At 33.9% G+C, this 72,089-nt stretch overlaps 2 protein-coding genes and 2 long non-coding RNA genes across 7 annotated transcripts; 1 reads left to right on the forward strand and 3 right to left on the reverse strand.

Annotated features, from left to right (window-relative positions):
- Window positions 1-15,857: 15,857 nt before the first annotated feature.
- LOC145100561 (uncharacterized) lies at window positions 15,858-22,805 on the reverse strand. 2 transcript variants are annotated; one of them, XR_013705129.1, is made up of 6 exons: window positions 22,257-22,805; window positions 22,019-22,177; window positions 18,150-18,207; window positions 17,951-18,072; window positions 17,532-17,616; window positions 15,858-16,027 (listed from the first exon to the last, which is right to left on the reverse strand). It is a non-coding gene; the product is annotated as an uncharacterized LOC145100561 (long non-coding RNA). The 2 variants fall into 2 exon arrangements; XR_013705132.1 differs by lacking the exons at window positions 15,858-16,027; window positions 17,532-17,616; window positions 17,951-18,072; window positions 18,150-18,207 and adding an exon at window positions 18,837-20,104 and having other exon boundaries at window positions 22,257-22,797.
- A 219-nt stretch (window positions 22,806-23,024) lies between these two features.
- Window positions 23,025-44,532, forward strand: LOC145100622 (disease resistance protein Roq1-like). Of its 3 annotated transcripts, none has more exons than XR_013705170.1 (9): window positions 23,025-23,188; window positions 24,199-24,923; window positions 25,709-26,834; window positions 26,926-27,249; window positions 27,327-28,247; window positions 28,331-28,931; window positions 29,067-29,132; window positions 29,220-29,322; window positions 44,012-44,532. XR_013705170.1 is itself a non-coding variant. In XM_079037827.1 (8 exons), the coding sequence occupies exons 2-7, from the start codon at window positions 24,391-24,393 to the stop codon at window positions 29,129-29,131; spliced, it is 3,570 nt and encodes a 1,189-aa protein (XP_078893953.1). In that variant the 5' UTR covers window positions 23,025-23,188; window positions 24,199-24,390; the 3' UTR covers window position 29,132; window positions 29,220-29,466. The 3 variants fall into 3 exon arrangements, 1 of the variants encoding a protein (XP_078893953.1); XR_013705173.1 differs by lacking the exon at window positions 44,012-44,532 and adding an exon at window positions 32,389-33,014; XM_079037827.1 differs by lacking the exon at window positions 44,012-44,532 and having other exon boundaries at window positions 29,220-29,466.
- Window positions 37,244-44,155, reverse strand: LOC145100641 (uncharacterized). Its single transcript, XR_013705178.1, has 3 exons — window positions 44,016-44,155; window positions 38,894-39,617; window positions 37,244-38,051 (listed from the first exon to the last, which is right to left on the reverse strand). It is a non-coding gene; the product is annotated as an uncharacterized LOC145100641 (long non-coding RNA).
- Window positions 44,533-48,141: 3,609 nt separating the features above from the next.
- Window positions 48,142-49,433, reverse strand: LOC145063307 (uncharacterized). Its single transcript, XM_079010899.1, has 4 exons — window positions 49,323-49,433; window positions 48,793-48,831; window positions 48,595-48,700; window positions 48,142-48,536 (listed from the first exon to the last, which is right to left on the reverse strand). The coding sequence occupies exons 1-4, from the start codon at window positions 49,431-49,433 to the stop codon at window positions 48,142-48,144; spliced, it is 651 nt and encodes a 216-aa protein (XP_078867025.1).
- Between the last annotated feature and the right edge of the window lie 22,656 nt (window positions 49,434-72,089).

Below are 72,089 nucleotides of genomic sequence, written 5' to 3' on the forward strand. Positions count from 1 at the left end.
TCCAGTCATCTAGCGGAGTATAGATGACGACCACGGACTATTCTAGACAGTCCAGTGGAACACTAGCAGGCTCGCAACCTGTAGGTGTTTATTTGAACTGTATGCTCACCAGATGTACTCCATCCCCCACATGGTTGCCTTAAGGACATTTATTGCTGAGGAATCCCCTTAGTAGTAGTGTCCATCCCGATCATAGTCCTTAGACTAGGTCCCTTGTGTTAGATGTTTTAGGGACGTAAAGTGAGGATAACGGGAACGGGTAATCGGGTTTGTTTGGTTTGATAAAGCTAATAACTTATTTATTGTGGGTTGAAAACCCTATGTGCTCATCAGGCTCCCAAGCCTGACCCACTCAGTTTCTTGTAGTACAGGTAGTGGCGCATGAGCATAGATGTGATGTCTTGGGATAAGAGATTAATGGATTCAGGCCTGTAAATACGGAATAATGTAGTAAGGCCTATGCTGTATTGTTTATGCTTATGATCTATATCGAACATGAAATCCCGAGTCTTTTTAATGAAATACATTTCTACGGAAATGCTTTTGATAAATCTTTATTATATTTTGTTTTGGGACAAATTGTGCAACACTTTTATTTAAAATATTACTCTGATTTTTAAACAAAGCATAAACAAAAATCGGTTTTTTTCTGGCTGTGAAAATGAGGATGTCATAGTAAAAAGCTTGGTTGTAGTAAGACTAGGAGTAGTGGTAGGTGGTACCGGAAGGCCACTAACAAGATCTGCAATTAGATCACTTTGCCTTGGATCCCTTCTTCTTTTCTTCAATGGGGGTTGACCAGTCTGTGTTGATGTAAGATCACTCATGAATGGCTCTATAGTAGGAGGAACAGAAATAGGAGGAGGAAATCCCATAACCGTCTCCATAGGAGTGGAAGCATTTGCCATTTGGTTTGTGTTAGGAGGTGCAGTTTCAAGAACTTCATCAGGCTCCCTTATCTCTGTCGTTGGATGAACGACTTCATCGACATTGCTGAAGATCGTGTCAAGTTTCTCATTCGTTACAAAATTAGGACTACTTGCAAGAGATGCAACAATATCATCATGGTCAAATCTGGTAAGATCAAGATCATCAAAAGAACATGTTTGTCTCCCTCAACCTCCATCTCAGTTGCTACAGTCCTTTCAACATAGTCACTTTGAACATTAGCAGGGATCAAATCATGTTCTTCCGCCATATTAGCTTCAGGAGTCGGAGTCTCTTCTTCTTCTCTATTCTCATCATCAGATACGGTAATAACATTGTCATTTGGAGATGATTTCTCTGAAGATGCAGGCTCAGAAGATGCCTTGTTAGAGGATCCATAAGATTCTGATGACTCATTCAGTTCGGCGAACTTTCCAAACTTCTCTAGAGGATACTTTCCTTGAAAAATAACTTTTCCTCTCCGGTTTTGCTTGATGAGGCCTACGGTGTGAGAACCCAGAGATTTCATATCAAGAGTACCGCCTTCCTTCACCATATCTAGAAACTGAGTATTGATAAACAATTGAACGAACCTAGGATACAATAAGAAAGTATCCCGTGTTGAGGCCCTGATGTTTACCGTAAACTCATCCAAGATAAATCTAGAAAAGTTGAAATTTACTCCGGCAACAAGAGAAAAGATCGCTCCAGTATTCCCCATTGAAATTTCATCAGCTCCTGATCTTCTTCCTGAAATGCAACTAACGAACACATGCACCAAAAATCTCCAATACGGAGGTAAGAGCTTCTTTAAAGTTGGAGGTGAAGTGCCTTCATATCCCATCCTCCTTAGAATTCTCTGAGCATCCTCAATCCCAATCTCCATGGGAAAATAAGGTTGATCGTCAATCAGCAACGTATCTATGATAAACCCCTCAGTGATCACTATCTCGCGTCCTTTTACTGTAGCTTTAATAACAACAACTCCAGCATCATCCATTTACATTTTAGCAGTCGCCCAGAACTCTCTGATCAAATTCTGGTAAACAACTGGATTCACAGTGATAGCTGATGACAGACAGCATTCCCTGAGTCTGTGGATCATCGACTTCAGGTCCGAGTGAACAGCTGCAGGATCCGCCAAAACAATAGCCAGATTATGCATGTCCGCAAATTTGAGATTCGCCATTGACCTACACTAACCATACCAAGTAAGACAAGAGAAACCAAACAAACAACAAAAATTTTTAGACAATTTAATTTTGATCCAAATAATAAAATAATAATCTTAAAATTAGGTTAAAATCAATTACTTTTAGTCAACATTGGTGTTTGCGGTCAACACTGGAGTTTGCGGTCAACAGGGGTTTACAGCCGCAAACCCCTTGCCAGTACTTTATCGACCATCTGCGGAGTTTACGGTCGCAAGCAGTTTACGGTCGTAAGCTTGGGCCGCAAACACCGACGACTCTTCTTTCTCGATTTCTGCCTCAAAAACGCGGTGAATCATGCAATAAGATACATATTCCTGGTCTAAAACTCATTACTTTCGAGACTATCGGATTAGATTTGCAAGATTTGACAAAAAAAATTTCGAAGAGAGAGAGAGTGGAGAGGGGTTTGCGGCCGGAATCAGAAAATTGATGGAGATTCCGGCGGTAAAATAAAATAAAATAAAATAAAATTAACTTTGCAAAAATTAAAAATTAAAAACAATTTTTATTTTAGCAGTTAACAAAATAAAAATTAAAATTAATACTAAAAATAAAATTAAAATTAAATTGACTCCAATTAAAATATACAGCTTAAAAATTTAATTATTGAGAAAGAATTTGGGACGCTTGGATCAAAGTTGTTGGACAGCCTTATTCCACTTGTCGGTACCCTTATTTTCACGTCTTCGTCTGATTGATCTCCAGTATTGTGGTCCACTTAAACACGAAAAATTTGTGACAATTTTAGGACAATTTACCAATGACATGACACATACATATAGATGATTATAATTTTATTATCATGATTGGCCCTAATTCTTAAATACAATTTTCTTATGACCATTTAACTGACTATGACCAGGGATATTGTTGTCCACCTAAATAGAGCAGCGAGATCTACAGACAACCTGTATGTGTTCAATTTTAATTGTACTTGAACGTGTTTCCCGATTCCTGGCATGCCCCAGCCATTAAGGACTTCCAAAATACTCCTTACACCGGGTGAGCAGACAATTATTAAGAGAGAAGATAGATTTAGAATGCATATGTTGTACATCCAAGTCGGATCTCTTCTAATCACGCAAAGGATGAAACATATGACTAACTGAAGTTTCATAGGGATTGAGAAGAGAATGGTGCATATACTGTGTACCAGGTCGGATTTTGAGTCATGCAGAGGAGACATATGACTAACAGACAGAAAGAAAGAAAATATCCTTCTACAGGCCTAGTTTATCGGAATTCCCCAGTCACCCCATCCAACCAGAATTAAGGACAGAATCCGCACATAGAGGAAAAGTGAATCCACAGTTCTAGATACGGGTTATTTAATGTGACCGATAGATTACCATGTATATCTCCCTGCTCAACCTATTCGAGCGTCGTGATGTCATGCTAAACGGATCTAATTAGGTCAAAGTTTGCCAAGTCCTTAAATTCCTTACATTCAACTTTCCCTAGTCAAGTCCATTTAAAAATTTCCGTGCCTACCAGCACATCGAGCACAGAGCGTAGACGATTCAATTTAGCTACGTTACGCAGATTCAGATTGCCCTTTATCACTTGCTAATTTCATTTCCCTTCACAACACCTGCAAACAAAACTAAAAGCAACATTTTTAATTTTCCAGATTTTTTTTACAATTTTTTGGATTTTTATAATTTTTTATTGTTTTAGGATTTTTGATTTTATTTCTCCCACTAAATTTGTGCATGGGTGAGAATTAAATAAAATAAAAATGAAAAATAACATGCACAAATTTAATCTATCCTAAAAAATAAAAAATAAAAAAATGAAGAATTAAGAAAAAGAAAAAGTAAAAAACTTAATCCTCAAAACGAATCATTTTCAGAAAAACCACAAGCACATCGAAACGAGCCTTATTAAATGGCTTTGTGAACAAATCTACAACGTTATTAGCAGTAGGGACCTGTTCCAGTCGGATTACTGAACGCTCGTAACAGTCTCTGATAAAGTGAATTTTAACGTCGATGTGCTTGGTTTTAAAGTGTTGGACTGGATTTTTGGCAATTTGAATAGTGGCCTCATTATCACAGTAAATAGGGGTTTCTAAATAATTCAAACCGTAATCCAACAGCTGATGTTGGATCCAGATGACTTGAGAACAGCAGGCCGATGCAGCAACATATTCCACTTCCGCTGTGGAAGTTGAGACAATGTGTTGTTTCTTGCATTGCCACGAATCTAATCTGTCACCTAGGTATTGACATCCTCCTGAGGTTGATTTCCTGTCAAGCTCACAGCCTCCATAATTACTATCAGCAAAAGCATAAAGATCAAATTCAGAATTCTTCGGTTACCAAAGACCCAATTTTGAGCTCCCTTTGATATACCGAAAAATTTCTTTTTACAGCAATAAGATGTGAAAGTTTAGGATTAGCCTGATAACGTGCGCATTGACAAACTGCTAACATGATGTCAGGTCGGCTTGCAGTAAGATACATCAGCGATCCGATCATCAATCGATAGTGGGTCTGATCTACAGATTCGCCGTCAGGATCTGGAGTCAGAAGAGGTCGTTCAGCCATTGGTGTTGAAGCAGATTTAGCATAGTCAAAACCCGAACTTCTCAAGAATATCCTCCACATACTTGGCTTGATGTAGTAGGATTCCGATTGAATTTTGTTTAACCTGAAGCCCCAAAAACATGGTCATTTCTCCCAACGAACTCATTTCGAACCGCTTCTTCATTACACCTTCGAATTCTTTGCAGAGCTGCGGACTGGTCGACCCAAAGATAATGTCGTCAACATAGATTTGCACAAGAATTTGATCATTGCTGACATGCTTGATAAACAAAGTCCAATCAATAGTGCCACAAGAGTAGCCATACTCAAGCAAATGCTTTGTTAGAGTTGCATACCACGCTCGAGGAGCTTGATGTAACCCATACAATGCCTTGTCCAACTTGCAGACATGATTAGGAAATTTTGAGTCAACGAACCCAGGAGGTTGATCAACGTAGATTTCTTTCTTCACCTTGCCATACAAGAAGGCAGTCTTGACGTCCATTTGATACACAGTAAAGTTCATGGAAGAAGCATATGCTAGGAAGAGACGAATAGCCTCCAGGCGAGCTACTGGAGCATAAACTTCAGTGTAATCAAGACCCTCGAATTGTCGAAACCCGCAAACCACCAATCGAGCTTTATTTCGCACAATAACCCTTGAATCGTCCTGCTTATTGCGATAAACCCATCTTGTGTCAAGAGACTTCTTTCCCTTTGGTAACTCAACTAACTTCCAAACACCGAGTTTTTCAAATTGATGCAGTTCCTCATGCATTACATCTACCCAGCTGGGCTCATTCAGAGCCATTTCAACATTCTTAGGCTCTATTTGAGAGATAAAGCAAGAGTAGAGACAAGTATTAACATCTCCACTATGACTTCTTGTTTTAACACCGTCGTCCAAGTGACCAATGATGTTATCGATCGGATGATCGCGTTGAATTCTTGAAGGTATCTCTTGGCTGATATCATTGAGAGAGACAGGAAGAGTGTGAATGTTGATACCTCCTTCATTTGCTGATTGAGCCGCTCCAGAAGGCTCTGCTACAAACTCATTTGAGATAAGTTCAGGAAAGAGTATTTACATAAAGGTTGAAGAGGCTGCAGAAGCGTCATTAAATATGAACTCTCTTTCCATAGGAGCAGATGGCGTAGCTTCAGCATTAGAAGTATCATTTTGGGATGGAGATTTAGGACTATCATGTTGTACAGATGACTCCCCCCTAGTATAGCAGAGGATTCCCCCTCAGACGAAACTGGGGACTACACCTTGGATGAAGAAGAGGATGCAGATGGAGGTCTGTAGACAACTTCTTCGTCTTCATCTTCAGAAATCTTCTTCGAACCAGAAACAGATCCAGACGAGCCACTCGATGACACATTTATTGATTTGAACAACGATGTGTAATCAAACAGCCAATCGGACCCACTCTAGCGTCCGTCTCATTTTCTTCCAACCAACACACGTCATAAGATTCCACAATCTGTTTTGTCTTCTTATTGTAGAATCTATAAGCAGTGCAAGTAGCATACCCTACGAAGTAACAGTCATTGGCCTTGGCATAAAACTTCGGGTTGGTATCTAAGTGAAGAAGGGTGCAAGGACAGCCAAATACACGGAAATGACTGACTGATGGCTTGTGATTATATAAAATTCCATACGGGGTCATCATCTGAGCTTTGTTGATCAATACGCAATTCTGAACATAGCAGGCAGTGTTTATCGCCTTGGCCCAAAAGAAGACTGGTAGCTTTGAATCACACAGCATCGTCCTTGCAGCATTTTTTAACGTTCTGTTTCTCCTTTCAGCAACACCATTTTGTTGGGGTGTGTGAGCAGAGCTGTATTGACGCATGATACCCTTTTCTGCGCAAAAGTGATCAAGTACAGAATTCTTGAACTCTGTTCCGTTGTCGGTACGAAGCGCCTTCACCCGATTGTTAGTCTGGCTCTCAACTAATACTATGAATTTCTTAATCAAATCAGCAACTCCAGCTTTGTTGGATAGAAAGAAAACCCACGTAAATTGAGAGAAATCATCAATCACAACCAGGAAATAAGAATTTATGTTGATGATGAGAACATTTATTGGTCCAAACAAATCCATATGTAGCAATTGAAGCACCTACCTAATTGAGTTGACCTGTTTCGGCAGGTGTGGTTTTCTATGATGCTTACCTTGGGCACATGACACACACTTTTCGAACGTGATGAAGTCTTTGACAGGCAATTCACAGACCATCTCATTTTTCGCAAGACGATTCAAGTTCTTGGCATTCGCATGACCTAGTCTTCTGTACCACAGCATTGCAGTTTGTTTGGAGATCTTTGAGAAAAGGCACGTAACTTGTTCTGGAAGATTGCTATTCATATCAATGATATAGGCATTCCCATCCCTTTTAGATTTTACAAGAATCCACTCTTCTGGGATGACAAAGCCTAGCTTGAGAATCATGCATTCCTTATCAGTGAAATGCGTAGAATAGCCCTTGTCACAGATCTAAGATATACTTAACAGACTATAATTCAGTACAGGAGCAAAATTAACATTCTCGAAACTTAAAACCCCATTTGTGACAATTCCTCTTTAGGTGATCTTGCCACCTTCTCCACCCGAAAAGGAGATGTATCCCCCATTAAATGATTGAATGTTGTGCAGTTGGGCGATATCTCCTATCATATGCTGGGAATAGCCGCTGTTGACAAACCAGGGCCTGACGACATTCCCCCGCAAATGTCCCTGCAAAATGTGTGGGTTTAATTAGATTTGGGAACCCATGTCATTATTTTCCTAGGTGGTCCCGATGCCTTTTCAGATTGATAATTTTTGGATTTTTCAGAGGATACGAAAGATGAATTGGAAGCCAGTTTGGTCAGCCATTGATAATTGGGTTTTCTAATAGTCCCGGGTGATTTTGAGATTGAATGTTTATCAGTTTGCTTGAAGCATGTGGGTTTTCTACCAGAGTTGGTTGAAGACTTACTGCTACTTGTTGACGAAACCGACCTTGGCTTAACCATTCTTGGTTTTGGCAAACAGCCTGGGACTTTGTAATGAAAAACCTTTTTATGTTTTTGAAAAACAGCCCTTTTCTACTCCGATCATCATTTCGGGAACGATTTCTAGAGGACTTTCTAGTTAAAGACCTTCCTCTGAATTCGTTTTCTCCTCTTGGAAATTCGAAATGTACAAACATACGATTTTGACAGTTTCTAGCTATATGGCGACCCACTCCACAATTGAAACAAATCTGTTTGTTATTGTTATAACTTGTACTACATTGATCAGATTTGTTTTCCATCTCAACACCCTTGCTTCTCTCACAAGAACTCTCACATGAATGAGAATTAGGATGTGAGGCAAGTGAGGGTGCATCATATGGGGAAAATCATGAAACTGGTGGTTCTTCAAACTTATTATCACACACATCAGAATTGTCAACTAAATTGTTCAAAGTAGACACTTTCAAACCATTCAAAACGGTATCATAAAATATAGAAACACCACCACAAAAAACATTGTCATTAGAAACATCAGAAAAAATATTGTCTTTATTCAAAACTAAAACTTCAGGTTTAGACTCGGTTTTATTTTTAGAAACGGATCCTTCAACTTCGTGCTTTGAGTGATTCAAGGATTGATCTGCAGGAGAAGTAGAAATGTTAGTACTTTCAACATTAATAAATCCTCCCGAAACAAAACCAGATGGCTTGCCATAAACCATGAATGGTTCATTGGCAATCTCTTCTTTGGACAAGGGCTTGTGCTGATATGAATGATTGAAGGGAGGAGGCACTTGATTATAACCTAGACCCTTTGATTGATTTCTCTTAAATTGCATGCAGTGGTCTATCATATTTGCAACTACCTCACTCGAGAATCATATTTTCTAAAATCAAAATCAGCGGTTTCAAATTTTCCCTTTAAAGATTCAATTTCAGCCACTAGTTCAACGTTCTCTTTCACTACATAATCATAATTTTTGCATTTATTACTGTAGTCTTCCTGAAGTCTCCTAAAGTCCTTTATTTTGGATTCCAATTGGGCTTTAAGTGGTTTTTGACCTTTTCTGAGTTGGTAACCTTCATATCTAAGGTCTTCAACTTCCCTTTTTAGTGAGTCATTAAGTTCATGGAGAATGTTAAGGCTTTCTACTTCACTACCTAATGTCTCAATTTTCTCATGCATAATTTTAACATAATCAATACAGGCTTGAGAGCATGATGGTAGACTTACCTCAGTTGAATTAGGTTCATGAGAAGAAGATACCATCAACGCAAACTGCATCTCCATCATTTTGTCTTCAGCTGCCACAATCTCTGCCGGAGCATTATCATAGACCTGCGCCAGGTGGGCATTTTCAGGTCCAAACAAGTTTAGGACCTGCATCTGATCCTCCCAATCGAATGACTGTGCAACCATAGCCTTCTCGTTGTTTATATGAGCACCACTTCGATTGTTTCCAACTGCAACTATTGTCTTATCATTATTTAATTTTTTGTCTAGCTGTGGACAATCACGAGCAAAATGCCCTGGCTCGTGGCAGTTGAAACATCGTAGCTTTCCCTTGCTGAACCCAAATTTCTTGTTAGCACTCATCCCCCAATTCTTCTTTCCAATCTTTTTGGCAAACTGTTTCGCCCTAAAGACTGTCATGGCAATTTGCCATGTAATATCCATCTCCTCAACGTCTTCAGAGTGAATCTGATCAAGATCGGCAAATAATAATTGGGGTGGAAGATCCCCGGCTACGAGTGCATTGTAGCAATTGACAAGCCCTGAAGCAAGTGCAAGATTTTCATCACCCTCCTTTCCCCTTGAAGAAGGAGCCCCAGTTGAGGATGAAGCAGCTTGACAAGCCACGAACGATTGATTTTGTGAGAAAGGCATGGTTGATGCAGAGGAAGCTAATGGAGTGGGAAAAGTCTGAATCTGAGCTTGCGGAGTAGTAAGTGATTGACCTGCATAAGGAAGAGAAAAAAGAAAAGGATGAAAGAGAATTGTTAGTATAGATGCCAAGGTTCGCAGCTGAGTATGAGTTCACATGGTTGATCTCTCGCTGTTTGTCATCAATATCACAAGCCTTGATGACAGCCATCACTTTCAGCAAGAGTGAGATGGCTAAGATCCTTAGTCTTCTTGATGACAGCTACATTCATGTCCCATGATTGTGGGAGAGCATTCAGTAGCTTCTTGTTTATCTCTCACTTTGTATAGAAAATCCCAGCTACAGTCATTTCAGTATTGAGAGATGTGAACGGCTGTAGCTGTGTTTCAAGAGTCTCTCCAGGAACATATTGAATCGTTGTCGCAGTAGATCTTGGCGACTCTCTCGCATGTCTTCGTTCCCCTCATAGACCTCAATTAGGGCTTTCCACAAAGCCTTAGCAGAGGTATACTCCCTGAAACCTTGAGCAATATCTGGAGACAGGACCATGGTCAAAGTGGCGAAAGCCTTCTCCTGCTCTTCAACTTTCTCGAAGTCTTCATCAGTGTAGTTTTCTATCTTCTCGTCAACCACTTTCCCTGCAATTGTTGTGGTTATTCTGACTGGATCCTTGATTATGCATTTCCAGATTTTGAAGTCTTTTATTTTTATGTATTTCTCAATTCTGTACTTCCATTCTGGGAAGCCTTCAGCGGATAACAGTCTAGGAATCCGGGTGGTCGTGCCCATTACTGAATCCAGCTCGTGATGATTTGTTTGACTTTGAAATCCATTATAATTTTTATTTAATTAATATGAAACAGAAATTTAAATTATTTATGATTAATTAAGCTTCTGGTCAAGGACAATTTACTGCCGTAAACAATGTTTACGGTCAAGCTGTAGATTACGGCCGTAAACTCCGAGTTTACAGTCGAAAGAGGTTCACGGTCTGAGGCTTATGGTCCAAGAGTAAACAGTTTTCAGTTGATCAATATTCCTTATTCACGGCTCAAGAATTCGATTTTACGGTTCAAGAATTTTCAAGTGTTTGCGGCCGTAAACAGTGATTACGGCCATAAGCTCAGGCCGAAAACTTGAATATTGCAGCTTTTCGACTAGACTAAAAACCCTTTTTACAGCAATTACGAACTTTAGTCTCAAATCAATGAAAACTCGCTCTAAGATCGATTTTAGAGCGCCTTTGACGCTGGTCTTACTCTGATACCAATTGTAAGGTCCTGAGAATGGATCATAGAAACGAGAATAATAGTAGAAAAGAAAAGAGATCAAGCTTACACACGTTTTATTGCTGAAAACGTCTGGTATAACTCGATATACGACCGTGAACAATTAGGCATCAACAACAAAATACTACTGGCTAACCCTCTATATATAGGGAACTACGACCGAAAAGAGTTTACGGTCGTAAGGTGTTTACGGCCGTAAACTCATTAAAGACTCGTAAACAAACACTAAGCCCACCAAAATACTCTATCTATACAAAACCACTATTACAATGCAAAGCCTAGACCAAACCACTAATTAGGCCTTTCAAGAGTTTGCGGCAGTAAACTATGTTCACGGTCAAAAGAGAGTTTGCGGTTGTAAACTCTGTTCACGGTCCGGAGTTTACGGTCGTAAGGTGTTTGCGGTCTAAGAATCCAAGTTTCCGGTTGTTGAAGAATCCTTATTCACGGCCTAAGAACCAAGTTTACGGTTCAAGAACTGAATTGAGATTGCGGTCATAATCTCTGTTTACGGTCGTAAGCTATGGCTGTAATCTCCCAGAAATTCGAGAAAAACACAGTTTTTGAATTAGGCTTGAAATCCCTTTGCAGCAAACACCAACTTCAGTCGTAAACAATGAGGAATATAGTAAAAAATTCGATTGTAGGATGCTTTGACACTGGTTTCGCTCTGATACCAATTATAAGGTCCTGAAACGGATATTACCAGTGATCAGACAACAAACACAATCAAAGATAATAGAGAGCAAGAAGAAATAAGAATGATAGCAAGCTTGCACACACTTTTTATTAGGAATAACGTCTTGTACAACTTGTGGAATGGCAGCCGTGAACTTTGTGGCATCAACAACTAACAAAAGACCTAACACACCTCTATATATACTGGACCTGGGCCGACCTTGGGTTTACGGCCGTAAACTCATAGTTGGGCCGTAAACTACCAAAAACTACCAAAACATGCATATTGACTCAAAAGAACCTATTACAATGAAAGCCTAGACCAAACCATTAATTAGACCCTTCACGGCAGTATAGCAGCGCATCACACATACATATGGTTTCCGCATTGGGTTTCTGGGATTGAACTCTGATTTTCATTACTTTTGATGTCATGGGTTGGGGCACAACAGTATGATTTTGTAATGTGTTGTTTTATTGACAATGTTTCAGTAAGATGTTTTATATAATATTAATTTGAAAATGAAATTCTTGGTCTCGAAATTTGGGATGTTACACTTAATCCATTAAGACCTACTAAATGATGCATTGAGCAAAACCAACCATTTGAAACCCATTTTTATGACTCAAAATCCTTCCAAGGGTGTGAATGGACAACTTAATGGGTAGATAAATGATGATATAGATGATAACAGATGAAAGATGAACTAAAAGATGGGAGGCCTTGAGTTAAAGATGATATAGTCGTCTAGTGGAATATAGATGACGACCACAGACTACTATAGACAATCATGTGGAATGCTAGTAGGCTCGTAACATGTAGGTGTTTTTGAACTAAGTGTTCACAATGTGTACTCCATCGCCTAATGGTTGCCTTATTGACAAATACTGCTAAGGAATCCCCTAAGCATTGTCGTCTAATTAGAAGATAATCCTTAGGATGGGGCCCTTGAATTAGATGATTTAGGGATAGAAAGTGAGGAACCAGGTTGAATTATTTGATGAAGATATATATAATTAAAAGAATTTAATTATTTTGGGTTGAAATCTCGATGCGCTCACCAGGCTCCCAAACCTGACCCACTTAGTTTCTTTTATTACGTGTAGTGGTACAAGAGGATGATTGTAATGATCAGATGAGGGATTTATGGATTATAGGCCAATATAACAATAAATGTTTGTATGTCCTTTATTATTTCCATTTGTTCTTATGAACTGTATTGACGATGACATCTGAACATTTTTAAAACAATTAAAATACATTTCTTCATAAATACTTTCATAATAGCTTTAGCATATTTTTTGGAACAAACCGCAATATCATTCTTGAAAAAGGATATTATGGTTCTAAATAAGCATAAATAAATCATTCTTTTCTGACTGTGAAATTAGGGATGTCACAAAAAAAAAAGGAAGTTGGGAACAATACCAAAATGGGGGAATAAAAAGATACTGGAAATAACAATAATAGAGAAAAACAATTAGACACAAGAATGTACATGAAAAACTCTAAATCTAGAGAAAAAATGGGTGTGTCCAATAAGAATGATCAAATAATTATTGCAAATAACATAAAATAATGTCTCAAACTCCACTCAAATTACAATCACACTCTTGAAAGTATTGACAAACACTTTTCTACACATGAAGTGTATTGATTTAGATGCTTTTAAACCAAAGCTTAGGATTATATATATATATATATATATATATATATATATATATATATATATATATATATATATATACTTGGAGTCTCCCAAACTTTTATCATTTTACTAATATTGGATGGGAGCAACTAGTCATTTAGATAAATAAATTAAAAAAAAAAAAAAAAAAAAAAAAAAAAAAAAAAAAACTCAACACATGACTCTATAGAAGCAAGAAATGGTGTAACATGGTCCGATACTATGTTCTAATAAATATAAATAAAAAATTTTCATTCTAAAAGGCTTCACTTCAAATTCTATTAGATTTTTGTACATCTCCATTTTTAATTAATGGATTATATAGGCTTCACTTTTTGGATAAGGTTTAATCATTTTGATTTGAAAATTTTTATTGGCATTTAATTTTACTTATTTCGTCCATATATATTCATATATGTCATTCTTATTACAATATGCAATTATTAAGGTAGTTGTTTCAGATCTTACCACTTTTTATAGTCACCATTTAAGCATATAGGAAGATGGCTTTGAACCATGTAAGAATTTGTGTATTAAGGTGCATACTTTTTTGTATTCTTGTATGTCATTATTATCAAAAAATACCATGAGTTGGAAATGATAATATTTTTTTATTATGGTGCATACTTTTGTTTATGGTACCCAATATGATTAGTATTTTTGTTGTACATATTGAAAAGAAGCAAGTAAATGCATTCTTTGTAACACTTGTGATTATGATAGAGAAACATCTAAGATGATGTAGAAATAATTCATTGTTTGGAACGGTGAACCTACACTAAAATCGATATTTAGTACAAAATTTAATTAATTTCATTGATGGTTTGGCTCATTTGTTTTTCAATGTTGATCATGATATATTATTTATAGTTTTTTTTATCTAAAAACAGAGAAAAAGTATATATATATATATATATATATATATATATATATATATATATATATATATTACATATTAATGAATTTTATTAACTTTTATCTTCGAATGACATTTTTATTCTCCTACCCTAGGCCTAAAATATGCATGTAAACAATATTCATTTTCATGGTGGAAACTCGGCTGTTCTGAACTGCTAACACCACTCCCGACTTGGAGGAGCAAATGGTAGAAACCGATACACAGAAGACCAAAAATTCTACTTGGGTCTTCATGTGGATGACGAGTGGCTCCATTATGCCCCAAAATTTGAGGTGGATGGCCCAAATGACACATATGGTCTAAATTTTAGAGGTAGGAGGCCCAAGTGGAACAAATGATGACCCAAATAATGATGTTAAGGGAGCAAATGGTGCACAAGGTGAACTGAATAATGGATAAAATAGAGGCCCAAATGTCCCAAATGATGTCCAAATGTTTGGGGACCAACTTTATTTGTATAAAGGTAGAATTCATTTTGATTCGTTTGTGAAATTAGGACTATTGTTGCAAGCATATGGTCTTGTAATTAACATTCTGGAAATTGAAAGTGTTATGCATGTGGCTCGGTTAGGAAGGGATTACTTTCTAACAAGGATATTGGTTGCACAGAAGGTACCATCTGAAACAACGGTTGAATCAGGAAGGATTACTTGACGGTGAATGGTTATGTGTTAAAAAGAATTATTCTGGCGTTATATTTCTCTATGACATAGAATCCACGTGTATGTAATTTATCTACATATCATATATTTTGAGGAACAAATTCCATGTGTTTTGTCATTTATGACTTGTTGAGTTTGTAAAGATTGAAAGGGTTTTCATGATAATGAAATCTTAAAAGTTGAAAAGAGCATAAATGGTTTATGGAAGACTTAGGAGGGTCTTCAGATTATATTGTTGTTACACCAAAATAGTCTGTGACTAATAAATTTATAAATGTTTTAGTAAAACTCTATTTGATCATGAGTGCATGTCATGATATTAATACAACTATTGTGATTTTTTGCTTTTTAAAAAGTAAGGGTGTAACAGAAACCAATTCCTCCAAAGCACCATCAACATTTCGGTATTATGTAATAACTTCTAGATAGAAAAAATTTTCCATTTACCAATCCTAGATTTTCCAGGTACATGTTGAACTACATTAAGAATGAAGAAGAAAACCATTATATGTGTAAAATAAAAAAGATGGGAACAACACCAAAATAGGGGAATAAAAAAGATATTAGAAATCAATTTGTCCATTATTGTTGACAAAATAACCTTAAAGATCCCCAACAACCCTCCAAATAACACTAATAGAGAGAAACAACTAGACACAAGAATATACATGAAAAACTACAAAACTGAAGAAAAAGAATGGTTATACAACAAGAACGATCCAATAATTTTTAAATCACATAGAATAATGTCTCAAGCCTCCTCCTAAATTACAATCACACTCTCTAAAGTTTTGGCTAACACTTTTCTATACTTGAAGTGTATTGATTGGGATGCGTAGAAACAAAAGCATTAGACTACTTTTATATACTTGGAGTCTTCCCAAACATTTATTATTTTACCAACGTGGGATGGAAACAAGTAGTCACTTAGTAAAAAAATAAAAGCCCAACACCTATGAATCTATAAATCAATGTTAATTTGTATTTTGAAAGACTTCCGTCAAAATTTTGTTAAACTTTTGAATGTCTCAATTTTTAATTAATATTGTATCACCCATAAAGAAATCACAAGAAATTTAACCTTTTAAAATCAACCCAATTCATAAATTGTTTACAAATCATAGTTTTCAAAACATTTTTCCAAACATCAGAGTCTCCCAAAATCATAAGTCATCAACAAGGGGATGTGTATGGTCACGCCTTCGCCTTCATGCGGTTATCTGAAGTACCTAAAACATAACCCAAAACTGTAATCCAACGCTTAGTGAGTTCCCCCAAAATACCAAAACATAAACATATAACATATACCATAACAACATGTTGGGTCCAATCAACCATCGGGTTGGAATACCACATGCCCAATCAATAATCGGGTTGGAATGCCAATATACTATGGGTCTAATCAACCATCGGGTTGGAATACCCTAGGCCCAATCAACCATTAAGTTGGAATGCCAATATACAATGTGTTCTGTCATCATTGAGATGGAATACCCTCGGGCCCAATCAACCATTGGGTTGGTATGCACCCGGCCTATTGGGTTACACACAAAGCATTAAAGCCTCAACCACTAACCAAATATATGCACAAATAAAAAATAAACATATAAACAATCTATAGATAGTTAGACAGATCTATAGATCACTAAGAATAGCATAATCCTATATACTAGGATATCGATCTAACAGATCACTATAGCACGATAACATACAATCACATAACAAGATATCTAATCCAATGGGACGACCTTGATGCCTTCGACCCGTAAGTATTGTGAAGGAAAACTCACCTCGCAAATTAGAAAAAAGTTGATGAGGTCTCGGCTCCAAATCTCAGATCCAATTAACACCTATTGCTACCAAATGACCAATCTCAATCCAAATCCAAAAATACCCAAAATACCCTTAAGGTCAAAATAGGTCAAACTGGTTAACCCAACTAAGTCAACCCAACCGAGTCACCCCAGAGTGAGTACGTAGGGTGTACTCTAGAGGTACACTGGTCATACTCGCATGTTGACCACCACCAGGGTGGTTGACCTCGTGTGCTGGCCATACTCCAAGTACGTGGGGCGTACTCCTAGAAGTCCCAAAAACTCATTAAATGATTAATGGCTTAAGCACTCACATCCATTTTTCAGATCCATGGCTAAAATACCCCTAAGAGTCAAAAGGTTTCCAACTTTATGACTTTACATGTCCATTAGGAGCTTAACTCAACTTCTTGATCCATTAAGATCGTCTAAATGATGCATGGAGTAAAACCAGCCATTTAAAACCCATTTTTATGACTCAAAACCCTTCCAAGGGTCTAAATGGATAGCTTAATGGGTAGACATGGTAAAATAAAAGATGATATAAATGATGAGAGATGAAAGATGAACTAGAAGATGAGAGGCTTTAACTTAAAGATGAAATCAAAAATTATAGTACATGGAAAGAGATATGGTAAAAAGACCATCCACAAAGATCTATTGAGAAATCAATACATAAGAAAAATGGAAATAAATGGCTCAAAATAACCTCCATAGAGTGACTAAAACAATTCTGCATAAATTAGGAAAAATATGAAACTTTGTTGCATAAATGAGAAGATCATTACATGCTGCCTTTAGACATGAAAGACAACAGCCTGGACAGGAAAATCATTTTTGCCAAATACAAAATTTCAGAAGAATGAAATTAAATTTCATTCCATTTTTTCCAAGGACGATCATGACATATCTATGTTACCTTTTCATATTTTGATTTTGATTTGTTCGGTAAATGTCACTACCACCGTCATATTTTCGTGTGCCAATTGTTGATCTACCTTTTGCTGTGACAATAAATGAGATATTAATTCTCAAAACATTCTGGAATTAAAGAAGCAAAATTGAAAGTAAAGTAAAAGAATTAGTTGAAATTAACCACAACAATAAGATACAATATAATCTTTGTTTAAATGAAACTCTCTTATATTTCATACTCTCAACTACAATACTGGTACTCTTAGCATCAAGTTGTAAGTGGTAAATGAGAAATCTCTTAGAATATCCAAAGCAGGAAAAATATTATTGGTTTTTAATATATTTTAAATCAACTAATAAACAGCAAAAAAGTAACAAAAAAGATTTTTTAAGCCAATGAATGGAAAGGAACATAAACCGAACCTGGTTTTTCTTTTGTTCCATCTTGTTGAGCTTGGATTAAAACCTTCTTCTTTGGGAAATTCTTGGCTTTCTCCAAAATTATTTGAATTCTACCCTTAAAAATACCAGTTACTACATGTCATCTACAATACATATATCGACAGATAATTAGGTGTTTTTCAAAACCAGATATGAATATAATCAAAAACTATTAACTCACCTCCAGCTCAAATGTCATTCCAATCTGAATAGCAACCTGATCGACCCCATGTATGGATCTAGTAAATGATACATGATATCTTTGGTGTGAGCAAAAATGAACGAACGATTGTAATGAAGTCCTTTGGTATGAGCAAAAACAAAATTTAAATTCTATCTTTTATTATATCATGTTTGTTTCGTAAATTTATCAATAGAGTTGAAACGAATATGTGATAAATGACAAAAAAAATTTGTTTAATCAAGTTTTTTGTTATTTTAAAAATAAAACAGTTAAATTATGTTTTTTATTCTTTAAAAAATCCTTCTGAAAACAAAACAAAATAAATCAGCCATATTATAGTGACACTATCAAATATAAAATTTTCATGGGAAATTGTTATTGTATGAAGGCATAACCTATAAATGTTGATTCAAATTGAAATTATTTTACCTAAGGCTAGTGAGTGTGGACAACATGCTATTACATGTTATCACACCAAAAATGCTCACCTCATCATCATTGTCACACTTTGGTGTTATAACACCCAATGTGGAAATGGACAAAACCAAATAACATGTGATAACACTCCTTATTTTCTATTTTAATTTTTTTTAATGTTTTTAATTTCTATTTTTCCAATTTGTTTTATTTTTTTTTTTATGTGATAATAATTATAAAAAACATATAAATTATTAACACATATAATTTAATTAAATCCTAAATTAAAAATAACATTCAAAAACTAAAAACGATATTACAAAGAAAAAAAAACATTGAACAAAAAATACAATAGTCCTAAATTTAAAAACATAAAACCGATATACTATTCGTCGCCTAAATATCTCCGCTCGATCTTTATTTTTCGGAGCACTTCCACTTGTCTCGGTGGCATATTATGCTTGCTAGTTCGTCATGCAATCTTCCTCGGCTTGTTGACGTAGGAACTCCAAATGCTCACGTTGCAAGTCGTATCTTTTGATTGCGATGTCGTTGTGGACGTCAAATTTCTGTTTCAGTTCCGCGTGCTCTCAAAGTCTACTTTCGCTTTCCTCTACATGTCGTTGAGTCTGCTTTGCCTTGTTGCGCCCTATCGGTCGTTGAGGTGGGGAGATCTCTTCGATGTCATTGAGGTCATCTGGGAGCTCATTGGTGTCGGCATTGAGGTCAACGTTTGTGCGTGCATCGGAAAACGTCGACCGAACCCGAGCCGTGAGACCTCTTCGATTGTTGTTCCGATGATGTTGGTGTTTTAAACCATTTTGGGCCATCCTTAACAATCTCTCAAATTTTTTCGTGCTCGAAAACATGACCCGTCTCGACATACTATTGCTTCCTTGTTGCTTTAACAACATCGAAATCGGTTGCACCACTTTGCTTATGCAAGGAAATTTTGTTGTAGATGGAATTGAACTTGTTGCACTTCTTACTGATTTGAGTCCACTTGTCACTCGGCATATCGTGATTGCGATATGTGTCATCCTTCTTCAAAATTTCGTGAAATTTGCCAATCACAACTCCCCAAAAAAGTGACTTTTCTCATATCATTTCCCTTAGTTGGGTTTTTTGATGTCCCTCACTACAACATCGCCAATGCATACTCTTCCTCCGGTGTCTACCATGTTGGAGGTTCTTCTTCCAATTGCTCCACCACGACCTCTTTCCCTTTCCTTCTTTCTCTCCGTTTCTTGGTTGTTGGTTTTCGACTACCCCCGGCTTGCGTCTAGGTAACTGTTTGTTGTGTGAGTGGTGGTTGTGTGGCTGTTTGTGGCATGGAAGAAAAGGTGTTGAAAATGTTTTGTGTAGGATATTGTAGTGGGTTGAGGCGTAATTGAAAAAGCTGTCGGAAAATGGTAGTTATGGTGAGCTTTGTGAGTTGAGGATGTTCGCATATGCCTCATATTATGCAAAACCAAGAGGAGGGGATGTGTTTTTGTTTGGAGGAGTGTTTAAGTTTTGATCCATAGTTAGTTGTGCTGTGTGTAAAAAATGAAGTAAGAAATGAATGCATTTTATGTAAAAAATGAAGTGAATATGTATTTATAGGCGAGTAAATTTGATTTTTTAATTATTTATTTTTAAATTTCAACTGTTATTGAACGGTCTAATTTTTGACAGTTGAGTAACTTAAACCCCGTTGCCTCACGTTACCATGCCAACACCTAATACAATAACACATAATAACGCGCCATCGGGGTGGTGCTTAAGCCGTGTTAACGGCGTTATTGGGTGTCCAACTCGGATTAACGCCGCTTGGCGTTGTGTGTACCTACCAGTCTAATATATATTTTCAAGTTTAAATGGAAATTAAATTGGGTGGTACAATCTTGATCTTCGTTATGTGCGGTGGTTATTTGCGGATAACGATCAAAATTAAAGAAAAAAGGACGAGTATTTTTGTAGAATCATTTTTCTTGTGAGTTATTTCGATGATGATGGAATTCCAAATCTTAATTATATGGGTGTGCTAATGAAATCCTATATATAAGAGAAATTGATATATTCTTAGAATTTGAAATCCTTCATCGTTAAGCTTTACCAAACAAATGATTCAACTGAATTTCTTTTTGCTTATTTTTCCAAAAAAAAAAAAAAAAAAAATTGGAGATGGACGAAGATGGTCTAAAGTTAGGGACTTAATCCCCAAAAAAATATTAGGAACCCAAAAATATGATAGAACTGCACAAATGTCTCCGTGCTTTGCTTAAAATTATCACTTTGGTCCAACTAAGTTTGGACTAGCATCAGACGTCCAAAGTTTTCATTTTGTTGCGAGTTTGGTTCAATTTATTTTAGAAGTTTTAAAATGATGGATATGCCCTTGGTATTTTCTTTTTCTTATTTTTTAAATTTTTTTAATGTTTTTGTAATTAAAAGAAAAATAATATGAATCTCTCTCTCTCTCTCTCTCTCTCTCTCTATATATATATATATATATATATATATATATATATATATATATAATTAAAAGAAAAATAATATGAATCTCTCTCTCTCTCTCTCTCTCTCTCTCTATATATATATATATATATATATATATATATATAGAGAGAGAGAGAGAGAGAAAGAGAGTTAGGTTCAAATGTTTTCACTATCTATTGTGTGCCTGTATGAAGTTATTTTAAGAAAATAATTAATGCATATTAAATGCTGAAGATGTAATTAATATCTATTATATCTTCAACATGCAATATGCATTAATTACTTTCTTAAAATAACTAAAATGATTGGTCTAGAATCAATCATATAGGCACACAATAGATAATGAAAACAAAATAACCTAACCTCTCTCTCTCTCTCTCTCTCTCTCTCTCTATATATATATATATATATATATATATATATATATATATATATATATATATATATATATATATATATATATATATATATGAACAAACACATGGAATTAATTACTTAGGAATCATCAATTGAACTCATTATTCTTTTAATATCAACCGATTTTTTTCCTTTATTGAATTTGCTCATGTATTAGATGAAAATTTCCGACTATGCCTCTAATTCGCCACACCTCGGGGGTGTTTGGCTAAGCTTTTGAAAGTAAATGTCCTTTTAGGAAAAGTTGCACAAAGTTAGGATTTTCTAACTTTTCCAAAAAGTTCATTTTTTCTTATATAAAAAAGTAGTTTTTACAAGATTACCAAACATCTTTTGCCTTTTTATCTTTTCGTAAAAACTAAAAGATATTTTAAAAATAAAACAAACACCCCCCTCATGCCCCAAAATTGATGTTTCCTGAAACCCTAGATTGCCAATCTTGACGCCATTAACAAATTAAGGATCGAACCAATTAAAATGTGTTGATAGAATCACAGAATTAAGTGAAAGCTTCAACTGAAGAACCCTAGCAAATTAAGTGATAGAATTACCAAATTAAGGCTCGAACCGCTTGTAGTAACCTGCAGAGCTTCAACCTGTTCTTACGCTCCGCTCATGGCAACCATCCAGCCCTGCCGTCACCGTCGACAGAACATTGTTAGGGTTCAATGGTTTTGAACTGGAATATGTTGAATTCTCAATATTGTAACCTTCATGAATAAGAAACAACAACCGATATAAGAAAATTGATTTTAATTCTTGTTTTGAATTTTAAAAATTGAAACTTACAATTAGACTATCTGTCTATCTCCATCCAAGAATAAGTACTTCTCTATCGAATACAATTCTGTACCCAGTCATAAAGTTCTCTACATTCAAAAATCAACCCCAAAGTTATACACCAGATGAAGATGAACAAACATGAACAATCACAATCAGGTGAAGATGAACACAAACGTAATGCTTGTTAGTGTTTCGGGAAATCTGGAAATAACTCAACTGATTTCCGATTTGTTTTTCAGCAAATACAATTGGGGGTTTAACTGGTCGAGTACCTGAATCAAATTTTTAGGAACTAAAAAGTAAGGACTTTAGAAGAAAATAAGAACTTGGATGTCGGAGGCACCAACGAAGACAGGGGATTGGAGGAGGCGGTTGACGATAACAAAACCACAAAGGCGACGGATTCAAACCTGCACAACCGGAGTTAGTGAGGGAGTTTTATTTTTCTAAAAATAATAGAAAAAGAAAAATACAACGGCAAATCCATTATTTTGAAATTTTATAAGATAAATTGGACCAAACTCAAGAACAAATGAAAACTTTAATTGGTGTTGGTCCAAACTTAATTGGACCATTTGTATTTGTACAGTTTTGTCAAAAAAAAAAAATATTAGGAACCAAGAGTTTTTTATTCCACAGGATTTCCTAATGGTTTTTTTTATTTTATTTATTTATTTTTAGTTGTGAATAATCAACGTGCAGAAAGGGTCGTCGTTGACATTTATTTCCTTCCTTTCTGTCATGGCCATTTAAATTAAGCCCAATAATTTTCGATTCAAGCATAAGTATTCAGGGCAAGAGCTATTCTCTTCTTCTCTGATTGTATTTTACTCAAGCAGATTCCGTCTCCCATCTGTTACAGTCTCCCTTCCTTCATCATTCGTGGTCGATTTGCCGTCTGGTGGTACTCTATCCTCTCGTTTCCGTTGTGTAGGCAGGTAACTGTGAAGGCGCATTCTTACAAGTTAGTTTCACATGTTGTTAGACAAATTTGTCTTATAATCATAAATTACATCATAACGTTTATTCAATAACAGGTGATTGTGATTTCGATTATTCCAATTACTTTTGTTCAATTTTGTAAATCAGTTAGGGTTGTACAGAGTCGAGCATATACTTCCTTATTTCCTCTATAGTTTCCAATTCAGAAACACGATTTTCTACATATGAGTATTTTAGATCCTGAACTGTAAGCTAAACACTCATAATGAACTAGCTTTTTTTATTTTATTTTATTTATTTATTTATTATTATTTTTTTATAGAATAGTATTTGGTGTTTATTTTTTTGAGGATTACACAACTGCACTTTAGATGGAATTTCTATATTAGAGATATCTATGGTGGGTTAATTGGATAAAAATAAAGGTTTTGTAGGTTAATTGAATAAACTAGTTCCATATTTTATTGCAACGAACCTAACCGGAAAAACAGGTTAACCAATTCAGTTAACTAAGAAACCTATTATGAAAAAATCCCTGTCCTAGGGTGTGTTCGGCATGTAGCTTTTGGGAGCTTCTAGCTTTTAAGAAAAACGCTAGTTAAAAAGAAAAAGCATTGTTCGGTGATAGGAGCGTTTAGCTTTTAACCTAAACAAAAAACACCAAAATCAAAAGCTACATGGAGTAGCTTTCAACAAAAAGCTCCAAAATTAAAAGCTACCCGCTACCTGCTACCAATTACCCGCTAACCGCTACCAGCTAATTTTGCCGAGCACACCCTTAATGTTGTGGTGATTCTTTGTCGATGCATAGTTGTATATATGTTGGTTATTTCCAAAGCATATTAATTCACATGGAAAAGTTTTTAGTCATTTATTATTATTATTATTATTATTATTATTATTATTATTATTATTATTTTGAAGATTGTAAGCTATTATTGTTGAGGTTATATTCTTTGATAAAACTTAATCTCCGTAAGGTATTAATAATTTGGAATTTATATAGAGACATTATGTATGGGATCTTGAGGTTGAGGCACAATTGAGGAAAGCTTGGGATTCAAAAGCTTCAGAACACAATCCTTATGTTCATACTTTCTGAGAGACACAAGACGTAAACAATCAAACCCACAGTCGTAGCTTATTGGGATACACAAAGTTGTGGGAAGAGTGAAGGTTCGTCAACCCATAACTCATAATGGTTGTCCTCTCTGAAATTTCACAAGGAACTTCATTTTTTTCATCAACTCATGGTTGTGGATATGACGTATTTTTAAGTTTCAGAGGTGTTGACACTCGTAATAGTTTCACTAATCACCTTTATAATGCTCTCATGCATGCCAATATCACTACCTTCTTGGATGATGAAGAGATTCAAACAGGGGAAGATCTGAAACCAGAATTAGAGAGTGGTATTAGAGGGTCTAGGGCTTCTGTTATCGTGTTGTCCAAAAACTATGCTACTTCCACATGGTGTCTTGATGAACTGGTGTTGATCCTTGAGCAACGTATGAAATCCAACTATGTTGTAATCCCCATCTTTTATCATGTTGAGCCCACCCATGTTAGGAAGCAAAAAGGTAGCTTCGGAGATGCAATGGATAAACATAGACAAAGGATGGAGGCAGAGACAGATGCAAATAAAAAAAATAAATTGGCTCAAAAGATAGACCGGTGGAAGAAAGCTCTTAGAGATGTTGCTAATTTAAAAGGGAAGGATGCAAATGGCAGGTAACCACGTTCTTACCAATATTTCCATACTCCTTTCATATTGTTTAATTAGCGCATGAAAATACATTGTAGTCTTCTTTGTATGCATTTCAATACGTCTCTTCATATTCAACAAATAGGATTTTTTTTTTGATGCATTTAATCCGGACAGATATATATGCTTGAAACTGAATCTAATTTTTGCAATTATGTGTTCTCACAAATTAATTCATATAAGCCAGTTAAACTATCCTGCTAATTTTAACACATTTGCTATGGATTTATTATTTTATCACAAATTAGTTCATGTAGATAAAATCATTTTAATGAATGTATATGCATTTATTTAATAAATCAAATTTTCAACAATTGTAATGCATGTACTACTTTTTATGTCATTCTACCTTCAAACTATACCATCTTTTATTATGATATTTTAATGCTTTTATTTGTAACTATTAAAGGTTAACTTATAAATATTCCTGACATTTTGTTGCAAAACCACCTCCAGATTTAAGTTCGATGGTTTTGTAGATATATAATGGACTTTAATTGGTGGTTCATTGATGAAATGTTGTATTACATTGGTGGCTCTCGTCTTAATATATATCATAATTATGACCTTGCACATTGGATGCTTACATGGTTAGAAGTGCAAATATGATAATGGTTATGACATGAAGAACTTAGTTGTATAATAGTTTTGTATGATGTAATTTTGTTTTGATCATTGGAAATATTAATTCTCTAGTATGACATGTTAGTTGTTTTGATTATCTTTTGTTCTTACTAAAATAAAATTTCAGGCTAGAGGTGGAGTTTATTGATGAGATTGTCAAGGACATGTTCCATAAGTTACACATATCCTCACGGTTTCCACTACCACAACTTACTGGGATGGAAGATTCCATTAAATTCGTCACTTCATGGTTGAAAGATGTATCGTCACATACGCCAGATATCCTTACTATTTTGGGTATGGGTGGGATCGGGAAGACATCTTTAGCCAAATATATCTATGCATTACATTCTCTTGAATTTGACGCAAGCAGCTTCATTGAAGATATCAATAGGAAATGTAATGAAAAATCTAATGGAATGCTTGATGTACAAAAACAACTCTTTGATGACATTTCAAAACCAAGTTCAGTTCAAGTTCTTGATTATTCTCTGTACACCTTAATTATAGAGAATGCATTAGCCCGTAAAAAGGTGTTTCTAGTTCTTGATGATATTGGTAATCTCGATCAATTAGATGCGTTACTTGGAAGCAAAGGTTTTCATCCAGGAACCAAAATCATAATAACAACAAAGGATGCATGGTTGACAAACAGCTGTGCACTATTCAAAAACAATGTTAAACCCAAGCATGCAACGTACATGCTTAAAGGCTTATCTGAGATCGATTCACAATATTTTTTGTGTTTTCATGCATTCATGTGCAACGATCCCAAGGCAGGTTATGAAAAGGTGTCAAAAAAACTAGTCAAGTATTGTGAAGGACATCCAATGGCGCTTAAAATTATGGGTAGGTCTCTACATAATCGAGATGTAACGTATTGGGAGGGGTACCTAGACAGGCTTAAGAAAGAAAATGATTCCCCTGTAAATACTGTGTTGAGAATGAGTTTTGACTCTTTGCCATCAGAAAATGATAAGGAGTTGTTTAAGCACATAGCTTGTAATTTTGTTGGAATGGATAGAGATGTTAGTGTAACAATATTGGAGGCATGTAATATAGAGACAAGATCTGGGATCACAAATCTTATTGACAGAGGTCTTCTTCGTATCAGATTGAATAAAGAATTGATGATGCATCAATTGGTTCAAGAGATGGGAAGATTTGTGGTACGTGAAGAATCATTTTACAAGCCATGGGAACGAAGTCGAATATGGGGTCATGATTCATTTACAGTGTTGAAACAAAAAAAGGTAACATGCCTTGTATACTTGTTTAAAACATTTTGTATTTCTATATACATTTTTGACATTTTAAAATTATTTGCATCCCCTTTCTTCTTAGAGTATGGGAAATGTTCTAGGCCTCACCCTTGACATGAGAATGCTTGAGAAAGAGAAGTTATATGAATCAATTGAGTTGAAAATAGATACATTGAGTAAGATGGATAGGCTAATGCTTCTACAACTTAATTATGTGCAAATAACTGGCCGTTACAAGAATTTTCCAAAAGAATTAAGATGGCTGTGTATGCATGGGTTCCCTTTGAAGTCTATACCTTCAGACTTACTGATGGAGAATTTGGTTGCTCTTGACCTGTCATATAGCAATATTGAGTCATTTGGGATTTGTTATAGCTATCCGGAAGGACTTCATAAGAGGCTAAAGGTAAGTTATCTCCATTTATCACTCATCTATGTTGAGTTTATTAAATTCACTATCATCCTCACTTATCACGATTTCAGCAATCAATTGGATCATTCTCAAAAGACAAAAGGTTGCTTGGATCGTTGAAGATTCTTAATTTAAGTTTTTGTGAACAGCTTCGTAGTTTTTGTGGCATTGACCACCTCCATAAACTTGAGAGGTTAATACTTAAAGGTTGTATTCGTTTGCTTGAGGTTTGTGAATCAATTGGGCAATGTTTTGAACTTGTCCTCATTGATCTGAGCTACTGTAACAAGCTTGAAAAACTTCCAAGAAGCTTAGACATGCTAAAAAAAGTTGAAACAATATTGCTAAATGGTTGTTATCTTGGTGAATCTCAAATCAAGATTAGGGATATGGATTCATCAGAAATGCTCAAGGCTAACAACATTGGCATTAACACAATAACCTCTTCCTCCAGCCTTCTCCAGGCTATGCCAAGTTATTCAAAGTTCTTTGCGATTTCTTTACCGATATCTTTAGTAAGCTTGTCACTTAAGAATAATGATTTGTCCACTGAATCATTTCCCTTGGACTTCAGTTGCCTAACCATGTTAAAGGAATTATATCTAGATGAAAATCCAATTGTTTCCCTGCCTAGTTGTGTGAGAACCCTTCCTAGGCTTGAGACACTTAGTATGGTAAATTGTCCACTGTTGATGTCAGTCGAGCATCCTCCACACACACTAAGATATTTGGACCTCCATTTTGATTCTAATAAGTCTTTGCTACGAAAAGTTGTATTTGATCCACAAATGTCTACACTCGAGTTCTTCATGGGCTCAAAGATGTTAGCACCTTCTTCGTTTGAATTTGAAGGCATGGTTAAAATCCAACCAGTGGCAGGTGTTGAGGAAAAGGTATTATGTAGTTTGGGCTGGAGTAAGTCAGATTTCCTTAACAAAAGGCCCGTGTGGACTGATGTTTTAGGTAAAGGATCAGAGGAATCTGAAATCCAGGTTTGCTCTAGTTAACTACCTGTTTTGTGTGAATGTTTTATATATGATCTATGGTGATTAATTCAGGTGGTTGGTATTGGCAGATGTATTATGAATTTGGAATATTCAGCACAATTTATGGAGCTGAAGAGATGCCGAGATGGATTACAGATAGAATCACGAGGCCATCAATATCATTTACCATCCCATCGTCTCCTACCAAACTCACTGGATTGAATTTATGTTGTGTGCTGACATGTCAATTTCTGGATTATAAGTTCTTTGATTTGCCAATGATCATAATTAGTAATATAACAAAGAACCACACCTGGATATACTACCATTACATTAACAGAGTCAATGTCGTTGGAAAGTGTTTGATATTGTTAAGCCATTGGATGTTTGGGTTGAACGAGAATGAATGTGGTGATCAAATTACTATTACTGTGAGGCCAGAACCATATGATTTTGGTAGTCCAGTGACAAAGGAGTGTGGGGTGAGTTTTGTGTATGATGATGGAGAAGAAAAAGAAGATGTGTTGAGTTATTACAAGTCATGGAATCACATCATTGGTGGAGATCTCACTGGATTTCAGTTAACAACAGGAGAATACATCCTAAACAAACTTCGAATTTTGTGGCCTGGCCTTGATGTAGATTACCTAAATTATGATCATAGGTATGGCAAAGGCGCCCGCTTTAAAGGTAGATACCATTCTTCTGTATTACATTTCATTAAAAGCTGATAATAACTAAATGATAGTGTTTTAGTGATAAATAATTTATGTTTTGTTTTTTATGCAATCATTGTGAAAATATTTATCTGTTTCTTTTCATTAGATGAGCAATTGTACTTCAAAGCTTTCTCTCAAAGGAAGGCTGGTGTACTCGAGGAGATCCCCTAAGGTAATTTTATAAATTAAAAAGCACACAAAACAACTGTCACAAGCTTATTTTGGATATGTTTTGACATAAAAATAAATATGTATCCAGGTGGCAGTAAAGGCTAAGCTTTGTCACTCAACAGACTTACACTTGTGGCTCACCCGACCTTTGCAATCATAAGGAGACTATTTTCCGGTTCGTTTTAATGAAGGTGCGTTTTCTTTTAGTATTAGGTCATGCCAAAGAGTTGGATCGTCCAGATGTGCATGTTCAAAATTTACCTAATATTGGGCTGTAACTAGTTTTACTATACATGTGCAACAGAATTGATCATATGTCACATAGTTTTGGCTGATTAATATTTCTTAGTCAACTAAAATTAAAAACGACAATATATGTGAATGTATTTTAATTTCAAAATTCCCAACAAGACTATATATAACATTCACTTTTAGATTGGTTCAACATAATATCTAAAATATAAATTGCTAATATATTCTAAAACTTGGTTTAAACCCATGGTTGACAAAAAAAAACTTTAATCATATTTTGAAATCATAATGAGTAATCAAATATTTGCATATTGTTAAATTTTGAAAAATAAAATAAAAATTTTGTTTGTTTATTAAAATACTAGTTTATAACCCGTGGAACTACGGTTACAAAATTAATCACACTTTTATAGTAAAAACTCAAAATTATTAATAAGTTATTTTAAATAAATTATTAATTAAGAAATTTTTTTTAGTTATATAAATTTTAATCATTGATTTAAATAAATATGTGAAATTATATCACTTTATAATTTGTATTAATTTTATTTTTATTGTTATTCTAATGTTATTAATTTAATTTAATTAGAGATAAATTTAAAATTTGAAATGGATAATTAATAGGTTTACAAGTGACATTCATTAATTAATAGACATAATAGGGTGACACATGGCAAAATGAGAATAAAATATTCATTAACTAGTTGTGAGACCCGTATATTATACGGGTTGATTAAAACAAAATATTAAATAGGAATGATTAAATGAGAAATTTATTTGAATTTGAAATTTGAAATAAATAAAAATTATGAGAAAAAAACATGCAAAAAATAAATAAATTAAAATTATTGTTTAGTTATTAGACCAATATACTAAATAGGTTAATTATAACAAAATGTTAAACACAAAAGTTTAAACTGTAGATTTATTTGAAGTTGAAATTAAATTTAAAATTTAAAATTTGAAATTAATATCATTATGGTAGGTTTACTTTATGGAAACTAAATTAATAATATATTAGAAATGGAAAATGAAATAAATGACAAGTGGAAAATAAATATATCTCTAAATTATCACAAAATGACATGTGGTAAATTAAATTAGAGAATGACAAGTGGCAATAACATTTTCATTTATTAGGGTAGATTAGGAGGCCTAATAGGATGACTCATGTCAAAAGGAGAGTAAAACTATTTTTTTATTAGAATATGGATTGATTAGGAAGTCAAGTATTTTGTAACAGAGAAAATAAAAAAAAATTAAAGAAAGTAACCTCAACACCCAACCGGTATACGGACCACGGTGCTCATGGTCTTCAGTGGTGGGCATCACGAATCAAAACGACCAATGAGCTTATTACTGTTTATGGTTAATGGTCAAAACCGAACCATAACCATTATGATTGGTTAATGCATTTTGGTAGCCATTGGGTATGGTTAATGGTTTTTATCCGTTAACGGTTTTGGTTAATGATTAATATTGGTTAACCATAATGTTCAAAATAATATAAATGGAAAAAATATAGTGGCATAAAAAATGAAAAGAGAATGCAAAAAGTCATCAGCACCAATGTTTGTAACCTAGCATATAGTAATAGAATAAAATGTGTACCTTTGATACTCAGAGTGAGATAACACATACTCACATTCAAAATAAAAAACATTCAATAAAAAGTAAAAAAAATTAAAAAAAAAATTGACATTAATAACTTCATATATTGATAATTGATATTAACATTAAAATAAAGTCAAACATTCATACATGTTCAATGCAATTAAATCAAAAAGTATTAAATTAAATAGCTAAACATTTATATTACGTGTTATCTGGATAAAAAAACAATCACTCCTATACATTCAATGTGATTAAATAAAAAAACAATTTTTTTAGAAAAAATACATTCTTAATATATCATAAAGTGAAGAAGAACTAAAAACTTAACTTACATAGAAGTTTTGATTATAAATTAAAAAAAAAATCATTCGAATAGAACTATAAAGTTAAAACAATCTTTGATTAGGATTAACAGTGTGAGAAACTTCTGATTAGGATTATGAGTGCGAATATTAAACCAACCGCGAATAATGTTTACAAATTATAGAATTAGCCGATTACGAATTACAACATTAATCAATAATCTAACTTAATGCATGATTGGAAAATTGTGTGTGTCTGCATAATCTACGTGATCATTCTTTGATGGTTTGATTGCACGTTCATCTCCTGATAAGTGAGGATTAATGAATTATATTTTGGAAATTTAATGGGTCTTAAATAAGTTTGACTATATTATTTTATATATAATCCATAATTTTTATGCATTAAAATATAAAGTTAGTGGTTCGGTTAACCTATAAAACCATAACCGAACCGTTTGTTATCGGTTAACAAAAATTAGAAATCGTACCAACGGTTTCTAAAATGGTTCGGTTATTATGGTTCAGTTATATCGGTTAATTTGGTTATGGTTCGGTTTTTCAATTATTATGCTCACCCCTAGTAAATTTAATAAAAAATAACATTCAATCTATAAAAATATTAATTAATAATCAATGGCAGAGAGAAGTGCATAACATGCCAATTTAAAATAATATTAAATAATTACTGACATGTATTTTATGATTTTTAAACTTTAATACTTTACGTTTTATAAATAACAGTGGTTAACATAGAATGTACGGTTGGTAGTTAAAAAGAATTTGCAAGTATGACCGACTATTTTATTTATATGTGTCGATATATTATTCTATAGAGAAAATGACACAAATGTCCTACGAACTTTCTAGGGTTTACCCATTGAGTCCCTAAAGTTTTTGTTGGACTTTATGGGTCCCTAAACTAGGATATGACCTACTTTTTTAGTCATCGTCAACCTGTAATAGCCGGTTCAGTGACCTTTTAGATAAAAATAAAAAAAAAAAAAAAACTCTCATTTTCTTCTAAAACTGATTCACACTCAATTTGTATTGATCCCCAAATTTTTTTTTTTTTTTTTGGCATTATAGGGGCACAATGTTAGCTTTTTGGTGTAAATGGTCACTGAACCGGCTATTACAGGTTGACAGGGACTAAAAGAGCAGTTCATATCCTAGTTTAGGGACCCATAAAGTCCGATCAAAATTTTAGGAACTTAACGGGTGAACCCTAAAAAGTTCGTAGGGCATTTGTGTCATTTTCCCTAAGTTTAATTACACATATACACAATAAATTTAGGAGATAGACCTACCAAATGTTCATTATTATCTTTATGCATATCTATAACTTTAAACATAAAAACACTACCCATGAAACTCTATTCTAAAAAAATCATTTGTTCTCTCAAAACAAATTCACTATTAACCAATATGTAACAACAACCATTTTTGATGGTTTCATCCTCTTTTTCTTCTACCCACCAACCGAAAACTCCAAACCTCCCTAATAAAAAATTTGAAAAGGAACTATGCAAATTTGCGAAAACAAAGTTTAACAAAACCAACAACATTTGACAACTTTTGAATCATACGTATTTCAACAAATTTGATTAGACTGCTAGACAAAGGAAACTTTGAAAGGAAAATTTTTGTTACTAAATATCTAACAAATGAAATTAAAGATGAGAAAATACTAATGAAATTATATGAAGATGTGATAGAAGCTGAAGTTGAGAAGAAAGACCATGCAGAATATATGAAATATTAAATAAATTATGATATTTTGTTTAGCTAGTTTATATAAAAGATGCAATATGTAATACTGTATTTAGAAAATCAATAGAATTACGAATGATTATATTAATATTATTATTTCAATATGTTGAAAATTATGCCAAACTTATCGACATAAAAATACCATTAGACACCCACAAATAATGTTTTTAAAATATGCACTTAACACTGCCACCACCGTATATTTGGCCCTACACGTGCATTTGCTCTTGCACATTCATTAGATTATACTCGGTGGATAATATTATTAATATGAACTTAAAGCCGCCAAAATAACATATATTCGTTCCTCATTTCTGCATCTGCAATTGAACATGATTCAAATTATATTCGATACTACGACCGATTATGTGAGTTGTCGAAGGCTAATGGTATTTACATACCATAACCTTATATCCGTACCGACTTCAAATTCTATCACTTGCCTTTTTTAAACTGTAATAAATGTTTTTCCTATAAATATTTTTGATTAATAAAAAATTGTTCATACTTATATGTAGTCATATCTAACAAGGATGTTGTGGCAATACTAAAATATTCTTTGGCAACAATTATGTAGAACGCTAATATTTTCAGTTCCAATAACCTTATATTTGGTATCAAAATATGTTTTATGATAAATGTTATTGATTAATAGTAAATTGGTTATATAGAATACCATAACACCATGTACAACTAAAACGACTCAAAGAGAGTAGAAGAACAAAAAATGAAAATCACAAGTAAATTATTTTATATATTAAAAAAAAAACCCAAAACCCATCGGTACAACTACCCTGAGTAAACACTCTTACTACAAATTATCAATGAACTCTTTTTTATCATCACTTGACTTTTAAAAAATTATCATAACATCTACCAAACTCTTCATGGTAAGAATTTCAGAACATGTAGATTCTAGGAGAAGTACTTCTATAATCATCTGTTCTGATGAGGGTGGCAAAACTTTGACATCTTCCAAAAAAATTCAGTTTTCTCATGTTGCTTGCTTAATTCTTGAAAATCGTAAAAAAGTTTGATAACTAAAGAGAGTAGAAGATTAAGAAGTGTATATGAGACGTAAAATTCTAGTATATTATATACAAGGTGTGAGACCAGTGTATTACACGTGTTGATTAAAATAAAAGTTAAATATCAAAGTGTAAATATTAAAACATCAACAATGTGTTTTAACACAAGATTAATGATACAATTATCATGCCGTACTATAAAATATAAATTTTAATATAAAAAAATATACTGATACATAGTAATACTTCTGTTTTTTTTTTTTTTAAATATTTATAATGAAATAATTTAGTTTGCTTATAACCTCAATTATTTTATTATTCTTGAAAAGATGTTTAAACAAATTTTATATGGAAAATAAGAAAACAAATAACAAAAAATCTAAGAAAAAAAAAAGTATGTTAGTAGCATAATTTTAAATCCGTATAATATATGTAGATACACTCGACAGTTTTCGAAAAAATGGAATATATGTGCATTTGAATGCCAAATAGTAGCATAATTTTAGACTAATAATATCGAATAAGAGAAATAAACGGAAAATTGATTTAAATGGCCTTAAATGTAGGTATTGAAATTTGGAAGGAATGTGTATTCTTAAATCCTCATAAATACATAATTAGGTGACATTTTTAAATAAAATTAATAAATACAAGAAAATGACATGTGAATTTTATTAAATTCAAAAACACAATAAAATGCCAAGTGTCATAATTCATGACAAAATGACATGTGGCAAAATTATTTTCATTTATTAGAGAGGATAAGATGAAGTAAGAAGTTGAATACGTTTAATGGTAACTAATAATTACCCGAATAAATTTAATCGTAGTTAATATTTACCAATTTTAAGATCCTAGAAACTAAAAAGACTACAAACAATTGTTATATCGTATCTCAGATGTTATTATTCTTATTATTGAAAATAATAACATAGGATAATGTGCACACTTTGTTACCCTTATATATATGATGTAAGAAAATGTTCAACTACGCGGTGCTATATGGAAGAATATTTAGCTCCAATAAATATATAGTGCATATTAGTAATATACGGTTTCTAACGGTTGCAAAATATATAGTGCAAAATTACAACATATGATGATTGATGAGCAAATCTTGTACAAATTATTTTCATCTTGTATAAATTTGGAAGTAATATACGGGTTCTAACGGTTGCAAAATTACAAAAAATTCACTCTACTATTTCCTATTTACCAATTACAATATTCAAAAAGGGAAAATTTATCAAGAACAAAGACATATGTGTTTCATCCTTCACATTAAACAATAGATATATGTGTTTTAAAAAAATATCAAGAACAAAGGCATATATGTTTCGTCATTTGACCAATCCATTGATATTATGATAATGTGTTTCATCCTTTGACCAATCCATTGAACTTCCATATCAGGCTCCTTTGAAATATCCATTGACATATGTGTTTCATCCTTTCAGTATTCCATTGGACTTCCATATCACTCTCATGAGTACCATAAACACACTCCCTTGTCATGATCAAACAAACAAACAAACAAACCACATTAAACCAAAAAGTTCACAAAACTCAATTAGCTAGCAAATACTTATGACATATTGCCTCCAAAGAGGAGAAAAAAGATGATTCTAAAGACATATCAGATAACTACCTCATATTGATGAATTCCAACACTAGCATGCACACATATTGTCTCTACAAAGCATAACAAACCTGATTATGATTTTTTATACAAACAAAAAAGAGCATATCAACAACCAATGATAAAAAGAAAAACAAATCAACAAAAAACTCAACAACCAATACACTATCCACATAAAGCATCATAAACATATTATTAGTTGAGCAGATTGTCCAACTCACCTTATTTATACACCCAAGAAAGACCGGTTACAATGGATTATAAATGAACTATCAAGAAAGACCGGTCCAACATTGCCAATAAATGAACTATCAAATAATGTAATAGTAAGCCAGCGAACAACCATTCCGAATCGAATGGCACATCAAAAAACGACCCCTTACCACAGGCTATTTTTCACAAATAGTGTCAAATTAGCCATGTCATGTAGTCATGAAATGTGAAACTTTCGACAACTAGAAAAAGTCTTCTTCAGTTATATCGGATAAAGATTACTTACCTAAGTGGTAACTTTGAGTAACAACAGCAACCATGAGCCAAAAAGTCCTCCAAGAGTTTTTTATTGTGTTGTACAATACAATCTAGTGATGCACTTTGGCTTTCTGGTGCATTTTCCATAGATTCTGATAATTGTTCTTTTGCCCTCCTTTTAGATACCTTCTTGTTTTGTCAACAGCTCTCATCTATGCTACAAGTTGTTAAGGTACAAATTGGATCAAGGCATAAATCAATTTAAAGTCTCTATGCTCATGTTTCTTGAACGTGAGATTCCTACGCGATGTGGAACTTTCCTCTGTTGTTGGCTTGCTGCGATTCTTGGCCTAAATATTTTTTTTTCTTTTTTCATCAATATCTCTACATACAAAAAAAAAATCACAATTAACCCTATTGTACCTTTGTAAACACTAAAAAAACAAATCAACAACCAAATAAACACACACACATACACCCATTTGAATATTAAGGGCCAAAATTAGTTCAGAAACCTAATGATCCTTGAAAAGAAATACACATCTAGAGTTCATATAATGAATTCTAAATACTTGTTGGGTTTGAACATATACTTTGTTCTTTAATAAAATTAGGATCATGTGTATGCTTCAAGTGTAGCAACACTTGTTTCCATGTTGTTGTCTGCACACTAAGTGGAGAGAACTTCTCAGGGGCATGATAATGAGGGTATGCACCAAAACAATGATAATGAGGGTACCTTGAAAAAATTGGTATAATTGGTAGATTTAATCTACATCAATGCCATCTAAATTACAAATAAAATTTCATTTCCTCATATTAAAACATTTTTCAAATTCCACTGTTATAATTTGAAAAATCTACCCTACTAAGAAAAATAAAAGTACAATGCTATAATCCACAGATAATTGAAAGTACAGTGTGATGGATTCAAAGCCTTAAAACTGAAATGGTGATAACAAAGAGGATGAGTCACTATTGTAATGCTTCACAACCAAAGCTTTATTGAATACTTCTTGACAGGGAAAAACACTTGAACAAAAAACAGAACAAAAACTAAAATGGAGCTACTTGAAAAGCAGCTGTAACAGGTCTATTTATTCTTACAATAAAGTAAATAAAATGCTGAAAAATTGGTCCACCACCCTAGTATCATGGATATCTGTCGACTGTTACCCATTCATAATAACTCATCAATATTAAAATCAACATTAATCAACATTCTCCCCTTTAATGTTGACATCTTCAGTCCCAATCAACCTTCTCATCTCAGTGAACTTATTCCGAGGTAAAGCTTTGGTTAAGATATCCGCCTTCTGCAAATGGCCACTAACATGTTCGACATGAATTTGATCTCGCTCCACACACTCCCATTTGAAGTGAAATTTAGTGTTGATGTGCTTGCTTCGCCCATGAAACACAGGATTTTTCATCAATGCTATAGCTGATTGATTGTCGACTAGAAGTTGCAACCTTTGAGCCTGTTTTCCTGTCAAAAAACTAACCATGTTTCTTAGCCACAACGCTTGACATGTTGCCGCTGTCTCAGCCATAAACTAAGCCTCACATGAGCTGAATGCAACCGTTTGCTGTTTTTGAGATGCCCATGTGACCGGGTTTTCTGAATAGTAGACACCATGCCAGTCGTTCCTCTCCAGTCCTCAATATCAAATCCGTAGCTACTGTCACTATATCCGCAAATCATCATCCCATTTCCACCCTTTCGATACTTTAAACCATAACTAGTTGTACCCCTGAGATAACGTAAAATCTGCTTGATAGCTGCGTAGTGACTTTCTTTCGGTGACTGCATGAATTTACTTACTACCCCAACCAAGTAACTGAGATCGGGACGAGTATTAAGCAGATATCGGAGACTTCCAATTATCAAATTCAATTTAATAATTTTGATAAATCAAGAAAAAAGAACTTTATTGATAAAAATTAAATTTTATATTTTTAAATCTCATTAATATAAATAATCATCATCATAAAAATTTTAAGGTTGAAAATAGATAAACAACATCTAGCATAAATGACTCTGTTTATACATGACCAATTCTATTATTATTATAAACTATTGCTTTTAGTATTACTATTATTTTAGTAACCCTCACTAAAATATATATATATATATATATATATATATATATATATATATATATATATTAAATAAGATAATTAATATTAATTTAGTTTTATTAACTTTGAAAAATAAACTTATGATTAGATTGTATTTGGTATGATTGATGTATAGTAATTAGTTTGTGTTTAGTTAACACATAAAAGAATATAATTTGTATCACATACGCACTTACAATAAAAAAAAAATGAAAAGTGTTTGATTAGATAAAATAAACAAACTAATGTGTTTCTATTTAAGATGACTTAAATATGTTTATTTAGCCCCAAGAAATAATAGAGTAATTTTAAATGAACTCTTGCTCCCCCAACTACTACTACTTGAAGTCGATGGTAGAATGGTAGGGCCATGAACCTATATATTTTTGCAAAAAGAAATCTAACAACCCTACCATTCTTACAAAATTAAATGCATAAAAAAATATGCATATTTGATGAATATGACGTGTTGAAATGTATAAGGAGAAGTTTATGTTGAATTTTCATGTGCTAATTAAACAATATTAAAGGAGTGTGGAAATATGGGTAAGAATATAGTTACCTGCCATTTGCATCCTTTCCTTTTAAATTAGCAACTTCTCTAAGTGCATTATTCCAAAGCTCTATCTTTCGAGCCCATTGACTTTTTTTACGTGAATTTGTCTCTGCATGCGTCTTCTATCTATGCTTAGCCATTGCATCTCCCAAAACTACTTTGTTGCTTCCTAACATGGGTGGGCTCTACATGATAAAAAAAATAGGGATTACAATATAGTTGGATGTCATACGTTGCTGAAGGATTAGCATCAATTCATCAAGAAGCCATGTTGAAGTAGCATAATTCTTCGACAATACGATAATAGAAGCCCTAGATGCTTTAATCGCACTCTCCAATTCTGGTTTCAGATCTTCCCCTGTTTCAATCTCTTCATCATCCAAAAAGGTAGCGATATTGGCATCCATGAGGGCGTTATAAAGGCGATTAGTGAAACTATGACGTGTGTCAACACCTCTAAAACTTAAAAATACATCATATATATATGACCATGAGTTGATGAAGAGGATGAAGATCGTTCTGAAAGTTCAGAGAGAACAACCATTATGAGTTATGGGGCGATGGCCCTTCACCCTTCCCACGATTCCCGTATCTCAATACGCTATGATTGTTGGTTTGATTGCTTACGTCTTGTGTCTCTCATAAGAAAGTAAGTATTGTGCTATGAAGCATTTGAATTCCATGCTTTCCTCACTTGTGGCTCAATCACAATATCTCATACACATCGTCCCTACAAAATATCCAAATTATTAATACCTTATGCAACATAAGTCTCATCAAAGAATATAACCTCAACAACAATACCTTATAGTCTTAAAAATAAATTTTGTAAATAACAAAACAACAATTTTCATCTAAAGTTAAGTTAAAAAATCCTAGAAAAAATCAATACCAAATACCATTCTAGAAACAACTACAAGATCCACTATTACATCCCAGGAAAGGAATTGCAAAAAGGTATTGGCAATTTCCAAATTTCACTAGACATGAACAAATAAGTAAAAGATCCAAACGCAAGAAAGAAAAATTTTCTTGCGATGGTTGTTTGTAGGACGCCGGTATTTTGCAAGAACAATCTTTTCAAATTTGAATATATCCATCCAAATGATATGATTTTGAATCTAACAAGTCGCATCGCTTCATAGCTTTTGATTACAAAGTATGTACTACATGAAACTTCGGGGTAAACACACTTTATACACAAGTATATAGATATCAACTTCAATTTTGAGATACATCTTTCCAAGAATGATCTAATGACTTAATTTGCTTTGTACCCCCTAGAACATGACTTCAAGTTAACAAACCCCTACTTTTAATTACAATGTCCACATGAAAATACTATTAAATGGATGAACCCAAGCACAGAGATGAGAAAGTGGCTAAAAGCAATTGCATCTGAAAGTAGATATTATCCCTGGTTCATGTAAGATGTAAGACAACTGACAGAACAACTAAAACAAGGAGTGCTACAAAGGTGACTCAAGTGACAAGTTACATAGGCTTTGACCAACATTATAGGTGTTAAATTTACTGTTTTTTTTAACGACGGGGTTAGTGGTTAGAAGTTAGTATCACGAATTTGTCACGCATGGATTAAAACTCGAAACCTTCAATCTAAGAAGGAAAGCCTCTACCAAGTGCATGCTAGTCCCACATTAGCATGTTAAAGTTACTGTTAATATCATAAAATATTATCATTTAATTTATTTCTGGATTAAACCTCAATTTTATTTTATTTTCCTAAAAAAGTCTTTGTGTTTTTCTTTTAATTTTTTCCAAGTTAGCATTTTTAATAGATTTACAGGCTTTAGACAATTTTTTCCAAAAAAACCCTTAACTTTCTTTTTTCCTAAAACAACCATCTGATTTTTTCTTTTTTTTTTTTTGGAAAAAAACTTCACATTTGAGAATTTTCTTTGGATAAAAAGCATAGGATTTTTTTTTTCAGAAACAGTAAAAATTTGAGGGATTTTCAGAAAAATAATTGGAGGATTTCTCAGAAAAAGTTTTGTCTAAAACCGGATGACTATTTGGAATAAATTGAAAAATGAAAGGTTTTTTTAAGAAAAAAAAATAAAGTTAATGTTTAATATGAAAAAAAATGACTATAAGATGTTTTGTGATATTAATCCTTAAATTTTACAAAGAAATTCATTATCAATTTGCAAATAGGATAATTTCACTATAGTCCAACAACTCTTTAGTTTTGATTTAATAGGTCATTTATATATTTTTTGGTATTTAGTGTTCCTAAATTATTACTTTGCGTCATAAAAAGAGGAATGACTCCATTTTGAATCCGGTTTCACCTATTACAACTAATCCACATGACTTTTTTATTTTTCAACTAACTATTAGAAATTATCTATTCCATATGGCTTTTTTCTAATTTTTTTTAACTATTAGAAATTACCTATTCCATATGGCTTTTTTAAAAGGGAAAACCCCAAATATGCTAGACCTATTATACCCAACCTAACTAAAGCATACACCACCATTTCCTACAAGATGTCATGGGTTGACTCATTCTACAAGTCAATATCGTGTGGCGCTTAGCATACTTGTGGCTAAGTTAAGTTAATTTATCTCCTGATGATATATTAACAAACTAGAAAACAAGCAACTAAGGCTAAATACAATGGAAACAATTAGGTATATTAGTTCAAAGTCTTTATTTTACAAGACAACTATTGATGGATAGTACCAATAACCTCTCCCCTATTTAAATGGCTTCCGTATTATTCTAGACCATTCTTTGATGTCCTAGACAGGTCTAGGACTTTCTTGGTTCTTCAAACATGTTCTGGAATGTTGCATACTCTTCCATGGAACTCTCTTATGTTCTAGAACTTTCCAATATCAGCATCGTGGAATATTGGGTAGATTCTCAAGTTGGATTCTGATTTTGTCATGCACTGACATGTAAACCCTTGAACTACACCGTTTGGTCCTTCATGCCTCTTGAATTGATCATTATGACCACCAATCATTTTTGTATCATTCCTTCTTATTAGTTACTATATTGTACTTCTTTATCTTCCCAACCTTCTTGGGTCCTTTGTCTAGTTACATGGTTGATAATGTTTGGGACCTTGTTCTGCTTTTTATCAAAGGTACAATATGAATGATTGAACCTTTAGTGATATGCATGGTATTGTAATTTTCGAATGGCGTACTCCATCTAGGAATTCCATTCCTGATATCATGATATAGTCATCCATGGGCACATCTACCACGTTAATGGTGCCTTCACATTCTACGATTTTCATGGGTATTCCACGTCAAACTCCTACGAGATTTGGCATTATATTCTAAAACCTTCTACTATTTTCTAGGATATGCTTGACCCTTCCAATGTCTTCTAGGGCATTCTAAAATGTTCCTCTATTTTCCGCAACATTCTATAATATTATGAAATCTTCTAGTACGTACTAGATTTTTCTAGAGCATCCTTTATTGTCGTAACGTTCTCTGGATGGGTCTGGAAACATCCAAAATTTTGGTATGTGACAGGCACTCTTCATGTTCTCATGTACACCAATGATGCCTAAACCTTAAACAAGGATGTTGGTCGGTGAGCACTACCCTTGTTTCAGAGAAACAATTTGGTACGCGCATGTATGAGTTGGAGTAAAACCATATATACAAGCTTGTAAACCTATCATAGATTCAAGCCTATAAACTCACATTGGTACGGTCTTTCTACCAATGTTGGACTCATTCCCACACCCACCTCACTTGCTAACTTTTATTCTCGAATACTCATATTTGAGCATCGATATCTCATTCATATATACTCCATTTTGGATATACAATATATCATTTCGAAGATCTCATGGAGAAGAGCACAAACCCACTTGGAGTATATTATATATACAACATATGTATATATTTATAGTTTTTCAAAGTTAGTAAAAATATAATATTTATACTGAAACTTCTAACAGTTTATCTAGTCTTTTGGTAACTTTAGTGATCGCCCACTAGGTGTTCGATGCAATGTCAAAGTGATGTAATGTCAAAGTGAGATGCAGGCATCTCTCACATGGTGGAAATGGGTGGCTGGCGACATGACCATATATACCTTGGAAATACCGAAAATCTATAGATAAAAATATGTATATTGAAGTACCTAATGATCTTTAATGTTCCCTTTCTTTCATACATACTAATAAGGGAGAAGACATTTTTTTGTAAACTCAGTCACATGAAGAAAATCCTTCTAATTCACTTTCCCGTGTCTTTATTTTTATTTTTAGAAAGAACATTAGTATCATGTTCTGCATACTTATAGTTGAGCTTATTATCACCACAATGGGAAATAAACAAGCATCAACGCTTTGCATTGTCACTTTTGTTTCTAGAATCTGCATCTCTGTAATAACAATGGAACACAAAGACAAAAACGGTTTAAATATTGAAGGGCGGCGGTGGTGGATGGTGGAGAGTAGGTTAGGAAGAAGGTGATGAGAGATAATGGTGGTGTGAGGTGGAAGATAAATAATAATAATAATAATAATAATAATAATAAAAGTGACTTTTCATGGTCAAAGGCCATGTGGATGCCATCCCATTGTCACGTGGACACAAACATTGTCAAGGGTAACTGGTTAACCCCTTTACATTTTGAATGGAGTTGGCAAAAAAGTGACCTTAATTTTTCATTTAGACAACCCTATTTGATTTTTAAGGTTTTTTTATTGGTTAACAAAAATACATGAACGGCATTTTCAACCAAAAGTCGAGAGTACATGGGCTCCAGTGACTTTATCCCTTGCAAACAAATGGTGCATAGATTAATCAACATAGATCTAGACTCTCCACTAGCAAAATCCTAATTTTATTCATAGAATATAACGCCTAAAAGTTCTTACAATCTGGCTTCAACAGGTCAGTAGCATATTTACCACCCAATTTATCATTTTTAAAATCAAATACCAAGTAGAGAGGAGTTAACCCTCCCTAATTGATGTAGAAAAAATCAACAAAAGAAATTCAAATGATTGAAACCGCAATCAGCTGTTAATGAACAAACAAATGATTATGATCTAATTTTATGATTGATAAGATAAAATAGTGTAACAACATGTAAAACTAACTTGTAAAAATGTGTCGTCACAGTTACCTGCATACAGAATGATAACCAGACATGAAGCGACAGAATAGAGTAAGAGCCAACCGCAAAGCGACAGTGAAGGATGACAGGTGAAAAGCACAGAGCGGGCGGAGGTGAGCCGGCCTGTAAATGGCGAGTGTCGACGATGAAGGAAGGTAGACGAAAGATGGGAGACGAAATCTGTTTGAGTAAAACAGAATCAGAAAAGAAACGAATAGCTATTGCACTGAATAATTGATGCTTTTATTCAAAGATTGCTGGGCTTTTAATATATTATGGCCCTCAAATATAAGTCAACGCCAACGACCAAAATTTGCACATTAGTTGATTAAAAAATAAAAAAAGGAATTAGTCTTGCGGAAAAGTAAACACGCGGCAAAACCCGTCAATCCCTCCTTTAAACTAATTATAAGAATTCAAGATGTTTGGATTCATAAATTGTTTTAATTGGATTTTGAATATGATTTGGATTTAGATTGTTTGTATTTAAATGGATTAAAAAATAAAAATCCTTTATGTTTTATAATTTTGTTTTGTTTGGAATATATTTATCCTTAATAACATAAGTGTCTTCTTATTTTTTGTCTTGTTTATTTTATGAAGACAAAGTTACAAAAATGGATTATGTGTTTTGTAAAATGTCACTACTACTTAAGTTTTTGCATTTTTTTGATGGGGATTATCCTAGTGGTTTAAATTTATTGTGTTGTTTGTCCCCAGCCTAGGACTTTGTACTTAGCTCAATTGTTTGTTTTTGAACATGTACATAGGTGAAAAAAGCAATTCTTCAAAATCGGATCTCATTAAAGTTATGGTTTACTTATTTTCTCTTTTTTTCTTTTAAATTAAAGTTAGTTTAAAAAAATATAAAATAAATTAAAAATGATATAAAAGTTATTTTATATGGGTCAAGGACCAATCACTTAAGAAGTAGAAACCATAGGGATCATTCATGTAATTTTAACTAAAATTTATAATACCTTGAAAAGTAAAATTAAAACCCTTCAAAGTTAAACATCGGCAATATGTAGAAAATCTGAAATAAGATGATTAAGATCATCATTACCAAGAATCGTTAAATTGATAATCTTGAACTATTAAAAAGAGATTAATGTTAATCATGATGAGCTATTAATCTTGAACAATTAAAAAGAGATTAATGTTAATTATGATGAGATCTAAATATCTAATAGCAACTCTAGATACGATCATTGAGAGTTAATGGATACAAAACAAAAAGTAATCCAAACCCCTAATATAAAAATTTAATTCTCAAGAGATAACCTGTAACATTCCAAAAATTATGATAAAAAATTTTATAAGTCATATCAAACATAGTTTCTAAAAATCATAATTATGAGTAGGGTGTTATATGGATACTCCACTCTGGTCTAATACACTTTAATCTACTCTATAAGTTATTATAGGTTATTCTTTACCTAATCATTTTACTAACTTTTACTATTTATTAACTTATTATAATATAATCATTTTATTAACTTTATTTTTCAATTATTAATTATTTCTTACAATTAATAATTTCTATTAATCTTATTATTATTTAAACAATAGTTTATAAATAAATAGTAAAATATGACTTTTATTGTATCCATGTAAAAAAATTTAGTATTTAACTTATTATTGTGATTTACATATGTTAATCCAACTATTTTTTTAATTGGACCATTTATTCATACTATTTATTTTGAAAATTACATTATTATTGTTAACATTATTATTTAATCATATATTATTATTAATTTTCAACCTTATATTTTTATAAGATAAATAAGACAACAACGATATAAATTTCAAGAAAAATATATTCTAAACAAGTCCTCACCAATCTTTTTCTTTTAAATTTCAAATATTACATAGCAAAAATTTGAGTCAAAATAAGCAACAACTAATCATTTATAGTCATAAAAAATATTTCAGTAGGTTTCAGATGCTTATAAAATTATAGTCGCGACTTATACATAGTTTATCATTGGGTTGTTGATGGGGCTTTGTGGCGGATCCACAATGACGCAATCGGAGGCATTGGGTATTCTCCTTCCAATTGTACCATCACATAATGATTGGCGTACACAAGTGCAAATGTAAGGACCCGATGATTTTGAAACTCTCTAGGACCTCTCCAAAAAGGAAAAAAGTTACAGGGCCTTCAGTGGTCAAAAATTGAACGATCACACCAAACTTGTTGGCTATCAAGATGCCTATCTCAAGCATAAGCATCAAATGTTTTGTTGGTGCTGACTTAGTCTTCGTAAAGAAAGACAATGAAGTAACTACTTCATCACATCCAACAAAAACTCTTGTATAGTCGTCATATGAACTCAATAACTCGTCTAACAATTGTTGATGGATGTAAAGCCACTAATCTTCACTATATCCAAGACAAACGGCTACTGATCGAAAACTACAATTTCCATCACCCAATACATTTTGTATATGTGTGATGTACGAATGAAATATAGATGGAATTTCATCCAACAATGAATTATGTCCCAATGGTGGTTCATCGTTCAAGTCAATCTTGTATGCACATTAGCCTATCGGATCCTCGTTCAAGTCTGCCTGGTATGAACATTGCCCTATTGGTTCCTCGTTTAAGTCTATGTTGTATGAACATTCACCTATTGGTTCCTCGTTTAAGTCTATGTTGTATGAACATTGGCCTATTGGTTCCTCATATGAACCCATGAAGAATGAACTATGCTTGGCCGGATCATTGTTCAAGTCCATGAATGATGAACTATATCGTGGTGGCTCCTGATTTAAGTCTGAACAAATGTATCTGTGAGGAGCTTGACTTTGATGTTGGACATGCTTTACTTTTGGGAGTTCACAATTATTTTTCTTAACCGAAGGTTAATTGATCAAATTTGTTGATGGATCTGTTATCTCCTCCATTCTCCTTAAATAATTGTATTTGATATGATCTGGTTGATTATTGTATATTTCTTTAAGCCTTTGCATACGACGATCAACATTAAGATCACCATATTCCACAGATATAGAAGGTGTCAAATCAAGCTTTCTCCAAAAAGGTTCAACCGAATCTAATGGAATAGGTAAACCTATAGTCAAACAGATAAAATATCATAAAGTGGTTATAAGTATAAAAATGTCAATTTAATTCAATAGATTAAACATACCTGTACCGACATACATCACAAGTTCGTGAGCACATGGTAATCCAAAACATGTCCGCAATTGACATCCACGATTCTCAGGAGTTGGTACAAATCTTTTTGACCGATGAAGCTCTTCCAAGATTTTATCCATAACATGCACTGAAACACGTTTTCGCAGTACTTTGAATATCCGATCTTTAAACCTTGGCATATAAGTGATTATGCAGCGTGTGAAAGTTTCTTTGATAGTGGTTTCTTGTGATTGTACAACCTTTTCAATAACACATATGAATTTCTCCAAATCGCATTTCGTTGATTCCAGGTGTTTTTTTAGCTTGGCGTGTTGGCTCTTGACACTGTTTGTTGTTGAATTTCCAAAATTGACATGTTTGTCGGTCCACAACGATACAAATCTTTCAACATACTTCCCCAACCAAACAGTATAAAGATAATAAAAAACATCTAAAAGGTGAAAAAAATTAGTTTGAATGAATTAATAATAATTGTTAAACAAATTAAGACTTCAACAAATATAAGAATAATACCTTCATGTTCGAACAATAATGTTTGAAGGTCTGCATAATTTTGCATATATGCATTTAGTCTTGGAGATTTGACTAACTCCGTCCACTTTAGATGAAAAAAATTCCAAGTCTTTTGTGGTTTGATTCGTTGTCTACAATTCTTTGTTATATCGTTGAATATATGCCACCTAGAAAGTAAATGATTACTTTGTGGAAAAACATCTCTGCATGCTTTCATCAATGTCAAATCTCTATCAGTGACAATAACACGAGGACAAAAACAATCGTTAATCGTCAATTTCAAATAAGTCAATGCCCATATATAGTTGCCCATTTTTCATTATGCATGAATGCAAAGGCTATGGAAAATGTCTTGTTTGTAGAAGTGACACCAACAATTTCTAGAAAAGGAAGATTATACTTGTTTGTTTTATATGTAGCATCCATCAACACCACATATGGAAATGTTTGTCACGTCTTTAATGATGTTGGATGAATAAAAAATAGATCTTCTAATTCGTTAGTAATCATGTTTACACGATACTGTAAGTTGTACCCTTTAGTTTGCCAAATGTGCATAACATTCTGCATCGGGGTTCTACCTTCTCGCCGAGATCTCCCCAACTTCTGGATAAAATTATATATAGTTCTCAATGAAGACACATTATTTTGATTTTGCGCTTTTAGTGTTGGCAAAATATTTCGCGGTTTCACATCCAACTCTGTCAAATCTTGCATCAAACAAACTTCTTTATCCGACAAACGCATTGCAAAAGGATGACCCTCCATGTACATTGATGGTTCATGATTGTGTTCATCACGTACGGCCCTTAACTTCCAACCATCGTGTGCCTTCAAATACTTTCCTGTCAATTTGAATGGACAATTAATTTTTTTTTTGCGCATCTTTATTCCTAGCTATACCACCACGATCACAACCAAGTACTATTTTAGAAATGAAGTCCTTAGTTATTGTCTTTGATCGTTTAGTTTGCACCCACATCATTAAATCCACACGAGATCTAAAGACCTAACAATTGAAAAAAAAAAACTCATGTTAAAAAAATTAATAAAATACATCAATTAATTACACATAAGTAAATAATAAGATTAGAGATATACTTGGTCTGTTGAAAATTTCGAAATATTCTCTATTTTTTCCTGCAAAAATAAAAAAATAAAATAAAAATATTAATTAATAACCCAAATTTTATTTAAAATTTTGTATTATTAATAACCTATTTTTTTAAAAAAAAACTGATTAGATAATAATATTTTTTCAAGCCCAATAGTAAAATTATTTAAAAAACCCAAAATCTTAGCCCAAAATAAGCTTAATCCAATAACAAGCCCATTTGTTCCATATATATATATATATATATATATATATATATATATATATATATATATATATATATATATATATATATCTATATATATATATATATATATATATATATATATATATATATAACCCTACTTTCTCTTAAATCAATTTTTATATCACGTTATCACCTAAAGTTCCTGTCTCTCTCTATGGTGTACTGCCGCCAACAAGCCAAACTAGAGAACTCAAATCAATTTTTTCCGCCGGAGCACTGCAACCGCCAACCCGCCTCCGTCGGAGCTATGTACTCACATTCTCATTGTACCAGATTTGTCAACGTGTTTTTGGTGGCCACAAACTCACAACACCCGATTTGGGTTTTTTTTTCTTTTGGTATCACACTGTTGTCGGGTAATTTTACCACCGCCACCGCCATCGGATGGCAGCCTCCGGCGAACAATAACTCCGACGAACAACATATAAATGAAGATACAACTCCGACGAACAACCTATAAATGAAGATACGAAGTTATAAAGAGACAACTTACCGTTCTCCGACGAACAACGACTTTGACGACTATTTTCCAACGATCTTGTTTTGATTTCCGGTAGCTTTTATTAAGTTTACTGATTTTGTATTAAGTTTGTATTAATTATAGACAACGTAAATTTAATTAGTTATGGTTTTTTGTGTTTTCATTCTTTGGAAAATAAAAAATTATATGGAAAATAGTGGATAATTTTCTTGAAAACAGATGTTGGAAACAGTTAAAAAACCAATAAAAACTACTCAAACATTCCAATGAAAAAGAAAGTCAAAAGTCAAAATAGCTTGTAGTCTGGATTGTCTAGAGAGTGGAGTGTAAAAATAATAAGCCTTGTAAGTCAGAGTATCCCCAAATCCCCAAACATTTATTATCTTACCAATGTGGGATGGAAACAACTAGTCACTTAGCAAAAAAAACGCTCAAAACCTATGACTCTATAAAAGAAAGCTATGGTGGACATCTCTAATACTATGTTCTAACATATATAATTCAATGTTTGTATTTTGAAAGGCTTCCCTCAAATTCTATTATACTTTTGAATGTCGCAATTTTTAATTAATATTGTAACACCCATAAAAAATCACAAGAAATTTAAACTTTTAAAATCAACACAATTCATAAATTGTTTACAAATCATAGTTTTCTAAACATTTTTCCAAACATCAGAGTCTCCCAAAATCATCAGCCATAAACAAGAGGATATGTACGGTCACGTCTTCGTCTTCCTGCGGTCATCCAAAATACCTGAAACATAATCCAAAACTGTAATTCAACGCTTAATGAGTTCCCCAAAGTACCAACACATAAACATATAACATATACCGTAACATCATGTTGGGTCCAATAAACCATCAGGTTGGAATACCTCATGCCCAATCAACAATCGGGTTGGAATACCCTAGCAACAATCGACCATTCAATTGGAATGCCAATATACAACGGGTCCTTTCATCCTCGGGATAGAATACCCTAGGGCCCAATCAACCATTGGGTTAGTATGCCCCCGCTCTGTTGGCTTACACACAAAGCAGTAAAGCCTCAACCACCAACCAAATATGTACACATATAATAGATAAACATATAAACAATGTACAGATTGTTAGGCAGATCTACAGATCACTAAGCATAACATCATCCTATATATCATGATGCCAATCTAATAGATCACTACAACACCATAACATACAATAATCCAATCAGATCCATGGCTAAAATACCCTCAAGAGTCATAAAGTTTCCAACTTTATGACTTTGCATGTCCATTAAGAGCTTAACTCAAATTCTTAATTCATTAAGACCTTCTAAATGATGCATGGAGCTAAACCAACCATTTGAAACCCATTTTTATGACTCAAAACCCTTCCAAGGGCGTGAATAGACAGCTTAATGGGTAGAGATGGGTAGATAAATGATGATATATATGATAAGAGATGAAAGATGAACTATAAGATGAGAGGCCTTGAGTTAAAGATGATAGTCGTCTAGTGGAGTATAGATGACGACCACAGACTATTATAGATAGTCTTGTAGAACGCTAGTAGGCTCACAACCTGTATGCATTTTTGAACTAAGTGTTCACCATGTGTACTCCATCGCCATGTGGTTGCCTTATTGACAAATACTGCTAAGGAATCCCCTAAGCATTGTCGTCTAATCCGAAGATAATCCTTAGGATGGGGCCCTTGAATTAGATGATTTAGGGATAGAAAATGAGGATAATAGGAACAGGTAATCAGGTTGAATTATTTGATGAAGATATATATAATTAAAAGAATTTAATTATCGTGGGTTGAAATTCTTATGCGCTCACCAGGCTCCCAAGCCTGACCCACTTAGTTTATTTTATTACATGTAATGGTACAAGAGCATGACTGTAATGATCAGATGAGGGATTTATGGATTATAGACCAATATAACAATAAATGTTTGTAAGTCCTTTATTATTTCCATTTGTTCTTATGTACTATATTGACGATGACATCTGAACGTTTTTAATATAATTAAAATACATTTCTTCAGAAATACTCTGATAATAACTTTATCATATTTTTAGGAACAAACCAACAATATTATTCTTGAAAAAGGATAGTATGGTTTTAAATAAGCTTAAATAACTCGTTCTTTTCTGGCTGTGAAATTAGGGATGTCACAAAAAAATAAGGAAGTTGGGAACAATACCAAAATAGGGGAATAAAAAGATATTGGAAATAACAATAATAGAGAAAAACAATTAGACACAAGAATGTACATGAAAAACTCTAAATCCAAAGAAAAAAATTGGGTGTGTCCAACAAGAATGATCAAATAATTATTGCAAATAACACAAAATAATGTCTCAAGCTCCGCTCAAATTACAATCACACTCTTGAAAGTATTGACAAACACTTTTCTACACATGAAGTGTATTGATTTGGATGCTTTTAAACCAAAGCTTAGGATTATATATATATATATATATATATATATATATATATATATATATATATATATACTTGGAGTCTCCCAAACTTTTATCATTTTACTAATATTGGATGGGAACAACTAGTCATTTAGATAATAATAATAATAATAATAATAACTCAACACATATGACTCTATAGAAGCAAGAAATGGTGTAACATCGTCTCATACTATGTTTTAACAAATATAAATCAATGTTTTCATTCTAAAAGGCTTCCCTTGAAATTTTATTAGATTTTTGTACATCTCCATTGTTAATTAATGGATTATATAGGCTTCACTTTTTGGATAAGGTTTAACCATTTAGATTTTAAAATTTTTATGGGCATTTAATTTTACTTATTTCCTCCATATATATTCATATATGTCATTCTTATTACAATATACAATTATTAAGGTAGTTGTTTCAAATCTTACCATTTTCTGTAGTCACCATTTAAGCATATAGGAAGATGGTCTTTGAACCATGTAAGAATTTGTGTATTAAGGTGCATACTTTTTTGTATTCTTGTATGTCATTATTATCAAAAAAATGCCATGAGTTGGAAATGATAATTTTTATTATGGTGCATAGTTTTTGTTTATGGTACCCAATATGATTAGTATGTTTGTTGAACATATTGAAAAGAAGCAAGTAAATGCATTCTTTATAGCACTTGTGATTATGATAAAGAAACATCAAAGATGATGTAGAAATAATTCCTTGTTTGGAACAGTGAACCTACACTAAAATCGATATTTAGTACAAAATTTAATTAATTTCATCGATGGTTTGGCTCATTTGTTTTTCAATGTTGATCTTGATATATTATTTATAGTTTTTTATCTAATAACATAGAAGAGGTATATATTACAAATTAATGAATTTTACTAACTTTTATCTTTGAATGAAATTTGTTTTCTCCGACCCTAGACCTAATATATGCCTGGAAACAATATTCATTTTCACGGTGGAAACTCGGCTATTATGAACTGCTAACATCACTCCGGACTTGGAGGACCAAATGGTAGAAACCGATACACAGAAGACCAACAATTCTACTTGGGTCTTCATTTGGATGACGAGTGGCTCAATTATGCCCCATAATTTGAGGTGGGAGGCCAAAGTGACACATATGGTCTAAATTTTAGAGGTAGGAGGCCCAAGTGGAACAAATGACGACCCAACTAATGATGTTAAGGGAGCAAATGGAGCACAAGGAGAATTGAATAATGGATCAAATAGAGGCCCAAATGTCCCAAATGATTTCCAAATGTTGGGGGACCAACTTTATTTGTATAAAGGTAGAATTCATTTTGATTCGTTTGTGAAATTATGACTATTGTTGCAAGCATATGGTCTTGTAATTAATATCCTGGAAATTGAAAGTGTTATGCATGTGGCTTGGTTAGGAAGGGATTACTTTCTAACAAGGATATTGGTTGCACACAGGATACCATCTTAAAAAAGGTTGAATCAGGAAGGATTACTTGACAGTGAATAGTTATGTGTAAAAAAGAATTATTTCGGTGTTATATTTCTTTATGACATAGAATCCATGTGTACGTAGTTTCTTTATGTATCTTATATTTTGAGGAACAGATTCCATGTGTTTTGTGATTTTTGACTTGTTGAGTTTGTAAAGATTGAAAGGGTTTTCATGATAATGAAATCTTGAAAGTTGAAAAGAGCATAAATGGTTTATGGAAGACTTAGGAGGGTCTTCAGATTATATTGTTGTAACACCAAAATAGTTTGTGACTAATAAATTTATAAATGTTTTGGTAAAACTCTGTTTGATCATGATAGCATGTCATGATATTAATACAACTATTGCGATTTTTTGCTTTTTGAAAAGTAAGGGTGTAACAGAAACCAATTCCTCCAAAGCACCATCAACATTTCGGTATTATGTAATAGCTTCTAGATAGAAACCATTTTCCATTTACCAATCCTAGATTTTCCAGGTACATGTTGAACTACATTAAGAATGAAGAAGAAAACCATTATATGTGTAAAATAAAAAAGAAGATGGGAACAAAACCAAAATAGGGGAATAAAAAAGATATTGGAAATCAAATTGTCCATTATTGTTGACAAAACAACCTCAAAGATCCCTAACAACCCTCCAAATAACACTAATAGAGAAAAATAACTAGACACAAGAATATACATGAAAAACTACAAAACCGAAGAAAAAGAATGGTTATCCAACAAGAATGATCCAATAATTGTTAAAATCACATAGAATAATGTCTCAAGCCTCCTCCCAAATTACAATCACACTCTCCAGAGTTTGGCTAACACTTTTCTATACTTGAAGTGTATTGTTTGGGATGCTTAGAAACAAAAGCATTAGACTACTTTTATATACTTGGAGTCTTCCCAAACATTTATTATTTTACCAATGTGGGATGGAAACAAGTAGTCACTTAGTAAAAAAAAGCTCAACACCTATGAATCTATAAATTAATGTTTGTATTTTGAAAGTCTTCCCTCAAAATTCTGTTAGACTTTTGAATGTCTCAATTTTTAATTAATATTATAACACCCATAAAAAATCACAAGAAATTTAAACTTTTAGAATCAACCCAATTCATAAATTGTTTAAAAATCATAGTTTTCAAAACACTTTTCCAAACATCAGAGTCTCCCTAAATCATAAGTCATAAACAAGAGGATGTGTATGGTCACGCCTTCACCTTCATGCGGTTATCCGAAGTACCTAAAACATAACCCAAAACTGTAATCCAACGCTTAATGAGTTCCCCCAAATTAACAACACATAAACATATAACATATACCATAACAACATGTTGGGTCCAATCAACCATCGGGTTGGAATACCATAGGCCCAATCAAACATCAGGTTGGAATGCCAGTATGCTATGGGTCCAATCAACCATCAGGTTGGAATACCCTAGGCCCAATCAACCATCAGGTTGGAATGTCAATATTCAATGTGTCCTATCATCCTCGAGATGGAATACCCTCGGGCCCAATCAACCATTGGGTTCGTATGTCCCCGGCCTATTGGATTACACACAAAGCATTAAAGCCTCAACCACCAACCAAATATCTACACAAATAACAAATAAACATATAAACAATCTATAGATAGTTAGACAGATCTATAGATCACTAAGCATAGCATAATCCTATATACTAGGATATGGATCTAACAGATCACTATAGCACGATAACATACAATTACATAACAAGATATCTAATCCAATGGGATGGCCTTGGTGCCCTCGACCCTTAAGTATTGTGAAGGAAAACTCACCTCGCAAATTGGAAAAAAGTTGATGAGGTCTCGACTCCAAATCTCAGATCTAATTAACACCTATTGCTACCAAATGACCAATCTCAATCCAAATCTAAAAATACCCAAAATACCCTTAAAGTCAAAATAGGTCAAACTCAAAGTCAAACCGGTTAACCTAACTAAGTCAACCCAACCGAGTCACCTCAGAGTGAGTACGTAGGGCATACTCCAAAGGTACACTCGTCATACTCGCATGTTGACCACCACCAGGGTGGTTGACCTCGTACGCTAGTCGTACTCCAAGTACGTGCGGCGTACTCCCAGAAGTCCCAAAAACTCATTAAATGATTAATGGCTTAAGCACTCACATTCCTTTTTCAGATCCATGCCTAAAATACCCCCAAGAGTCATAAGGTTTCCAAATTTATGACTTTTCATGTACATTAGGAGCTTAACTCAACTTCTTAATCCATTAAGATCGTCTAAATGATGCATGGAGTAAAACCAACCATTTAAAACCCATTTTTATGACTCAAAACCCTTCCAAGGGTCTAAATGGATAGCTTAATGGGTACACATTGGTAGATAAAAGATGATATAGATGATGAGAGATGAAAGATGAACTAGAAGATGAGAGGCCTTGAGTTAAATATCATATAGTCGTTTAGCGGAGTCTAGATGACGGCCACATAATATTCTAGACATTCCAGTGGAACGCTAGCGGGCTCGCAACTTGTAGATGTTTTTCAACTAAGTGTTCACCAAGTGTACTCCTTCGCCCCATGGTTACCTTATTGACAAATACTGCTAAGCAATCCCCTAAGAAGTATCTTCTATCCCGAAGATAATCCTTAGGATAGGGCCCTTGAATTAGATGCTTTAGGGAAAGAAAGTGAGGATAACTGGAATAGGTAATCGGGTTGAACTGTTTAATGAAGATATATATATATATATATATATATATATATATATATATATATATATATATATATATATATATATATATATATATATAATTAAAAGAATTTAATTATTGTGGATTAAAAACCCTATGTGCTCACTAGGCTCCCAAACCTGACCCACTCAGTTTCTTGTATTACACGTGGTGGTATGAGAGCATGGGTGTAATGCTCAGATGAGGGATTCATAGATTATAGGCCAATATAATAATAAATGTTTGTAAGTCCTATATTCTTTCCATTTATTCTTATGTACTGTATTAACGATGACATCCCAACCCTTTTAATATAATTAAAATAAATTTCTTCAGAAAATGCTCTGATAATATCTTTTTCATATTTTTTGGAACAAATCCACAATATTATTCTTCAAAAAGTATACTATGGTTTTAAATAAGCATATATAAATCGGTCTTTTCTGGCGGTGAAATTGGGGATGTCGCAAACATAAAAAAGGAAGTTGGCAACAATACCAAGATGGGGGAATAAAAAGATATTGGAAATAGCAATAATAGAGAAAAAATTAGACACAGGAATGTACATGGAAAACTCTAAAACCAGAGGAAAAAATTTGGGCGTGTCCAACAAAAACGATCAACTAGTTATTGCAAATAACATATAATAATGTCTCAATCCTCCGCCCAAATTACAATCACACTCTCGGAAGTTTTGAAAAACACTTGTCTACACATGAAGTTTATTGATTTGGATTCTTTTATAACCAAAGCTTAGGATTACATTTATATACTAGGAGTGCCCTCAAACTTTTATCATTTTACTAATGTTGGATGGGAACAACTAGTCATTTAGCCAAAAAAAACTCAACACATATAACTCTATAGAAGCAAGAAATAGTGTAACATCGTCCTATACTATGTTCTAACAAATATAAATCAATGTTTTCATTCTAAAAGGCTTCCCTCAAAATTCTATTAGACTTTTGTACATATCTATTTTTAATTAATGGATTATCCAGGCTTCACTTTTTGGATAAGGTTTAACCATTTTGATTTTAATATTTTTATGGGCATTTAATTTTACTTATTTACCCCATATATATTCATATATGTCATTCTTATTACAATATGCCATTATTATGGTAGTTGTTTCATTTCTTACCATTTGGTCCCTTTTTCACATTTCCTTACACTTAGGGACCAAAATGAAATATTATTCTAATTATATGTCAAAATTTAGAAGTACGTTTTCGTTGGGATGTTAAAAATATGTTATCCACGGTTCATTGTTTAAATAATACATAATCATATTCATTGTAAAATTTTTATGGACATTTTACTTTACTTCTTTCCTATCCTTATATTTATATATGTCATTGTTGTTACGATATGCCTTTATCATGGTAGTTGTTTCATTTCATACTATTTTTTGTTGTCACTTTTTAAGATATAGGAAAATGATCTTTATAAAGTATAAGAATTTATTTATTAAGGCGCATCCTTTTTGTATTCATGTATGTTATTGTTTTCACAATATGCCATGAATTTTAAATGATATGTAATGTCCCAAAAATTCAAAGTACAATTTTCATTTTTAAAACAATAAATTACACAAACTAGTTGCTCCAAAACAGATCACAGTGAATAAATTATTACATAATCAGGGTAATATCATTAATTGCCAATGCAAAAAATTCTAAGGATGCTGTGAGATCATGTCGGGCCCCTTCCTTCCGAACCGGAAGTACGTAAAGCCATAAATATGAACCATAAGCACAAATCTTAGCGAGTTCCCCAAAATACCACATATAATACACATATACATATAACAACACGTGGTTGTGTCAGGTCCGTATCAACCCCATACGACAACATGTAGCTGTTTCGAGTCTATGTCAACCCTCAGATCCGTATCAACCCATATGACAACTAGTAGTTGTGACGGGTAGTCCGTATCAACCCTCGGATATGTGTAAACCCCGATCCATAATTACTCTATATAACAGTAGGTATTTGTGTCTGGTGCATATCAACATGAGTCACAAAGACAACAAGCACATACCGGCATATCAGTAAGTGTTACATATCAATCCCATATATATAAAACGTACAGTCATATCAGCATGAGTCATAAAGACAACAAGCACATACATGAATATCAGTAAGTGTTACAAAGACAACTATAATCCTACAACATAATTCAGTGGGTTGGCATTGGTGCCATCGAACCACGAATATAGTGAAGAGACTCACGTGGATCACGATGTTGACTAAAACCTCACGCAACGTCGCACCGATCACAACCAACAACTCTTTCACCCAAAAGATGGGTGCAAAGCACCACCTAACAATCCACATAAGGCAAACCCTAAGTTTACCTTCTAAAAATATAGATTGAACAAAAAGTCAACCCATGCCAAAAATCAACGACCAACATTGGCTTTAGTCAAGCGCCACATCATGGTCTCCTATTATCACACCATGGCCCTTCAGCAACAGTCCATCACGATATTCCTTAGCGTCACGTTGTGGCAACTTGGTGTCATGCCGTGGGCATTGAGTCTTCAGCAAAGGAACGGATTAAGCTATCTCCTTCGATCCTAAGGGCTCCAAAGCGTAGATCTGGTCCATACTATTGTCTAAATGGATAAAGTTTCCAACTTTATCCATTAATACACCCAAAGAGATCAAGATCTCAAACCCTAGGTCTAGATAAAGCCAAAATAAATGGTGACTTAATCATTAAGCCCTTAATCTGAAAAAGTCCTTAACCCAACCACTCCAGAAAGGTTTATAACACCAAATCTATCATAAAGGTGGAAGTTGTATAGATATGAATGTCCAATACATGTCTAAGATCCATTTTAGGTTAAATTTGAGTTCTAAAGACCAAAACATAATCAAATGCCAAGAATATCTACCAAAGGATAGATCCATAAGACTCAGGAGAGTCATAAAGTTGCCAACTTTATGAGTTACTTCCTTCCAACCTTGCTCCAACATGAGGAACATGGAATAATATTCCAGATCCAACCACCAAAAGTCATAAGCAAGGAACTTGGACACTTATAAAGGTCTAAAGACAATGAGAGATGTTGATGGTATTTCTTCATTGCAAGATCCAATAATAAAGCACCTTCTTCTCTTTTTCCTTTTCTTTTCCAAGATAAGAAAGCTCCAAAAATCTTAAGAATCAAACAACGGATGGAGGCTAGGGTTTGCTGAGGGGAAAGAGGGATTGGAGGCTAATAATGAACCCTACAATGGGTTTAGAGAGGTTTAAATACGAATGGAAACCTAAAAGAATGATGGGCTTAGCCCAGAACAGCTACCACGTCGTGGCAACTCTTGGTTATGCCATGGCGACTCAATAAAATTATGTGTGCCATTTATTCAATTCCAGGATGTGGGCATCCTTGATCCATGTCGTGGCATAGAGTATTTCCCAAAAAACTCCGTATTTAGCCTTAGAGAATAAAAATTAAACCATACTGGAACACGTGTGTTATAACTCTCCCCCACTGAAATTAGACTTCCTCCTCGAAATCACTTGTCACTACATTCTAGGCACCCTAATGATTCAACTCTGCCATACGATGGCCTTCTAGTATATTAATTGAAACCAACCTTAGTAGTACCCACATACTGACGACAACTGATTCCTTACCCCGCTAATCTTAACCAATGAAGAATAACCACCACTACTCAACTCAATTTCTAGAAATACAATACCTTGTCTGACTTCCCGACACACAAAACCATTCTAAATTATTGCGAATATGACTCCACTTTGCAACACTAAATAAAAAAAAAACACCCCCTATCGGACTTGAATTATCTTGTTGATTCTACTGGGAAAAAGAATCCCTACCCATTCATTTTTGCGAAAAAACTTTCACCTCGAAACAAAGGTGACTCCCAACATGAGTCTGAATCATTCGTACAATCTCAGGCTCAACTTGCTATCCTATAATCACATTTATGATCTAACTGAGATCTCTCTGGCCTTGTATTTACCTACTTATTAACCAAAGTATTGGATATCCGACGGGTTGCTGAGGTTTATAGCCTCATGCAAAATTACACCGTACGACTCCGAATGAGGGTCTATCTAGAAAGTGTTATCCAAGCCTGCTTACCATAATGGCTCCAACAACCCCCTTGACCTAACTAGGGATCACATAACCAACCACTATATCGAGGCAACATAATCTACTTGTTCTAAATGAATGTTATTCGCCCAACTGCACTCTTACATCACAACCGGCCCCAAACGACCCTCAACCATCCTCAATCCCACGAATATTGTGGTCCTCCCACAATCTCATAACCTATCAAGCCAAGGTCTAACTTTACCTAGAGAAAACTATGAGTCAAATTGTAGATTCTCAATGTTGGATTAGTGTCTATGTCCATAACTATTTTGGTATGTACTTGACCCGATGGTGCATGGTCCTTTTGGGTTGCCTTCACCAAAGCAACTTGATAGGATGAGTTATGGAGAGAAAGGATTAAATATGATTTATTAATATATTATGAGAATAATATATTAAAGGAGAAATCATATTGTTTAATTAATATTGGTCAAGAATTAATTAGTAATTAGTTTTGTGACTAAAAGAGATTAATTAAACTTAAGGGACTGGAATTGTAATTATAAGATAATTGCAATTTGGGCCATGGATTTCCTTATATTATGAGGTGGACGAATTCTATGGGGAAACCCATTAGAAATCGTCCAAGGCCTTAATTAAAAGGGTCCATGGGTTGCTTAGGGCTTCAGCATCCAATTTAGGGTTTCCTTGTTAGATAACCCTAATAGCCTCCTATATATATAGATCCCTTATGACTCAAAAACGTGGCTAAGCATCCTTTTAGGGTTTCACACGTTTTAGGGCAGCCTCCATCCTCTCTCCTCTTCATCCTCTTGCTCTTAGTGTTTGTGAGCCATTAGAGGAGTGACATTTGTGACTCTAAGCTTTCTAAAGTCAATACAAGGAGGAATTAGGATTGTTATTGCTATATAACAATCAAGGTAATATCTTAAACCTAATTATATGTTAATATCAATTTCCATATGTTAGAATTAGGGTTTATAGTCTTGGATTCAAAGCATGTACAATAGAGAAACCTAGATCCAAGCATTAGGGTTTGTATGAGCACATAGGATGTTCTTATAACCAAAACCCATCAGTGGTATCAGAGCCTAGATTGGTTTCTATTGTATTGATGCTTTGTATGACTGAAAAATTCGATTTTTGTGTTTTTGGGGGGCTGGACTTGCCCAGTCCATAGATGAATTCGCCGAGTTCATGCTGACTCGACGAGTCCATACCTAACTCGGCGAGTCGGCTGGTCAGATGGAGGGAAAACCAGGATTTCTTGCTGTTTTTGCTTATGGATAGTTGCCTTATCATATTAGATCAATATAAATCCGATTTTATGATATATTTGACTATATTCTTGATCTAATTAAAGATATTTATCAATTAATAAAATATTTGTTTCCTTATGTGATAATTGATTAATTATTTTGATTAAATTGGTAAATTTTTTTTGCAAGAAATCATTAAATAAATCAAATATGGATAATTATTGATTAAATGTTAATTTAGATTATTTGTTATTTGATCCTTGTATTATGAAAAGTTTCAATTTTCCCCTTTAGGTTTTATAGTTTAAATTTAAACTCAAAAGTTTAGTTTTGAAATTTAAATAGTTGAAACCCTAATGTTTTTAAAAGGTTTCAAAACTTGCCCTCAAGTTTTGGAATTTAAATTTTGATTAAAAGTTTAATTTTGATGTATATTTAAATTCTAAACCCTAATTTTTTGAAATGTTTCAAAACTTGTCCTCAAGTTTTGGAATTTAAATTTTGATTAAAAGTTTAATATAGGAATGTTAAATTCTAAAACCCTAGTAGTGTTTTGAAAAGATCATATCACACCCTTATGGTTTTATTAATTAATTAAGGTGTATAATTAAAAGAGGTTTAATAAATCCATAAAAGTTTTGGTTTACAATTTAATTGAATTAAAAGTTTAATCGTTAAATTTGACCACCTAGTATTTTAAAAGTGTAAAATACACCCTATACTATATATAACATTAAAAGTCTAACATTATATATGTATGAGTAAAAAGTCAGTCTTACCGTTAGTAGGCCTCATTCACGAAGCTGGTCTATAAGGGGTGTTTAAGGAAATTGCCTATAAAATGGCGATTGATTGGGTATCCACTCTTACCCACCGCACTCTTGACTAGTGGAGGGTCGTTAGCCGAACGGGTAGGATAGGACAAAACCTTCTATTATAAGTATAATGAAGTACAAAAGTAACTAAATGTTTTTACAAATTCCCAATCTTAGTTACTTAGGCAAAGTGAATTGATGTAATTCCATGAAATTACACTTTGTGCCCTTGCGAAGACGTTAGTGGAGCGTGTGTGGTTTACCGGCACACTAAATGGCTCTAAGCAAAGGTAGCAATGGGTGACTCAATGTTTGTCATAGTTCGGTGGAGCGTGTGTGGTTTACCGGCACATTGAATATGTGACTGTAACATGTGAGGGCACCATGTAAGTTTGCATGGTTATTCACACCCGCTTTGTGATCCTCGGCATCCCAGTCACAAACAAGAGGGGCATATCGAGATTTAAACATGCCATTGAAATGTTCAATGAATCTCAAAGGATCTAGGAGTTTTCATAGATTTAAAACTTAAAATTTATTTTTCGTTTTTGATGGTGGAAAATTAGTGAATCGTCATTCACTTACCTTCAAATGTTCTGCAATTAGGGTTATGGCATCCCTCTCCCGAGTTGTAGAATATTGTGTTGGGTCCTAGCCTTAGTATCTCATTTGGGTAATTTACTAAGGACTCAATCAATCAACTAACTTGAATTTGTTTCTCCCGTTTTGTAGATGTCTAAGTTCGACAACTATGGTCTTCCCAAATCCTGTGGAACAAGCATTCCACATGAAGATGATATTCCATGATTCAATCGAGGAACAAGAAATCATGCTTCACTTCCTCCTCCTCCTCCTCCTGTTGTTCTCCCTAACCCACAGATTCAAAGAATTGAAAGTTTCAATATCACTAAAGCCCTATTGGCAATGAAACATGAAGATGGTAAGCCCGTGTGTGCCCATGTTCTAGGAATGAAATCACACATCGATAGGTTGATTATGTTGGGTGCGTCATTCCCCGATGAGTTGGCTATAGGCGGGGTTCTACAGTCACTCCCTGAATCATATGATGAGTTCAAAGGAAAGTATTATATGATAGATCATGATACAAACCTCATTGACTTAACTTACATGCTCATTGCTGCTGAATCAGAAATGATTTGGCAAAACAATGGAGCATATTTGTTGAGAAAGTCAACCAACCATGCTTCCGAGGACGTTCTAGGAGAACCGACCTGCGTTTGTTGCCAAGTGAAAGGGCGTTGGATACAAGTCTGCCCTAAGAGCCTGAAGAGTCCAGAAGATGGGAGAGTCAAAGAGTATGGCTGTACTTCAGGTAAAATCCACTATCTAACTCCATTAAGTTCCTATTAATTGATACATAATGTGATAAGATTGCATTTGAACGTTTTGCAGGATCAATTAAAAGAAAGGAAGCTTGATGAAAGAGCAAGATGGATCTAATCACAAAGAAATGGATCTCGATCGCATGGATTTGAAGATTAGTTTTGAGCTTAGAAAGTTATGATAGAATTGTTAGAAATATTTGACTACATAGTTTTTCAGTTTATTTTGCAAGGAGAAATGTTTTCCGCTGCTTTTATGAATAAAATAAATTTTGTTTTGACTCATTTATTTATTTCCTTGCAATGAAATCGTTATGAAAAAATTGATATTTGCATATTTCTACAACGAATGGATAAGATTCTTAATTATGTTAATAGTGGAAATGTCAAGACTTTACCAAATAGGGAAAGTTTCTCATCACCCAAATTTCAATTGGACAGAAATTTGGAATCATGCAACTTGGTTTCACGAAGAATGAGAAATTTCATATTTGGAAATTAGACTAATTCATTGACAAAGTTTCAAATGAGGGACTAGGAGATCGAGTACACAAAGTTGTGTGTTGGTCAAAGTCCACCATAAGAGTAACAAGATATTCGTCATAGTTTACTAAAGGATTAGTAAATATGATTATACTTATAAGATTAAGTGTAATTCTTAGTTGATTGAAAAAGTTTAAATCAATAGCAGAACGAATAAGAAGAATCAAGAAGGTAGAAAGATAAAAGTTTCTCCATTCTAAGAAGAAGGGAGAGTACCTTTTATGCTTTATGATAGGTCTTAATGATTAAGAACCATTTCTCAATTGATCCTCTAAGTAAGTCTTAGTACAATTGTATGTCTAAGAAGAGGAATAAAGAATTGAACAAATGGTTAAAATCAAGAAGTCAATCATACTTCGTTCCAAAACAAGTCTTAGAGTTAAGATTATGACATTGAGTTATAAGTATTAAGAAGGTTTATAACATTCATCAAACGTGGAAAGTTGTGATGTCTTGGATAAGACAAAGACCAAATAGGACCAATTTATGAAGTGTTTTGATAAAAACTACACTAACTCTTGAAAATTTGTTTGTCAAGAAATGTTTATTGACAAGAGAATCTTATATGTCAAGGAGTCAGTGGGAGTCTTAATGGTCTTGAAAGGTTTCAAGAACAAATCAAAATAAACCTTATCGATCATCACTAGCACACGAGTTGAGGTTTACAACCTATCGTGTTGACACTATTTTGTTCCAATTAAGTTAATTATGCATATGAGTTCTATGAGTTCTCATTTGAACGCATAAAAGGCAGACACCTTGATCAATGAAAAGTACATTGATAGGAAAAAGGTGAGTTGTTTAACTACTTGGAAGACATGGTGGGCAGCTGTGCTACCATAAGGCAAAAAATCAAAATTAAGAAAGTTCGGTCCATATGAGTTTGAATTTGTCGTAAACCTTGGTTTTGACAAATTCACATGGATAAGAACACAGACACCATTAAAATCTAAGTGTCATAAGATTTTTTTCCTTCATGAAAATGACTGTGAGAAAATGCTTTCACTAAGAGAGATTTTAAGAAGATAGCAATTGTAAAATTGCATTCTCAAATTTGATTATGGTTACGGTATCCCTCTCCATGATTTGAATTGTCAGATTTGACAATTAGTCTTAATTGTTTAAGACACATATGAGATATCTTGGATAAAGGTGTATGAGATTAAGAAGCCTTGATAAAGGATTATCAAAGCATTAAGTATTAGAAACATGAACTTAAGAAATTCAATAGGTATTGTTTTTCTGTAAGTTAAGCTGTTTTCTGAATACATGTCAAAGCTAGTGGGAGCATACGTGTTATGTTTATAATAATCATCATGATAGTGGGAGCATAAATGTTATGATTGTATGATTATTAAGGAAAGTATTGCAAGTTGGCAATATTAATTATAGAAAACAAGAGTCATTCTTTGCAAAGTTGTAAGGATGGAATAGTTGTTTTGCTATAATTAAGTTGTAAGGATGGAATAGTTGTTTTGCTATAATTAAGGGAGAGAATATTATGCTTCATTTCAAATCTAAACGCTTAGATTGAGAAATTTTAATAAATTTAGCCAAATGATACATAGTGCGTTCTTAAATTTCGATTATGATTACGGCATTCCTCTTCATATTTCGAATTATGAGAACGTAGCACGTAAAATATTATGGCAGAAGATTGATAAAGTATTAAATCTTCATGTAAGACATTGTGCATTGTGTCCATACGCTTCAGGTATAGGATCGATTGCAAATGCTATAATATTTGACCATTCTAAAATTTTCCAAATGTCTAGCGCATTTAGAGGGAAAAAGGACAATAATCGGTTTTGACTAAGATAATTAAACAACTATCAAAGGACAATCCAAAGTTCGCCGAGGATTGGTCGCTTGTGAGTAGTTTGAAGTATAGTATTGAATGGACCATATCGACATTATTATGAATAGATAAGATTCTATTAAGAATGAGTTGTCATATGGAAAATATGGAAACATGTCCATATTGGGAATTGAATATTGAAAATCTATGTCTAGATTAGAAACTTTTATGCAAAGGATGTTCAAAGGAATGTACTTTGAGTGGGAGACATCATATCTAAGGAATTGTATTGTAACAATCTCCGATAGAGGACTTTGTAATATCATTGGCAATAGTTTTTGTGACCTTTTGTGCTATGACATTACGAAAAGGATTATTGCCTAAAATGATAGAATCTAACATATTCTGTAAGTGGCAATAATTTAATATTCTTTCACTTATGAAAAAAAAGGATTTGGAGTTGTGAAATGAGAATGATTGGAAATGTGTTCAATTTGATCTATTTCACAAAGTAAGAACCATAAGTAAACATTGTGTGCATGATAAGAGCATGGGAAAAGTGTAATAATTCAAGTAGGAAGTTGATTACCCGAAACGACAAATAATGAGTAATCGATATGGTGATAAATAAAAGGTGTTTTATTTATACTCAAAGGTTTGAGTCCATATGGGATTAGTATTATTCTTGTGTTTCACTTTGCATGTTTTGACTTCCTGAATAATTTAATTGATTTAGAATAGTCAAATTATTCGAACGGGCCACAGTCATTCATATGTTGGAAGTAGGTATGAGTAAAGACTGTCGTGAATTGGTGTGTGGATTGTCTAAAGAGTATTAGACATAAGCAAATGTTTGTTGCAACGTTCATGAGTGCTTATGAATATGATTTGAGCATTGGATTAAACCCACGCTCACTTGGATCACTCCATGAATTATATCACAAGTGATTGGTGAGACGATAACATCTTATATTCTTGAAACCGAGATGTGTGAGTTGTATCTTGCAAATCGGTTGCACATTGATAATATGTAAACGCACCAGTAACTTGGTGTCATAAAACATATTGTTGTGCGTGATTCGGTGAGTGAGTGCAAGCGAGCATTGAATCAAAGTTTATCCGTTCCTTTTATTCAAAGTAGGATAAAAGCGATATCTTTGGGCCCCTCGATGATTTAGTGATGACAAACGTAAATGCTCGGCTGGGCTAGGGCTAATTTGATTTGTTCAGTTAGTCAGTCGTCATAAATCGGAAGTTGAGAAATAGTACAGAAAGAATGATTTGAAATCATGTCTTATACGATATCAAGAATGGAGGAATATATGATCCCTTATCTAAAGGACACGCATATCTGATAAGATCAGAGTTGACAGCGGCTTTGGAAAGCTAAGATTGCAGATCAGGATCTGAAGTCATACGCATAATAGTTATTAGACTTATCCAAGTGGGAGACTGTTGGATTAGTGTCTAAGTCCATAACTATTTTGGTATGTACTTGACCCGATGGTGCATGGTCCTTTTAGGTTGCCTTCACCAAAGCAACTTGATAGGATGAGTTATGGAGAGAAAGGATTAAATATGATTTATTAATATATTATGAGAATAATATATTAAAGGAGAAATCATATTGTTTGATTAATATTGGTCAAGAATTAATTAGTAATTAGTTTTGTGACTAAAAGAGATTAATTAAACTTAAGGGACTAGAATTGTAATTATAAGATAAGTGCAATTTGGGCCATGGATTGCCTTATATTATGAGGTGGACGAATTCTATGGGGAAACCCATTAGAAATCGTCCAAGGCCTTAATTAAAAGGGTCCATGGGTTGCTTAGGGCTTAAGCATCCAATTTAGAGTTTCCTTGTTAGATAACCCTAATAGCCTCCTATATATATAGATCCCTTATGACTCAAAAACGTGGCTAAGCATCCTTCTAGGGTTTCACACGTTTTAGGGCAACCTCCATCCTCTCTCCTCTTCATCCTCTTGCTCTTGGTGTTTGTGAGCCATTAGAGGAGTGACATTTGTGACTCTAAGCTTTCTAAAGTCAATACAAGGAGGAATTGGGATTGTTATTGCTACATAACAATCAAGGTAATATCTTAAACCTAATTATATGTTAATATCAATTTCCATATGTTAGAATTAGGGTTTATAGTCTTGGATTCAAAGCATGTACAATAGAGAAACCTAGATCCAAGCATTAGGGTTTGTATGAGCACATAGGATGTTCTTATGACCAAACCTTCGTCCAAACGATTCTTCCCCACTTGGATTCGACTGCGCTCGTCTAATCCATAAAAATTGATGGATTTCAAATCCCTTTCACAACCTTACAATTCAATCTGTCAACAACCTGAGCTTACAAGAACTAGCATTCTATTATTATCCAATCTTAGCAATCACACATATTCCAAAACTAGATGACTACTTCCCGAAATATCAACGAGCTCAATAATCCCAAGTACTTCCCATTAACCCCATTACAAGTCCTTGGCGACTTATCGGATGACGAAGAACAACATCTTAAATATCAAAACAGGTACCCAACCAATTCAATCACCTACTTACACTAGGGCATTTCACATGCGAACCTGCAACCAACCGCACTTTGAAGGTATCAACTTAACAACTACCGATCTTACACCCACGATCAAACCAATTCCTCATTGCCTCGCAGCCTCAAAAGATCCCTACAATTCCTCCATTCAAATATAGCATGCCCACCATACAGATTCCTTGAATTCATTTTTGATACCACCAAAAATCAAAACGACTGATGGTCTTCTCCCACTTAAAGCTTGTTCTGACGATGGTCGATGCTTCCCACATCGAAATCCAAAACCGGCTTATCTGAATATCCTCTAAGCACGACTCTCGATATGAAAAATGGCATATGAAGATTCTCAAAACACAATGTATAGACCATCATGACGAAAAATCTAGTTTCTAGGTGGAGAATTAGATAAACCGCACATAGCGTCTCACACACAAACATGCAATCATAAACACAATTAATAAGAGAATGAAGGAGGTGTATACAACACATACCTGCGACATCCACTAGTGGAACTTGGATTTCCTCGGCTTATGACAGTAATGCTCAGCTCCTCACTACCGGAACTTCCACTCTACCCTTGCGACCATCAATCATCCTTACAGTGGCTGGAGCAGATGCCCTCACTACTCCATTCATTAACTCTTGACAATTGACCTTATTGTGGCCCACTTGGTTGTAGTGGTAACATAATGGACTTGTTCCCTAGGGACAATCTCTGTTGACATGACCAATCATGCCATGCTTGTAGCGACCCAATCCCCTAGGTCGAAAAACTCCATCATTTTGCTTCCTTCACATGCTAAACTGACCACGAACCTGATGGCCTCTCTCTCGCTAATAAGAAGTCTTGGGTCTCTTTGCAGGACCCCCAACTGTCTGCACCTACCCTGGCTTCCTCTTCCCAAGGTGCTGTAAATCAATCTCCCACTCTCGGGCTCTAGCAATCGTATCATTCAGGGTCTTACACCCTGACAAGCTCATAAATTCCATGATGTCATCCCTCAGCATATTATGATACCTCACCGTCTTCATCTCTTCGTCTGTTGCATACTGTGAAAAAAAGGCCATGTCTCGAAACTTGACAGTGATCTCTGCCACAATCACTGTAGTCTGGCGAAGGTCCTGAAACTCCCTCGCGAACTACTGCACCTCAATTGCCGGTGCAAACTCCTCCTAGAATCTCGTGATAAAATCCTCCCAAGACGTAGTCACCACGACCACAAATCGCAATGACCTACTGACATCCTCCCACCAATCACAGGCCCGACCCCTCAAAAGACAATATGCATATCCCACTTTTGCCACCTCATGGCAGAAGCTCGTCTACTGAGCATTCTCCTTGTCAGTGATCCATTGGAGGCTAGCGATGGGGTCCTTATCACCAAAGAACTCTAGAGCTCCATAAGCCTTGAACTCCCACAATGAGCGAGTCTGCACGCCCAACTGGCCTACTGTGATCTTGGTCCGAAACCCCTGAGTCACTCTTCCAGTAACTCTATAACCCTAATGTGATATGTGTCCTACGTTCCTGCATAATCTCCATGATACCTTCCTTGATAGTACCAAAGATCACAGGAGTCTGCTCCAAAATACCGCAAGTGATCTCCGATGAGATGAACTCCCACATTTGCTCGTCAATCGGCTCAATTCCTACACCTGAGCCTAAACCAAATCCTCCTCCATGAGTGTTCATCACCATACTAAAAAACCATACAATAACCAGAACATACTCAAATAATCCTCATCCCACGGGCTTCCAAGACTCTTTGTGACTCCCCTCGATTCAAGTAGGGATCTTATGCTTGCAGTAGTATGGGCCCAATACTACCTTCCACACCTATCCATACTTTCCTCAAGATTTATTCTGAATCCTGTAAGTCACCTTCTTAAATTGGTACTCCAAGTACTTGCTAACAACGCATCCAAACCCATTACTGAACTTCTTAGGCTCTCCTAAGTTCCCGACCTCACCCTGTCATCAGCTACTAAAGAACTTCTACTAAATTCAGCTAACTACTTCATGAATACAGTCATATGTAACAAAGCTTATATAATCCTTCGAGTAAAAGACTTAACCCTACAATGGGTAGACACAGACAAGAGATGCACAATAGGGTAAAATCCATCACTCTGAGATTACTTAACTTCCGCAACATGTAAATTTACGTATTCACTTAATAGATAACTCACATCACTAGGGGTCCCACAAAGCACAAAGCATGCAACATTCATGCAATAACACTAGAAGTCACCAAACAAACAAAGGACCTCCCAAACTCACTTTCTACTACCATGCTAGGAACTTCTATCCTCACTGCCGATTTCCTTATGCATGCGAATTACACACAATACATGATCAAATAGACTGTCTAATGAAAGTCTATACCCAAGGAATAGGAAATAAGGCTAAATCGGTCATTCTATAGGTATATGATCCTAACCGTGTATAATTTTTAAAGCATACACTTAGCAATAACTTTTATCAATACAGATTCCAAATCTATCATGGCATCCAATGCATCCTATGCTACAAGGAATCATATATCAGGCCAATCTATCATGCAATTCCTCAAAGTATCCCTAGACTTATCCTAGCATCTAACATTCATATCGTATAACATATCAACATGTATGGGTATTCTAGGAATCACTTACTTGAGCTCAGTCGATTGCATGCAACACATCCCCCTTTTCCTTACAAAAGTCTTTTTAGAAATTAGTTTTCTTTTAAAAGATTATCAACTCCTTAATTTGAGTTCAGTCAAACCCGAGAGTGTATCGAATCCCTCAAACCAAGGCTCTGATACCAACTTGTAACATCCCAAAAATTTAGAGTAAAATTTTCATTTTTAAAACAATTAATCATACAAACGAGTTGTTCCAAAACCGATCAAATTGAATATATTATTGAAACATTAGAGTAATATCATTAATTGCCCATGCGGAAAAATTTAGGGATGTTGTGCAGTCATGTTGGGCCCTTCCCGTTCGAACTTGAAGTACCTGAAACCGTAAATATGAAACCGTAAGCACAAATCTTAGTGTGTTACCCAAAATACTACATAAAATAAAACACATACACAAAAAAGCACGTGGTCACTCAATAAAATTACATGTGCAATTTATTCAATTCCATGCTGTGGGAATTCTTGCTCCACAACGAGGCATACATTTTTCCCAAGAGCTCAATCTTTAGCCCTAGAGAATAAAAGCTAAACCATACTGCAACACGAGTTTTACATGATAAACAATTTTATATTAACTACCATATTTTTTATGGTACGTAATTATGATTAGTATGTTTGTAGTACATGTTGACAAGAAGCAGGTAAGTGCATTCTTTGTAAGATTTGTGATTACGAAAGAGAAACATCTAAGATGATGTAGAAACATCTAAGAGGATGTACACTAAAATTGAAATTTAAAAATGATATTAGGGGATCAAATGGTGCACAAGGATACCTTAATAATGGAGAAAATAGAGG

The sequence above is a fragment of the Lactuca serriola genome, chromosome 1 (genome assembly GCF_051521515.1).
Source record: "Lactuca serriola cultivar US96UC23 chromosome 1, Lser_US96UC23_V15, whole genome shotgun sequence".
Classification (NCBI taxonomy): Eukaryota; Viridiplantae; Streptophyta; class Magnoliopsida; order Asterales; family Asteraceae; genus Lactuca; species Lactuca serriola.

What these genes read in the sequence shown, in the direction of transcription:
- LOC145100622 (XM_079037827.1), top strand. Translation starts at nt 24,391, where the DNA reads ATGGTTGTCCTCTCTGAAATTTCACAAGGAACTTCATTTTTTTCATCA. An exon ending in GACTTCATAAGAGGCTAAAG is followed by an intron (nt 27,250 to 27,326) that starts GTAAGTTATCTC and finishes TCACGATTTCAG; the next exon opens with CAATCAATTGGATCATTCTC. An exon ending in CAGAGGAATCTGAAATCCAG is followed by an intron (nt 28,248 to 28,330) that starts GTTTGCTCTAGT and finishes TGGTATTGGCAG; the next exon opens with ATGTATTATGAATTTGGAAT.
- LOC145063307 (XM_079010899.1), bottom strand. Translation starts at nt 49,433, where the DNA reads ATGGCGGTGGCGGTGGTAAAATTACCCGACAACAGTGTGATACCAAAA. An exon ending in AAAACACGTTGACAAATCTG is followed by an intron (nt 48,832 to 49,322) that starts GTACAATGAGAA and finishes TTATTTTTGCAG; the next exon opens with GAAAAAATAGAGAATATTTC. An exon ending in ACTTGGTTGTGATCGTGGTG is followed by an intron (nt 48,537 to 48,594) that starts GTATAGCTAGGA and finishes TCAAATTGACAG; the next exon opens with GAAAGTATTTGAAGGCACAC.